The sequence below is a fragment of the Ylistrum balloti genome, unplaced genomic scaffold (assembly GCF_031769215.1).
Source record: "Ylistrum balloti isolate Yb309-2 unplaced genomic scaffold, AGI_CSIRO_Ybal_v1 Utg370450, whole genome shotgun sequence".
Classification (NCBI taxonomy): domain Eukaryota; kingdom Metazoa; phylum Mollusca; class Bivalvia; order Pectinida; family Pectinidae; genus Ylistrum; species Ylistrum balloti.
In genome coordinates, this window is record NW_026782299.1 from 1,205,913 (window position 1) to 1,278,001 (window position 72,089).

The following is a 72,089-nucleotide window of genomic DNA, read 5'->3' on the forward strand; positions in this document are numbered from 1 at the left end:
TGGCAAAAAATAAGATGTGCATTGTGAGGTATCAGATATCCCCAAAACAACTCATAAACCTAAAAAGATTTTTTACAAATTCGAGACTTGCTTGAGCAGGTCTGCACACTTACAAGGAGTAATTGTGTAAGTAATATATTTGTATTGATATCGATATTTTGTCAAAATAAATGTGTACGAAAGTTTGCTGCAGGTGGTAAACTGCAGTTCGCATGGGATGTCTACTTCATTAATGTTCTTGTGTGAATGTATTTATTACATGCTTACCAAAATTTTTCAGAGGAGATATTGTTGAAGTTATGTAATTGTTCTCATGTTTGAACGCATGGCATGCAACTACATATACATGTAGTGGTACAGGATGGGTGTCCATGAACAAACTTTGCTTTTTTTTAAGTACACGTGGGTTGGTGATTTCCTTTAAATTGGTAGTGAGCCCATGAAACATGTATATTATTCAAATATGGCCAATGTTTCCATAGTGCATAGCTTGTAATAAGCCTGTGTTCGGAAACCTAAAAATTATTCCCATCTCGGTTTAATGGCGGAGTTTGTCAACCCCCATTCATGCTTAACATCAGTGATACCTTTACATATTTATTTCCCTATTTTTAAGTATCAATGTATTTGCTAAATACATTACACGTCACCTTACGATGACCATATTGATTTTTCATCGGTTTTTATGTGACAAAATGGAGGATGCATAATTGGTAAACGGATTATAATTCAAGGTTTATTTTGGAGAGTGCTAGGAAAGACGAGAAGCGTGGCATCTTCTGACACTGTATTCTGTTTATCCTGCAGATTGTTATCCACCTCAATCGCGGAAAAGTACAATTTGTTTATATTTCATTGTAATGAAGCTATGCACCCATATGTCGCGTAGGAAAATATCATTCCTGGAAACTACATTTACATCTTTCAGAAATGTCAATGCGCAATTATAATATAATTTCTTTTATAAGTTAATACCAACAGAGAGTAAGGTCACGTAAGTGTGTGTAATATTGTCGCACAACACTATTTTCGATAATTAATAGCTTAATACCATAACAATTTATAGTATAGATTAATCGCATGAAATTTCAACCTGTTATTCACGTACGTTACTCACTTATATTTAATCAACATGACACACGAGGGTCAAAGTTCAGGTCAGCTTGACAGTAGCACGTCAGAACCAAAATAAGTGTTAATCACATTGATAGACAAAGCACTTTGTATTGACAGATCTGACAAAACTTATCGGCTGATATTTGTGGTGGTAGAAGGATAAAAAGAAATATTTCTAAAATATTTCTTAATACATGTATTTGGTCGCATGTTTATTTTTCACCAATAAATGATTGATTAATGTTTAATATTGAAATACATTGAAATATGTACAATATTAAGTCCGGTGGAATATACCACATTTTAATGTTTTATTTTCTTTTATTTGAACAGATATTTCTCCCTTTGCCGTTGATGTTCATTGTTTGCTTTGTGTATTTGACGATAACGCCCATCATTCAGGATCCTACTTTTGAATACCTCTATACCTTCGTCATTATAATGAGCGGCTTGGTTGTATACCTTCCCTTCGTTCATTACCACATTGACAACGGTTGTTTCAGTAAGTGATACAAACTATAAAACCAATTATCAGACTTATATAATCTACTTCTATGTATACATGTATGCATTCTGTATAATTTCTATTTTGTATATGCTGGATCACCCCATTACTGCTGTACTTGGTCATAAAATGTTCAAAATATTTTTACAATAATGTGTATTATTTGTTTTATTGAAACAATGTACAGTGTTTATAATGTCATCAAACTGATTTTACATATGTTTATTAGAAGTTAAGGAGATTTGCTGTCTTATTACACATTCTGCTCATAAACCTTGAACATGTATGTGTTTTTGTAAAAATAACAAATTGCGAAATGTCTTGGATGATGTATGAAATTGTTAATCAACTCAATCTTTGTATGCCACAGAGCCAGTGACAAGATTCATCCAGTGTTTGATAGAAGTGGTGCCAAGTCCGTACGACCCAGATAACAACTAAGTATTCCTTCAACAAAAGCCTGAAAAATGGATGCAGTATCATCTAGTCCTTACTGCCCCGATACCAAGATCTGTGGCACACGGCCCATGCGAACCCGTTAATAAGAAAAGTGACATGTGACGTATACGAAGCTAAATGTTGAACTTGTGTCACTGATCTGTAATGGGGAAAAAGTAAGGTGACCTGTAAGAATTTTACCAGATGAGAATGTGCCGTCTGACACGTACGAGCCTGTAATACAGATAGAGGTGACATTTGTGCAATCTGGCGATTTCAAGGCTATTGATAGAAGTGGCACCTACTAACCTCTATTACTAAGTTAAATCCAGACATGTGTAGAGGCGAATTACTGCCCGTCAAGTCAGATAATCATGGAGGACCATAATTTCTAACGTTATTGACAAAAAAAGAGTGAAAGAAACAAGGAAGTAAAAATTCGATAAAAAGTGAAAAAGTACAACCTCACTATAAAAAGTCGTGATGTATTTTTCTCAAGTACCTAATTGCTACAAATCAAACGTGCCGTTATATACATTACGTAAATCAAGTCTTGGCAAAAGTAATAATAAAGAAAACTAACTGACTAGCTTTTGACTTTTTTCAGTTCTGAATTCTAGAATGATGTTATTGTTAAATCATGATAGTGGGTAAGTAGGGCATCAATAAACAAATAAATAACACGACTGACTATAAAACTGAAATATCAACCAATGATTATTTGCTATAGAATGTAATGTAAAGAAGACAATGTGATACCATTTTTTATATGAACATTACTATGGTTAAGTGACATAAATTCAGCATTTATATAAATATATATATATATAATAACCAATTTTGACGGATATTATATGAATAGTTAGGATAGGTTGTATTATCTTGTTTTGTATTTGTCGAATGACATGATGCTTCTAGCTAATTAATATCAACAATACGATTGTTGGACATGTTGAGACTATCCGGAATCCATACTCTATATGTTAACTTTGAAATATCAAAACACTTTAGTTCTCTGACTTTTACATTATAAGTTTATATTTCCTGAACCTTTGAGCCCCTAAAGTGTAACATCACCTACGTTGTTTATGGTATTGAATGTATTCTATGTGGTTTAGTATATGTTGGTGAAATAAAAGGACAGCTACGACAACGTATGAATTGTCATTCTTCAGCTGTGAATCGCAGAGAGAATCAATGTTTATATCCACCATGACTCCACACTGCGCCATATGGTTGCAATGACTGCGTGAACTCCGTGTGTATGACATTTGTCCAGACCTCGATGCAATATCATTTCCGTTATTGTAGATGTAATCGTCGCCACGGATCCCTGCATGACAATACGTCTAGTGGATATACCATAATGTTTAAAATTAAGAAAAACTAATGAATACTTTATAGAAATCATTACGGGCCATCATGTTCGAAATACGTTCCTCTCTCCGTTCTATGAAGACTACAAATGGGTTTAGGCAATACTTTTTCTGCTGACCTGTGGACACTAGCTTGTAAGCTTCATACAATCACTGATATGGCATAAGTAATGCTTTTAAAACCTCTCCATACAGATAGCCGCGATCCTCCTACAACTAGCCAATTTAAGAAAGTTGAGTTTCCAAATATGGGAATGAATGATATTAACAACAACAATATATTTTACATCAGGAGTCTGATCAAACTAACATGCTATCATAATCTTAAAGTAGAAATACACATGTAAAAGCCCATTGCATGAAAAAAACTCTTCAACTACAAACAAACGCTGAAACAACTGCATGTAGATGACGTAAGAACCACTCAAACGATACTACCCAGCTTGTTCTTGTTCTACCTCTACTAATAACGATGGTCCAACTATGGTCCAACTTCACACATAGTTACTGGTGATTTAATCATTATTCAAAATGTTAAGCTATGAGGCCTTTTCATGACAGGTTGTAAATATCATAAAAAACCTGTCCATTTATTGAAATACGAATTCCAGATACTGAGATTCTGTTAAAAAAACCCAAAAAACAAAACAAAACAACTAGCAACATGATCATAATTCAAACTAAAAATGTTCAAGGAGAATGTCATTAGACCAGGTGCTTCGGAAGAGTAAGCGTCTTCTGCTTCTAGAAAATTCTAGAGAATGGATGAAACTCAGTTGAGAATTTTTTTTGTTTCCATATAAGGCTGACATGTTGCCTTTGAATGACAAGAAATTTATAGACCACGTCCATCGTATATTCCCACCAGAACTGGAAATCAAAGACACGACAGACTCTTCTACATGAGTTGCTTTTCTACAACGAAACCAATACGGAAAGCTTTCCACTAAGCTGTATGATAAAACTTCAGGATAGCAATATACCTTTATCCCTATGATTGATTCGATATTCAAGGGCCCGTTCCTATTATCACGATTTTTATGCAAGAAGTCTCCAACTGATTGACAAACCCGTACCACAGGGTTTCAAAATATTGATGAAAATCATGGTGAAGTTATATGATCACCGTAGTGATCCCATTGAGAAATATTCTATTTCTCTTTGTGATATGAAGTTGGGCGTGTATAATGTTCGTTATTTTGCCTGTTGGTTCCGTTTTTGTATACCTTGTTCCCATTTGTGAACGTGGCATTATTCACCCAGAACACATGGTCTTATTCTTCTTGTACTTTTTCAGGAGTCTCCTTGTAAATCTTTCTTTTGTTCATAGTTTGCCCTATTTTCTTGGTGCTTTTCAAAATCGTGCTCATAAAATATCTATTGGATATAATCTCACTATGTATCTGCGACTTATTGCAGTTGCTTGCATATAACATCCTAACGAGTCATTCCGTTCTTACTTCTGACGTATTTATAGCTAGGAGTCAGAAGGAGATAAATAAGTTAAATACAATGGAAGAAGTATTATTTTAAGACATTTATTTACATTGGCAAGATAACATTTACAAGCCTGCTAGGGATGTTTTAGTGGAGCATTTTATTATGAAATATAATACACAGGGAACACCTGTCTGAAGTGTGTTATATTCATGTTAACTCATATTCAAAGTATAGAAGTGTATGTGAAATTCACATTAAAATCGATATTTAATGAATATCCATGTATCCATGGTAGTATGAACAACTTTGCTGCTTTTATATGTTTCAGGACTCTTCAGTTTTATCTCAAAAGATAAACTTTATCAGCAATAAAGTAATGAATATAACCGTATATACTTATTATATATTTAATTAAATATCTTAATGGGCTCTATCCCAGCACAACCACTTTGAACACACATTGTAATATTGCCTAGCATAACAATAAACTTTCGATGAATAACGTACGTTATAGTCTGAGGTGATTCCGATACAAGGCTTTATCAGCAAGGACGTCAACGAAACCAGAGCTGATCTACTGATAGTGTAGCCTTGTAGGTAGAACAAAAAATATGCCGTCCTCGTACGTTTTAGATGAATGTACATTTGGATATGTTTAGACAGGGTGTGTTGCAGTTTTGTAAGGTATACCATTGTGCTCCTCTCTCTCTCTCTCTCTCTCTCTCTCTCTCTCTCTCTCTCTCTCTCTCTCTCTCTCTCTCTCTCTCTCTCTCACACACACACACACACACACACACATATAAATATATACTTGCATGAGTGCATAGCTTTTGCATTAACAATCATTGTTCATTAGTTACACATGTACATTGTTCTAACATTATCAAATATTTAAAAATTATGAAATTTCTTGAATTATTGTGCAACCTCACCATCTATAATTTTACTTTTGAGTATTTCCTATTCTTTCTTGATATTTCCTCAATGTCCTAGGTTCCAAAGTTTAGGCCCTTAGTATCACTGACGAGTCCTAAAAGGACGAATCAGCTATGTGATACAGTTTAATTCATTGTTTGGCACAAGTGAAACTGACTCTAAATTTGTACTTAAAAGTGCTGTTTACTCGTGTGGTATGTTCTTTGTACAATCTTAAAGATTGTAGTTGCTGAGTAATCAAACATGTATTAAAATATTTAACAAACATAGGATACTCTATGTGTTTTTGCTTTATCTTGACGGGCTTCACCAAGGCAAAGGTGAATGTACACACGGCGAAGTCGTCATGTATGTGGTCCCACTGACCCTATCTACAGGTGACAACGAGCAATAAATTACATTACGGAGCGTTGGATTTTGCTAAAACTACTTATCGATCGCCTAGCTTGGCCGCATATTATGTATTATGAAGGCAAGGTGTCCATCTTGAACACAAAAATACATTTTACCTTGAAACATCAAGAGCTGTAAACAATACATCCGCTTTTCAAGCAGATGATTTTGTCCATACTTGTTTAAATACCAAATATCAACAAAAATCTATACATCATTTTTAATTAAAAAATATTTTCTTAATCTAACTATGTGCATTTCTAAAATATTTGTAGGAGCCTGTATTCCTAAGATCTGATATTCTAAAGATTAAAGTAAATAAATAAATAGATAAATACATAAACTTCAATATCCAATGTAGGGCCTTTAGGAAAGAAATTTCTGGGTAGAGCAAAACGTGGCTGTCTGTGTGTTTTACCGGAAATACAGCATGGTGTTATCAAGCCACGACTCTCTTCTCTGATGTTTTATCTTAATATTAGAACAGTACACTGACGAAGAAAGTCAATGGTCAGTTTAGCGAAGTGTGCACGAGCGTTATCCTGGTGAAGAATTTCAGCCTCGAGGTGCGTGTCGAAAACTTGAATAACAGTATGTTGTAGAATGTAGCTTATGACTGTCATATTACCAGCGGGGTTTTGAAATTGAAAGAAATTTCACCACCTTGTCATCCAATGTTACATCAAATTGGGATGTCGTTCACCATTGTAACTCTAATTCTGCCTTCACTATTACGCAGGTCAAATCACGATTCGTCAGTGAATATCACACGTTTCAAGGACCGAAACGGCTTTGACGTTGCCTTGTCCACACACATCGGTTTTGACGTTGACAATGTGTAAATAGGTTACCATGAAATGAGCTAAGAGTTTTTAAACCACTTGCATGTAAGTGGCGGCGGACGGTAATGACAGAAACTGTATCTTAATGATTTCTGTTGCCTTTCGAAACTCGAAACAGATCGTGGAGATATTGAAGACATACATACAGGTCTTCCCGTGCCGTCTTTACGAGTTGTTTGACTGGAGATTACTTAAGGAATCACTCTCTCTCTCTCTCTCTCTCTCTCTCTCTCTCTCTCTCTCTCTCTCTCTCTCTCTCTCTCTCTCTCTCACACACACACACACACACACACACACACACACACACACACACACACACACACACACACACACACACAGTGATTAAGCAATAGGCCTATTTCTATCCCTTGTTATTTGATTTCCCCTAAGCAGCTAACATAACACAGTTTTGGGATACCCACCTTCACCTGAGTACTATCTCATCACATATTTAGGATTTTCAGCATTGCGAATATAGTTCCTTCCTGTGTTGCTGATATCATCACAGATTTTGGATGTTCATTCTTCCGAATACAGTGACAGCTTTAAGAAATTAGCCAGTTTTATTCTTACATTAACAACATATCCCAATACCTGGATATCCATAGTTTCCTTATGACTTTTACGTGTCATTCTAACTTAAATTGTATCCCTTAGATTTAGCACTTTATTGCAATTTATTAACATGACTCTAGCTAGCCACTACCCACAATTCGTCGTATTCTTCATAATAAATATAATGTTAGTGATCCTGTCATCCTTTCTTTACAGTGCTGCATGTTTTTTCTGCTGTAAAGAACACAAAGATAGGGGACAAACGAATCTTCTGGTGTCACAGGAAGAACAAGTATCGTGTATGAAAAAGCTAATACAATGCCGTCTTACACCTCTACAATAACCAGTGACGGCGCCACTCATTATCAAGGTCAGAATTACGAGGAGACGGAATGTGTTGCATTGGGCAATATCCAAGTTGATCAAAGGACTGATTACGATGACACAGATACTGCTGCTTCCCAATTATTTTCAAGTGTCAGTACTGGTGAAATGGTCAGTGATAAAGATTCCGGTATAAAGTCGACAGCAAACAAAACTGATACGGAAACGAGAATTGAGTTATTGGCCTCAAGTACCAAGCTAGGTAGGAGAACTGATTCAGTATCAGATATGACAAAATTACAAGTATTGAAAAATCTTGTTATTATTTGTACATCTTTTTTCCTTTTATTCACATCTTTTCACTCGGTGTCGAACCTACAAAGTTCCTTAAACAAGGAAGAAGGAGTTGGAACATTTTCTTTAGTCATAGTCTACGTTGGTATGATGACTTCCTCCCTGTTTTTGTCTTCTGTCTTTATTGATCGACTCGGTCTGAAACTGACTATGTGCCTCGCTATGGTTATGTATGTTATATACATGGCGGCCAACCTATATCCGGTATGGAGCATCATGGTCCCGGCAGCTCTCTTATGTGGACTTGCAGCAGGTCCGTTATGGGCATCCCAATCGTCGTTTATCTCAAAGCTATCCGGGTGCTACTCAAAAATGACCAAGAAGAATCCAAAAGACTCGCTAAGTTTTTTCTTCGGGATATTTTATATGTGTTTAAATGCAAGTAAGTACATGTTTGGGTTAAGATATTTATCCTAAATGCATTACAACAGTAAAACCTATCGTGTGATAAATTGCAGTACATCTATAAACTATATTCTCAACTGAAAAAGTTTGAGATTTTTGTATACCAGTGAATTTTTATTAATCTATATGTTTCGATGGTTGATGTTGATCGCAACCTAGAAACCCTTTGAAAAAAAATTCACAGTCAATTTGTCTTTCAGGATGTATCATTTCGTTCTTTTTCTTATGCAAATATATGAATATGTCAGTTTTTTAAACATTCAATGATGTTAAAACTACATCGGTTTTCAAACTACCTCCTCAATTTCAGGATAGACGTATCATTGAATAGGCTTAGTGTGACATCATTAAATATGTAGTAGGCCAAAATATGTTGTACACATGATTATAAAGAATGAAAAAATCTGACAATCAATCAGTAAATAAGACGAAGTGCTCTTACTTCATCTTACTATTTAGTTGTCAATTCTAATGTTGAACGTTAACATCCTCATACCACATCGTATTCAAAATTTTAGGTAAGATATCCGGAAATTTGTTGGCATCAATTGTACTTAAACAAAATGAACAGACCAATCGATCTATGACACTGAAGGAAATTGAAGATTGTGTGTCAAATAACGAAGGAGCTGTCGAAAATGCCACCACGCTTGAACGGCCAGACGACACGACGGTAACAAGCAATATTTGTACATAGATGCCTAAAATGTTTGTGTTTACCGCTTTGTTTATTTCAATTTGCTTTTTACCTGTTATGTTAAAACTATCATTGTTATTGGGTTAATTTGCAACCATGTTGAAGTTAAATGACAGAAATTTTGCTCAACCGAGTATCCAGTATATTCACAAGCTACATCTTATAAGAACATCGAATCCATTAACACGGTGTGACAATGTTTTTCAACAATGCTGGAATCTTAAACATTAAAAAACATGTAGATTTTTCTACCTCCTAAATTCGATATCACGTTTATTGTTAGTAAAACACTTCAAACCAAAACAAGAAAATACCAACATGTCAACAAAATCATAATCCAAACTGAAATACAATAAAACTATGGCAAAATGTGAACAAAGAAATATTTACTAAGAGACTCTTGTAAACGTTCAAAGATAATAAGACGAAGTATACCGGAAGAGTAAGCGTCTTCTGCTTCATCAACAACATCCGGTCAGTCCAATTAAGAAATGTCACATTCTCATATGAGAACATGGTATACAACAACTGCATCAACAGGCAAAACCAACAAGCATCAAACAAGTTCAGCTTCATATCAAAAACAAAATAGAACAATTCACAATGAGATAAATCTGACAACCGTGACACGTAATTTTCATCAACCTGCATCTTTTGAAATCCTGTGTTACGAGTTTGTCCGTCGATTGACGACTTCTTGACATAAAATTTAAGAGTATCCATGAAAACATGCATATAAAATATCTACAATGATAAGTACTACTGAAATGTATCAGTAAAATTGATAGAGGACTGCGCAAAAATCCCAAAATGAATTGAAATCGAATGTTACATTCAATAAAGTGAAAGTTTGTATCGAAATTTTTCTTTCATTTGTATGAAAAAGATATAGCGGAAGATATTCTCACGATTATTACCACAAGTACACGAAACATCATTTAGAATGTTTACACTGAAAAGACCGTAATTGTGGGAACTACAATTCGTGCAAATTAAACTTCATACTTACGGTCATCGATAGTAAAATAGGCATAGGAGACGATACATCTGACTGCAAAGAGGATGTGAATTAATCAAAAGCATATATGTTCTGTTTGATTTTTAAGAGTATTTTTGAGTAATGGAGCCATATCCAACGGGATGTAATTTGATAAACACTTTCTAACTTATTCAACATACTGTTCCTCGCCAGATCTACATTATCTGTGGTACATGGATTGGACTAGGTATTGCTGGTATAATCGTGTTAGCTTTCCTGAATTCTGTTGTTGTTGACGGAGACCGACCAAAGGATCGGAAAAGAAAACCCATCTGCAGCAAATTTTTGTCAACGGTCAAACATCTCCGGAATTCTAGATTACAGAAGATTTTGATTCCCATTAGTCTGTATTATGGAATTTCTACTGGATTCCTTACTGCAGATTTCACAAAGGTTTGTTTTTGGCGGGCAATATACTTCATATTGTTATCAACTTATGTAAGGAAATCATATGAACCAATCTGACGAATACTCAATAATGATGCTTTCAAAAAAGGTCATATTTACCTATTGTTTTGAAATTATTTTTAATTTGATTTACTTTGATAGAATAAGTGATACCTTTAATTACATAATAAGCAAGTAATATGATTATGCCTGTAAATAAGTAAATCTCGTCCCTATTTTGCAAACCACTGACAATGTGTTCTATTATCATCTTAATTTATTAACTTGATTTTACTTTTTTATTTATTTATATATTTTATGATGTGTTGCTTGCTTGTTTGTTTGATATGATTTAGTCTTGTCCTTGGGTTTTTTTCCTATTTTCCACGGACGACTTTAAACACATTAATCAATGCATTAAACATTTTTCAGTCAATTGTTGGGTGCACATTAGGAATTCACATGATCGCTGAAGTCATGCTTTCGCATGGAATAGCTAATACTGTCTGTTCGGCACTGATCGGACGTTTAGTAAAACACGTTGGACACCTACCATTATTTACCTTCAGTACGTAATGTATTGTATTACCATGTATATCTATATGTCTATTTATAGGCAATGAACGCCGACTATTAAATGTCTATGTAAATGATAGCCCTACAAGAACACCTTGGAGTTTGTTACGTTTAAGTACACAAAAGTATATATAGAAGTTGGTAACAAGAATGCATTCAATAATATCATGATATCACCAATTGCTTTACAATTTTGTAGGACAGTACCATTTTATGAGATTCATATGTCGTCACTGTTGTAAGGTATTCCTTTTGCAGGTTTTCTTTGTTACGGTAGTGTGCAGTGTGTTTTGATTGTATGGAAACCAGGCCCAGAACAGGGATATCTCTTCTTCATATTCGCAACTATGTGGGGTGCTTCGGACGCCATTTTGAAGACACAATTACTAGGTAAATACTGCATATTCATCTGTTCAATACTTTAAGAAAAATAATTTTGTGTATAAAATCTCCAAATGACCATTGACAAACATTTCTATATTTCAGCGATATATGGACACCTGTTTATGGAAAACACAGAGGCGGCGTTCGGAAATTATTTCGTTTGGGAGGCGACCGGATTTATAACCTCACTTTCATATAGTACATTTGCATCAACCAACATCAAACTGTATATTCTTCTTGGATTGCTGGTGTGTAGTGCTATGTCATACTACACAGTGGAATACATCGACAGGAAGCAGAACAGGTGTAGGAAGACAGACACTGACAGTATAACAGATTAGTAGAAAATGATTGTGCCTGTTTTTAATTAAAGGAACGTCTTCATAGTGGTAAACATCCACATTCCAAAATCTTCTTCTGCTGTTTATGGGGTTTATCGATCAAACATAATTTTGGGGATTTTTACGGTCGTCATAGTGATCTCATAATGAAATATTTTATTTCTTTGTGCGACATGAAGCTGGACGTGTCTGATGCTCGTTGTTAGTTTACCTGTTGTATACCTTGTTCTCATTTTGAGAACGTGACATTACTTACTAGGATTGACCAAGTTTTACATGAAAAGTGTCGTCGATGAAGCAAACTTACTGGCTTTATTCCTCATGTACTTTTTCATGAGTTTCCGAGTAAAACTTTCTTTTGTTCATATTTTGCCTGAGGTTTTGTTGAATTTGAGTTTGGATGAGGATTAGGTGGATATGTTGGTATTCTCTTGTTGTTTTTTTAGGTGGGCATCCTTGCAGTGGCTGTTGGTTTGAGTACTGGATAACATAGCATGCTATCCAGAGCCCGTGATTATATTTTTTACAGAACGGAACACTCGGTTTTCATATTCCTGATGAAAGTAAATCGTTTCAAGTTTGGATTCCACCTGTACACTTTGGAACTCACCTGAGGTTGAATATCCCAACCAGACTGAACCAATCCCGCCTTGCTTAAATTCTGTTGTTATGAATACATGATTTATGTAGGTATTGTTTTCATTGAGACGTATACGACATCATACAAACAATAACTGTTATTTCTGGTGGATTTATCTCGCCTCGAGATATATGCAACCAAACAAAATTTGTGCTCAAATAATAATTTTGATGTAAATTTTGTGTTTTCGTTTATTTCATCTCCTGAAGTGGACAACTACAGTGAAGTTGTACTCTAAAATATAGCTATGATATTTCTGTATCTTTAGAGTGGTTCGGAAATACAAAAATTGAAACAACAATGAACGTACCACTTTAACTCCTAAGGTATATCAGGAGTCGGCTTTAAAATCATCACTAGATATTTGCAGATGTATAAAAGTCTTTACCCGCCTATATAAATCTAGTTACAGTACAAGGGATTTTGGTGTCCAAAATCGTTTGATCTTTGTTCATTTTAACTTGGATCTTTCCCCCTTCTTTTCCCTTTTCCCACGTGGTGCGCTCATGATCATATGAAATTTGAAAATTCCCCAAAGAAATAGTAATATTGATTTTTAATTGCCAAATTGAAGATCGTCGCCTGACACCCATTTGTTTTGTTTGATCAGTCCCAAAATCACGAGAACACATCTAGTCGCCAAGGTGACCTATATACGCTTTGTCAAAATCCAAGACGGCCGCTTGTCAGCCATTTTGATTTCTTTGTTTTTTGTAATCAATTCCGAAATCAAAAGGGCACATTTAGGAACTTGCATATGAAGTCTTAGAAAGACCCATCCCGCACATCTCAAGAAATAGTTTTAATAACTTTTATAGTAAAAATCAAAGATGGTTGTCTGTCAGTCATTTTGTTTCGCTGATAAGTATCAAAATCAGAAAGGCATATTTATCTACTCAGTAAAAGCTACATGTGAAATTTCAGCATCCATCCAGTACTTCACAATAAATATCTGTTACAAAGTTTCATTATCAAAATTCACAATGACCGTCTATTAGCCATTAGTACAAAAATCAAATGCGCCCAACAATCGATCAAACAGAATCCACGTATCAAGTTTGCGAACAATCCATCCACAAATTCTCGAGATATAGCAACAACAAAACCTTTTCACGGACGGATCACAGACTCTCTGCGCATAATGAATGAAATTGTCAAAAACGCTTCACTTATACAGACTAACTTATTGCAAGATACAAGTTGACAGAAACTGATGTTGAGTCAAAACAATAGTAATATAAAAGGCCAATACATGCTACAGTTATTAGAATATTCAAAATCGCACATCAAATGGAAGACCAACGACAAGCATGCAGGAAAAAAAGCATATTGTCAACGATGCATTTCTCAAGAAATTTCTATTCGTGCAAATTTATCATGACCCTGAACCAGCGAAAACGTTGTGGTAGTAGCGACATATGCTTTCTTAAAAATAAGAAGTAAATTTACATTAAAATCCTTCCAAAACCATATCCTTTCTTCCATAACGATAATCAATGCACCCCACTGCATGATAGAAAAAGACGTTTAATTCCTTGCAGTCATTAACAATTGTGTACGTGTCTTTTTATGGTAAAGCGTTATCATGACACCATTCTCGCCACTACTCAAAATTCATAATAGGGGTAGCGTACATAGAACCTCATATATGTAAGGGGATAGTATCCCATTGCAGTCATTACATATATAACAATCATACTGCATAACTTCTGTGTGATAAGTGATTTTGAGAGTAATTATTTATCACGGAATTTTCGGTACTGGTAATAAATAGTGAATCAACAACGACATGTTAAAAGGTTCCACTACTGAACACTAGTGTTCTCTGTTTTCTCTAACAACTGCTATGACACAAATTCTCGCACAAAGAGCTGCAAAAAGGGCAAAAATAAAACTATACGTTCAATACAGGTTACGATACAGCATAGCTAGAATATGAACCAAACTGGATCATAGGTAGAAATCTGTTAAAGCGAACAATAATTTTTATTAATAGCTTCTGTTTTATTGTAAATGTACCACATACCATATCGCCTAGTTATCTAGTTATGACTGTGATTAATAAGAGATGGTATGACACGGGTAAGGAAAACAAGAAATGGTTAACCCTGTAGTATCATGTGACTATTACTTAAGATGAAAGACTCGATCGTAGGTTATTCAGTTTAAAATGAGTTATATAGTGACAACGAGTCTGCACTTAACATCGTAAAAACGTGACGACAAGACAGAGTGTGGTGAAGTGTCAAGTGTGATGACACAGCATCCGGAATGACTACAAGAACAATAGTATGTACTTTTCTGACCTGTAATATGTTATAAGACAATGATTAAGTTATTTTACTATCATTTCTAAATATTCTTTAACATTATCTTTTGTTCTGATAAGTTATCTTATCCTAACATTAGACTACACACCGTGTTGCACACCTTGATATTCGTTATTTCGCTGTATAGACATAATTACTAATCTAACACGTGAAAGTATACTTAGTGCTGTATATTAAGCCGCGTGTTATTTTCACGCTTTGCGATATTTTTGAGATTTTGTCATCAATCAAGAATCAACACTTTTCATGTTTTTTTTCTATTTAAAATGCGCACGAAATGACCTATCTAGAAAATTTATAATGATAAAACATTAGCCTAAAATTCTACATTGACTCAAATATGAGTTTGCTTCTATAGTAACAGATTAACATGAGGCTACATCAATACAGTCAGGCTAGCAGTCAGTGGATTCTAATGTTCTGCGATCATACGTAAAGGCGTGCGAGATCACCTGCGATTGTTTTCCATAGTCTAAAACAAAGTTGAAATTTATACCACACTTTACAATTGTCGTTAAGTTAATGAAGTTATGACAGATACACTTTGATAGCACCAACATTTTGGATATTTGTGTGAAGGGTTGTACATGTGCCACACAGTTTTAAAAAGTGTTTTTATAATACAGTTTAAGTAAAGGAACTAAAATGTGAAACTGTTTCGTTCTATTACTCTTCCCTGATGTTTGGGACTCGAATGTGTGAAGATCCATATCGAGTAAGGATGATCAAAATCGATCAAAACAAGCGTAAGATTAAAAGAAGGTGCACTAACCCCATAAACCAATAAATATATAAATATTAGTATTAAATTATCACTGTTTATTGGTTGTATTATAACAGGAGCACGACCCAACAAAACCAAACGACCACTCGCATATATAACGACCATCTGTATTACTAAGTAGGAGACCTTCTAAAGAGACCATTTGTATTAAGAGGTCGCCTTACACAGAGATAATCGTTTTTTCATGCCAACTTATATGAAGCGACCGCTAAATAGACAAAGAGACCCGATACAGTAACAAAACTCGAGTCCCAGGTGGTCACTTAATAAAATCACAGGTCATACCCAATAGAGTAAGAAAACACGAGTTCCAGGTGGTCACTTAATACAATCACAGGGGAGAGCCTAAATATTTATATTTACGAGACTTTCAGTAAACTATGTCAGAAATCTTAAAAGGTTAATTTATTATAATTGTTATGACGGCAACATACTCTATTTAACATTCTAAACACAAGATAATTAGTGAATGACGTGTACATATCAAATGTGCTGATAACATTGACCTAGAGGTTAATTTCTGGACACTAAGAAAAACCACAAAGCAGTGTGTAACGGAAGGTTTGTGATTCACACCGATTAGTAACATAATTATCTTTATAGCAGTATTGCTGTATTTAAATCACTCTACACTCGTGTACCTAAGCATCATTACGTGTGTGTCGATAGTGTGCTGAACAGACAATCATGGTTTAGGTGTTTGTATCAGCATTTTGTATTCACAACCGGAGATTCATATCGAGTTCAACTGAAATCAACAACCGACAAAAAGTATTTGTGCATATCAAAAACGTTGAGTGTGCATAATGAACGTGACGAATTCGCAGGAATATGACAATTTCACACTGTTTCCATCATTATATGTTCAGGAATCCATATACTTCGCGGAAAACTTTGTCCCCGTTACTGTATTCCTTATCACCATATTTGTGGTAGGTAGCTTTGGAAACAGCCTGACTTTTTTCCTCTATTTTACCAAATTCTCACGCAGTAATCACAGAGTCCTGGTTTTGTGGCTATCTACGGTTGACTTCTTGTCTAGCGTTGAAGGCATACCGTTTGTTCTGTACGATCTGCATAACACATTGACATTTACAAACGAACCACTTTGTAAGATTGGCAAGTTACTGGGTGTGTTTTTTCCTTCATTTTCTCTTGGATTGCTCACCTTTATAGCCGCGGTGAGATATTGGAAAGTTTGTATGCCTTTTCGAACAGGTTTAACTCCAACCAGATCTAATATCATTTGTGCGGTGATCGGTGCTTCCGAATTTCTTCTGTTGGCTGTTCCTGCCCTGCAGATATATGGCATCAAACAGCAGCCCGTGTCGGGATATCAAACTGGACATGATTGTACCATATCTGCAGAATCCGCAACGTCACCAGTTACCACATACCAGAGAATCATGAACGGTGTTCTCTTCACCATCTCGTTCTCAGTGTGTCTAGTGATTTATATCTTGATCGGGAGAACTCTGATAAAACGCTCGAAGATCAGTGTGGTAGATACTCCCACAAGACCAAGTGGCGCTGGGAATCAGAAGCAGAAGACAAATACGTTATGTAAACATGGAAACATCAGCACGATAGGAAGACATACAAAAGTCAACACTATAGCTAGACCAGGAAAACCATCTAATATATCTATACTAGATGTATTCATGGGTAAAGATAAACAAAATAAACAGCCGGAAGAATCTTCCAGCAGATACCCTAACTCAGATGGTGAATATCAGAACAGAGATGACACAGAAAGTATCGTTTCTGATGACTGCATTTCAGATCAAACCCATTACAATCCGCCAGATACCGATATTTGTAATTGTGATTGTATGTACAATTCAGAAGACGAGGATGAAAATATGCCTTCTTCTGATGACGATTCGATCATGTTGGTACATCATACAGCAGACATTTTGCATAAAACCGATTCGTGTGCGTCGGCAAAAGATCGCGTTGAAAATTGTCAACTAAAGAAGGACGATGATAATCAGACCCCGGGACGTGACAAAATCGGTGAACTTCTGGATATGACCACAAACAAAATCGAAGTAAGAGAACGAGATTCAAAAATCAATCTGCCAACCGTGGACAAAGCATGTGATCAGAAGAAAGAAAGTAGTGAGGCTAATGTACCTTCAGGCAACAACAAACCGGCAGCGACCGGAAGTGATCGAGATAAAATGAACCGTGTATTTTCCTTCCGAGTATCTCCCGCAGTCAACAGGGGGTTAACCAGAAGTCGCCGTCTCAGTATAATATTTCTTGTCGTGACTGCCCTGTCTTTCGGAACATGTCTTCCGTTTTTACTCTTTTCCATTCTCAAAGTATTTGATACTAGTGTAGCAAGACAAATCGCAGAACACGCTAACGTCAGTTCATTCCTTACATATTTCTACTTCTTTAATAGTGCATTAAATCCTATTGTGTATGGTTTCATGGATTCTAAATTCAGACGGGAGATCAAATTGTGTTGTAAGCGCATTAAGAAAAGAATGATACGTTTCTTTAACAGAAAGAAAACGGCTACAAGTAAATATTATATTTGAACCTAATGTCATCATGTTGAGTAAATATAGTGATATTTCATCATATACGACTACTCACTAATCCTTTGGTGAATTAAGACTTTTTTGAAAATTGTGCAAAGCTTTTCTTTTCTGACTACCTAGATTCCGATAATAACTAAATTACTTATGAATGGTGTTTATGTGTTTGTGAAAGTTGAAAATTTGAAAGACAATTACATGATTGGTATCACAAATACATAATCGTTGTTTATTTCATGAATTGTAAAGAAGGCATAATATGATACTGTATCCGGGTATTTTCATGTTATTAATCTTAACTTTCAAAAGTTCATGTTTTCCCTGATAATTTGTAAATAATAGCAATATGTGTTGTCTCATATTAATTAAAAGCAATGCATCTATCACAAGAGTTAAAAACTTTTCTGTGCGGTGTGCGAAATGTTCAACCGGTCAATGTCATTTGATTGACTATGGAAACAAAGCCGGACACTGAGACAATATAAGATATATAGAGGACATTCGCAAAATTGAACAAGAAACGTGAAGGCCTGATGTCTGATGAAAGTATCTTCTACTGGTTATCTTATACGAACTACCATTCTATTGACAACCCGAGATAGGCCTATCAGGCAAATATTTCTCTACATGTAAAGCAACACGATCAATGCAGACTTTTTAATTGTTGCTTTATCAACTTCATTATTTCTTATATTCATTAATTGATTTCAACATAATAAATGTTATTAGGTACAAATTATCACAACTTAAAAACGCCTTCACCCAAAATTTATTTGATTGAAATCGGTTCAATTTTTCAGAAATAAAGCGAAAATGTTAAAAGTTGGGTTCGCAGCGCGCCATGCGACCTAATAACTTTGTGGTCCAGGCTGCTAGGAATACAAGTCGCCATTTTTGAAAATCGCGCGTTTTATGTACAAAACATGCATGCGCAGAGAGGACATGTCTACAGCAAATGGCGGAAGCAATAATCTAGGTCATAAAACAACGCCCTCGTGTGACGAAAATGGGAAATAGCTAAGGTAAAACTGTAAACGTTAAAATAAACAAAATCCCTTCACAACTGTGAGTTACATAAATTGACATCGTTTCTCTATAAAACATCACAAAAGCCTATGCGAAACCTTAAAGTAACGCTCAATGCCCAAAGGCTATCATGTTGGGCCTGCTGTCACTTCCCGTTACAGGCCGCCATTTTGGATTTTTCTCTCAGTTCGAAAATCACCATGGCCAAATCTCGAAAGTTTGTACATCAAATGCGACAATATTGAAGCGATAATAGCATCATTATATTCCATTGGTTACTGGGATCACACACAGGTAAATATATCTTGATTTACAGGTAGAACTCGCCAATATTTCAAGGTGCACCCCGTCCCCTGCCGGCGAGGAGCAGCATTAGCAGAGGGCGCTGGTCAAAAATCATTGCTGCACGGTGGCGCTGTACCTTCGAAATGAGATAACCCTCAACTTTCAGTTTGTCTCACATGTCACGGTGATGAAAAATGTTTTGAATTTCTTTTTTTCTGACATTCGGTCCCAGATTTGAATAAACACGGAATACGAATATTCAGTTTCTATAGTCTGGTCCGCCGTTGTTGAGAAAACGGGTATCGTAATAATAATACTAAACATATCGTGTTTTGCATAAATAACGATGTCTGTGTGCCAACTTCTTGTTCGACTTCATCACTTTTTTTCCCATAATTTGTTTTTTTGGATGATAGTTCACCTATTTTACACGAAAAGGCCCAAAGTTCATTAGCGTTAACGTTTGAACCCTCTGTAAGTCCAAGTACCAAATTTTATTAAAAACAAAACTACCAATAGGCAAAATTAGTAGGTCTAATGTATTCGATTACATGAGTACTTTCCCTTACTTATTTAATTCTTTAAGTAGAAACCTTAATTTTGATGTGTTTGAATTTTGTATATTCTCATGAACTTCCTATTTTAATTAGTTGTACATGTGTTGCTAAGTATGCCTGGTGTGGATCTTCTTCAATATAGAAGTACATCACTGAAGTATTTCAAAATTCAGATGTACAATGACAAATGCAGGCAGGGCTCTCACACCCCATTTTGGGACTGTGGCCCAGGGCCCTTAGAATTGGGGAAAATAGTGGCCTTTTCCTTAGAATTGGGATAACTTCGGGTCTAAATTGGGAATAAAGTTGCTATTTTGCATTGGGAATGGTGCCGAATATCGGCCCCAAATCTGGCAGATCGAGAGCCCTGGCAGGGGAAGTGGACTTGTTCGATTGCTGATGATTAGGTCATTCAATTGATGGTACATTGTATGTTTGTTCAGAGTTAGCAGAGTCCAAGGCTTGAATCAGGATCTTGCAGGGGATTGTTCTACCCATTTTTAGGAAATAGTTGTGTCTTGGGAGATAAATTTTGAAGAAGGAGGGAAAAATATGGCAGAATTTGACTTGGTCAATTGTCAGCAACCAGGTAGCACTTGTACATAAGTATAATTGGTAGATCATCCTTGATACTCGATTGGTTACGATCACTTTCGCTCTCTGCATATGTGGAATATATCATGGCAAAACAGGTAAATAATGATATGGTAAATAAGAATTTATAGTACAATTAAAGTATTATCCTCACATTAAGTTAAAAGTGGTGTGCAGGTTGGTGTAATCTGAGATAATTCAAATGAATGGATGTCTATTCAAAATATATTAAAGCTTATTCTGTGACATACATATATACTTTATATATACATTAAATTCTATAATCTATCTAACTGAGCAAATTCATTCTTTATTTCCTTAACATAAACATGAATTTCTGATGATGTAAATACTGGTTTTGATATACATTTTCAGACATAGTGAGGTGATTATGATGTACAAGTAAGCCTGATAAGAAATGTTTAATATTATAGTTAGATTTACTGATGTAAAGGAATGTTAATTGACTATTTAATTTGTACAGAGTATCTCTTTTTTTTTCAGAAGAGAAAGCTTTTATAACGATTGAACTTAAAGATGGATCCGGGAAATGAACATCCCACAGAGAGCCCTGGTGTTCCAGTCAATCTGAATGACCTGCAGCACTACCTGGTTACATTTAACAAAGAAATTGAACAAACTGATGATCCAGACCAATTTACTGTTGGAGCGGATGGTGCTGGTGTTGCTGTCGCTGAGGCTTTGTCAGATGGGCAAGGAGATCAGTCTGGATTTATCACTGTACAAGCTGAGAAAGTGGAGTCCATCGACCCTTCTGATGTAGAAAATGTTGTTAATGTTGTTGGTAAATAGACCTTATCTCAAATATGTGAAAGTTAATTCATCATCATTTCTTATCATTAAAGATTTACCAGAATGTTACATTATAGAACAATGATATGACAAATTGAAATATATAGAAGTGTGAAGGAATATCACACATTTTGATTTGAAGAGTTGCTTCCCTTTAATGGTAACACATCAGTCTTATAGCCATAGTAATCATCCAGATGTAGCAATAGTAGCATATTCATGTTATTCAAGATTATGCAAGACATACATTATAAACATGATGATTAATGGTTAATATCATGGTAAATTAAATTTTGTCCTCCAAGTTAGGTTGAATTTAAGGCAAGGTATTTGTTTTCAGTGTAGATTATGCACAAAAAGTGTCAGAATGAAAGTTGCACTTTTCTTGTCAGCGACAAAATCGTGATGTTACTTACTAAAATGTACAAAAATTGTACATAGCATTGAATGGATCAAAGGACTAAACCAAAAATATCGAACTAAATTTATTCATCTTGAGCAGTGATTGATCCTTTCATAATGTGGTCACCTAAACCCTTTCATGTATAAACAATATAATTTCATTATTATATATTACATGGACTGCTGGATGGTGATGATTTCATATCTAATGACGACAGCTTCCTCATCCTCATTGCCCTGGTATAATATTTATATGCTCCAAAACAAATACAGTTAACATACAGATACAGAGTAAATATTGTCATGTTATTTATAGATTTTTTATTTATTTATCAGACCTGAAGCTTCCATATGGTGCAGCCATGGATATTAATGAAGCTGTTCAACAGCTAAGTCAAGTGGAAGCAACTGCTAATGTCAGAGTTCAGACTCAACCAATAACAAATGGCCAACCAGAGGAAGTGCCTGTTGATCTGGAAGACCCAAGTATGGACCAGGCAGTATCCAACTGTATGGCAGAAGTCCAAGCACACATGGCAGAGATGGCTGCTCAGGATCAGGTTACAAAACTTAGCAATGTAGAGGAACTCGCCAAGACAGTTGACAACAAAGAGTGCTTTATGAAGGTATGATTTTTGTGTCATAAGACCTTGAAAAACTCATAATTTGTCTGTTATTGTTTTTTGGTATATTTAATTTTAAAATGCTACAATGTTTCCTTTGATATCATGGAAATGTTCCTGACTTTTCGTTCATTTTGGAAAGTCTAAACAATTTTTTAAACGTAGAAAATTACTAGAAATTATATAAACAAAATAGAAACAAATACTTACTATATACCATTCAATTGCAGTAGTTGATATTAGGTTTAGTATTAGAGGAAGGAGTGAAGAAATTTGATCCCCAAAAATGGTTTTCGAGAACCAAGAGCTAATTTCAGGAGGTAGTTTCAGTCCACTTACAAGTATATTTTTTTGCTGAAATTTGAAAATACTTGGTTTTTAAGTCTGCAAAGTTGAATGGTTTCTCTGTCAGAGGACAAGTGGCCAGGTACAGTGAAAAGTCATTGGATTTCTATTATTTGGGCCCATCAGGAAACCAGTGCAACATCTAACTACTTCTAAAATTCTGAGAAGATTTGTCTTGTTTTGAATAAATGTACATTGTAGTTTAATTATACACATCTGCTGAACATTTAAGAAAATATTTTAACGGAATAAACCTTAAAGTACAATTGGTAGGCAAAGTTGTTAGTTCACTCATTTTCACTAAAATCTCAGGAGATTGAATCTTCGATCATATGTGAAAGAGCAAGTGGTCACCTACCTCAACACGTAGATTGTTTCTTAGGAACTTCAGTTTCCTCCTGTTCTACAACACTGAACAATTAAAGATACCAAAGGATGAAATAAAACCTTTTTAAGTTTGTACCTATTAAATGTTTAAAATTGTTGAAGATGTTGCTGCTGTTTTTGTTCCAGTATGATGGTTTGAATCCTTGCATTATGTTGAAATAGTATTAAGTCATAGACATATAGATAGTAGTCAGTCCCGATATAATTGAATGACTGCCTTACTATTTACATTATATGTTATTACATTTACAATTACATTTGTTGAAATTTCATTTTAGCAACTAGAGATACCAGTAAGTGAGTCAGGGGATGGAGAACAGAAAATTGTCCATGTTGTGTCCATTGATGGCCAGGAGCACATGCAGCTTGTGGATGCAGGAGCAGCAGGATTGACCACTGGATTGACTACAGGACTGAATACTAGCACTGGTCAACTAATACATATCCCAACTGTGTCCACCACTCTCACTGACAGCATAGAGCAGGTACATCAACCTTTTGTATCCACCTCTACACATTGAACACATTAGTCAACTTTTTTTGTATCTCACAGTCAACATTGAACACACTACAAATGTCTTCTTCCTGTACATGTGCGCACAACTCACAGACAACTTTCAGCAAATAGCCATCAATTCAGTGTTCACCATGCTCACCAGCAGTATTGAACAGATATATTGTCCCATACCTGATAATTCCTCTCTAACAGACAGTGTTTAACATGTAAGCAACCCCCTCCCTCTGCTTCCCCCTGCCTGTTGACAGACAGCATTTAACAAGTAGCCCCTCCCTCCTCCCATTGCCTGTTGGCAGACAGTAGTGAACAGGCACACATGCCACTCTGTCCATCATTCTCACTGACAAATTTAAACAAGTATGTAGACCTTCTGATTTTAATGCTATCAGAAACAGCATTGAACAGGTACTTCTACAATCTGCATCCATTATTCTTATAAAATGCATGGAACAGTATGTGATTCTGCTGCCCATTATTTAGAGGTATGGTACCCCTACAAAATAGTTACATGGCTGTGTATAATACTAGTGCTTACAGATACATCAAAGCTTCCCAGTGACACTCACATTGAACGATTATATGTTGAGTTTGTGACACTTGTTCATTTTATTTCATATATGTACATGTGATGTAAGTGATACATGTTATCAGTAAGTTTTTATTTGACTAGCAATAATAATTTAATTTTGATTATTTGTGCCTTGGCTAGTCGGCATATATGCATTAAATTTTACCAGTATCATTAAATTGATAGCATATTGATTTGATGTTCATAAATTTTCCACAGTGAATGTTAAGTCAAAAGATGCTTTTCAAAAGGCAATAGGAAAGACAGTCTTTAAGGGCTCTTTCATTAAAACATCTATCCCACCCCAGGACTCCTTCTTCAGGTTGGCAATGTCAATAGAATTAGTTCTTATAACACAACCAGTAGAAGATTGGATATTTTGCAGCAAGCTAGTACTATACAGGGACAAAGGGAGCCAGAGACCCTGGCTCATCTAGGGCCAAGTGTTAAACAAAGTTTGCCAAACTGACCTAGCACAATGTTACCACCTTCTGTATTTTTTTTTTTTTTTTTTTTTGTATTATCTGTTTACTTTCTCGTCACACTATTTTGACCTCAGTGTACATAGAATTATAATACAGCCAAAATAATTGTGGTCAATTTCTTACCATCTCGTACACTAACTTTGTCATTGCTAGTACACTTTACACTGGTCATTTGTCTGATGAAGGTCATCGAAATGTCACACTTGGATCCTCTACTAGTTGTGTTACAAGAACTTCTATACTATTGTCTCCAGGTTTTGTTTAGGCATGATAGGGGCAACCCAGAAAAATTAATTTGTTATTTGCTTGACAGTAATAGACAGAAAATGGAATCATGGATAGAAGCAATTTATTTTGTAAGTCCTGGAGTTCTGTAGATGTTTTACTGGAATAGCCATGATAATCTTTTCCAGAGTGTAGGAATGTGTCAATGATTTTGATTTTTGTTTTACATGATGAACAGGAACTAGCTGACACTGTTGGGAATGGCTCAGATCCTGTGGCTGTTTTGGCATCTGTTGCAGCTAATACCTCCACTCTCAACCAATTACAGACAATTACGGTACACATTTACCAAAAGTAAAAGTGAAACGTTCAGAATGTGGCATTTCTAGATAAAATAAGATTGTACTAATTTATCTTTGTTTACTGATGTCTCAAATTCATCCTTTTTATTTTTGTAAGTTTCAAAAGTTTTCCTAAACAGTGTAACTAATGTTTATCTCACTTTAACATCTGATATCTGATTAGAGAAAATATTCTATATCTGTACGATTAAGGTTATATTTGTGTAAGTGGTTGAAATGGTTGGACCAGTTGAACCTGCGACATATCTGTCTGAAACTAACTGACCTTCTTTCACACAGTTTCATAATTACTGTATGATTGAAAGTCTATGTATTCACTTATTAACTAATTAACAGGTGCATTTGTTTATTATTGAATATTTGTGTGCTGCATGGAATTTTTTTAATTAGTTGATGAGAATGCAGCCTTTTACCCTAATGACAGAATTATCATTATTGCTGGTCAGGACTTCTTAAATGGTGTCCTTTTGTGGCATGAAAATTGAAGACAATGATCAAATATTAATTTCCTGTTCAAAATTGTACATATTTCACAAATATTACAGGAACTCATATCTTTCATGTGTGCAAAGCAGGGGGTGGGGGTATACGTATATTTTGTGATGCAAGTGAAATATGGATGATGTACATAGGGAAATTGTGAAATTAGTTTGTGTCAAATTTTATTCTTATGTTGCAGATAATTGCAGGTCACATTTGACACTTTTAAGTGACACATATGATAAATGCTCTTACTATATTTCTTTTGTTAATATTATGTAGATGTAGTATACAGTTATATTCAGATGTTCTTTTTTTTTACCCAAATGCATATGATCATTTCACAGGTTGGCCAGACAGAACTGAATTCAGCACAACTTGTAGCTCTACAGAACTCATCTGACAGTACTCAGCCACAGTTGGTCGCTGTTCAGGCTCGGGAAGGGGCCATGGAGATCATGGGCACAGAGGGGAATGACAGCAATCCCAACTCCATAGTTCTAAACACTGGTGACAATAACTTCCAGACAGTCACTATTGTACCCTCAGAAATGAATCCCAGCGGTGAAATGAGTTACGTTCTGATAGTGTCACAGCCTGATAAGGAAGACAGTATTGGTTCTCCAAAACAGTTGTCCCTTGACATGGGCAGCGTGTTGGACATGAAGGATGAAACACAAGAAATGGTGGAGGAAATTGTCCAGGAGGATGGTACCACTCGGCGTGTTATCACAATTGTGCCAAAGCGTATAGGGCTGCCAATAGCACACCAAGCGCAGCTTATGTGTCACTACTGTGATTACACAAGTCCTAAACGGTACCTGTTGATGCGCCATATGAAGACCCACTCAGAGGACCGGCCCCACAAGTGTAACATCTGTGATCGTGGATTCAAGACAATGGCTTCCTTACAGAATCATGTGAACACTCACACAGGCACTAGACCACACAAGTGTAAGGAATGTGCTGCTGCTTTCACCACCTCAGGGGAATTGGTAAGGCATATTCGCTACAAACATACCTTTGAGAAGCCACACAAGTGTACTGAGTGTGATTATGCCAGTGTGGAGTTGAGTAAGATGAAGAGACACATGCGGTCACACACAGGTGAGCGTCCGTATCATTGTTCCCACTGTAACTATGCCAGTCCTGATACCTATAAACTGAAGCGACACATGCGGATACACACAGGAGAGAAGCCATACGAGTGTGATGTATGTCATGCACGATTCACACAGAGTAACAGTCTCAAAGCTCACAAACTCATCCACTCCGGTAATAAACCTGTGTTTCAGTGCCACCTTTGTCCTACAACATGCGGTAGGAAAACAGATTTAAAGATCCACATGTCGAAGCTACACAGCAGTGCCAAACCTTTGTCCTGTAAGAAATGCGGCAGTACCTACCCAGATCGATACACGTACAAGTTACACATGAAAAGTCACGAAGGAGAGAAGTGCTTTAAATGTGAACAATGTGACTATGCTGCTCAGTCTATCCGTCATTTGGAGAGTCACATACTCACACACACAGGTGAGTGTTACAATGTAAAGTCTTTCTCAAACAAATTGATTTTATAATGAGAGTCACATACACTCATTTAAAAACACAGGTGAGTATTATAGTGTAGAAGTGTATACACACATAGGTTATAACACATAAAATTTGGTATTGCAGGAAAGGGACATAAAGGACACATACAGATCGATATTGTAGTGGTTAGTCATATATACACACACAGTTCAGTAGAGAGTCCCATACTTACATACACAGAAGTTTCTGAAATTGATAGTTACTTTCTCAGTGAAGATTTCAGTTGTGGCCAGTCACATTCCCATGTATACAGATTAGAATTATAGTGAAGAGTCCTATGGACTTTCTCACAGATACTGATGAGTACCATAATATAGAGTCACATGTACATTACAGTCAATACTGATAATGGAGAGTCACATATTCACACTTAAAAGTACAGATGAAGGGATAAGGGAACTAATTTTTGCATTGTGACTATTGTTTTGCATTGTGTCCAACCTTCTGCTATCTTGACCAGACTGTCTCCTACACCACTCATCACTTGAACTTCATACTTGGGGATATGGGTTCACTTTGGTGAAGTGATGTGCCATGTATTGTAATTGGGTCATTCTGTTCTATATTTTGACTTTTCAACAACATTCTAGAAAAATTTTGGCTGGGCTTTATCTGCTACACATTTTATCACTAGATGTTCATACTTTGGGATAGGCATTCACCTTGGTGAAGTGATGTGTCATGTATCAAAAATAGGTCACTCTGTCTTATATCTTGACTCTTCACCTGCATCCCAAAAAAAAATTGTTGGTGCTCGGTGGGTGACTGAAATTCACCTGATTGTCTTGTTAGTTAAGAGTCACATTATTACACATAAACTTGAGTATCATAATTTAGTCTTGCATGCATTAACATACCAACAGATGATTACTAAATATGTAATTTCAATTTTAGAGGGACTTGTAATTGCATAGCTGTTGTTATCTCTTTCAGGTGAAAAACCGTTTGAATGTAAGGAATGTGGTCAGACTTTTCGCCAAAAACAACTACTACGACGACACATAAACCTGTATCACTCACCAGAGTACAGCCCACCTGAGGCAAGAGACAAGATGTACGAATGTGATGAGTGTGACAAGACGTTTGCTCATAAGGGCAACCTAATGCGTCACATGCAACAACATGACCCTGACAGTGTTCAGTATAAGGACCTTGCTGGTCAGGGGCGGACGCGAGATAGTCTGTCATCTCCACTTACTGCTGAGCAGCTTTTACAGGGCAGTCTACTGACAGAGATGAGGGAAGGAAAGCTAGGAAATACACCAAAAATTGTCATAGTACATCCAGATGGCAGGGTGGAGGAAGTCACATCCAAACTACAAAGTCTGGCCCATGAAAAAGATGTGGAAGATGTCCTTATGGGAATGACTGAGGACAGAGAACAGGTAATGACTCGGGATATAGAATTTTAAATTGATTTTCTCAGCGTGCAATTTTCTTTCTGAAAATTTTGTAATCCCAGCAAAATTGTTAAAAAATTAATCTATAGAAATATAAAGAGTCACCATATGACATCATAGAGTTTATTCCAAAGTGAAATAACAGCTATAGTGCATTTGTATATCAATGTTAATTTCAGTAATGTGGACAATTTATTAACTTATTGAATCTGAGGAGTACATGTTTGGTAATTCAGGTAAAGATTGCTTGTGTGTTTGAATTCAAATACTTGAATAACTTATGAAACAGAATAACAAGACACATGATAATTTTTGGAGTTAAACTGTTTGTTTGTCAAGTCATTCTTCCATATTTCCTGTTAAATGAATCCCTTTTTTTGTGTGAATTTTTTGTGAAAGTTGCATATATATTGAGTTTTTCATGGTTATTGATGAAGTCATATGGTGTTACCATGCAGGCAACCATTTTGTCCTGCTGAGGTAGCGAAACTAATTGTAAAGTGTTATAAGATTTAATATGAGAAAATTTATATATTATTAATCAGAAGTGTTTCCAATTTTGTGGTTTTTATATGTGTATATGTATAGTGTTTCAGTTTGTTATTGTGTATTATGAACTACACATGTCAGTCCATATGAGTGTAGAATATACACATTCCTTGGATATTGTTCAAAATCCACTTGTTTTCCTTTGTAGGTGGAGGATGGCCACCCTGACTCCATTTTACAGGTAACAAGTGGTGGAACCTTGGACAGCCAGCCTCTGAGAATATCGATGGCAACTGCTACTGTGACAAACCCAGACGCTGAGTCGGTACTGCAGGATCTGCAACCGCAGACCGATGATGAGGTTGGTTGTCAAACAAAGCACACATTGACAGTTTTTCTGTATATATGTTTTTCAGTGTCCAATTATTCCTTGATACAATTATTTACTCTGCTCCAATTCCCAGCTTTCCAGCAATTCTATGATGTATTGCTAGAAAGCATTCCATTATCTATAAGCATATACTTTTTACATTCCATGATATGAAGTGAACATACTGTTATTTGGAGTGATGCAAATATGGTTGTTATGATAAGTTGATATTCGACTGGGGTTTACTAAAAAACCAAGAAAAATGGAACATGGTCACTTTCCAATTTGTACCACAATATTGCATTGTTTAAGAAACTCACTTTTTATAAACAGTTACATCTACCTACAAAATTTTTCTTGCTGGTCTTGAAAATGTCTCTGGAATCTGTGTATTTTCCATTCTATTATTACTTTCATTTTTATTTTATTTATTCAATTATTTATATTTGTGAAATTGCAAGGCATTGTTTATTTAGGTGAAAAAATAATTTCATGTATACTGCTCCAATCATATTGCATGATACACATTTTTCATTCCATGAAATCCTTTTACTTTTGAATGTTGTCCACACATACACCACTAATATTTCAACAGAACATACATGTGCAAGACAATTTCAATATAACAAATGAGTTTTGATATAAAATGAATGATTCATTTATTGAACGGAATGAATGGAGGCAATGCTTTTTTTTCAATATTGTTTATTTTTTTGATGAATATAATACATGTTAACCATAGCTTATGCTTAAATGGAGGAAACATTCATTTAGGAATACAAGGCTATAAGAAATTAATTAGAATAAGGGATATTCTTTATATTTCGGTAGTGTGAAGGGCCAGGATGCCTTCCAAAAGAAACAAATACAGAACTTCAAATTAACTTATTTACTTCAAACTACATGTATTACCTTATGTCTATATATCATTCAACATTTCTGTTTTAAAATTTGCATTTCACATTTTAAAATTGTACATATTGTTTTAAACAGAGAAAAGATGTTGAAACTCAGGTTGCCTTGGAAACTGATAGTGAACATGAAGAGGAAGTGGAGCAAATTTTTCAACAAAGTGGAGCTAGTGCAGAGGATGGGAATGTGGGTAAGTACAGGTGAAATGGGCAGGTGAAATGGGGGTTTGTGGATTTAAACAGCCACAAGATATACATTCTAGTTTGATTTAAAATTCTGGTATGTACTTTCATAGCTTTGTAATTATCTAGTTTCTAACAATTACTCACATAAGTAGTTAGTAATTTTATAATCAGAAGTTAGATGAAAATGTATTTTAAGTTTTTATTCAGGATGAAAATGCATCTTTTTAAAATATTTTACATGCCACTAAACTGCAATTGTTGTTTTATACAGATATGCTGCAAATTGATTTACATACAGCAGTGCAGGGCCAGGAAGCAGCCGAGAATGTTGTCATTAGTCTACAGTCAGCAATAGATACAAGGTGCACTACCTTACTGTACTGTAATGAAATTGTTGAGGGAAATCACTTATTGCTTGAACACATTTAATTTTGAAACCTGAAAAAAAGTTCAACAGGAAAAGTCTGTGTCAATAATCATTTCTGTTGGGAAATGTTATTATATGTGATTTTTTTTACTAAGAAATAGAAGGGAGATAACTAGTAAAGCATTTCTATCGGCAGTAATGTTGACATCAACACCAAGAAATTTGGTTAAGATTGACAATCTCAGATATTATATGTATTACAGTGACTAAGTGTGGTAAAAAGTAGATTTTTTAGATTGGGACACAGGTTGTGATTACTTGGGTTTCTGTCAATTTTGTCAACCTTTAGCATAGCTTTTCTCAAACTTTGCAGCACATTCTTAAACAAAATTGATATCAGATGAGAATATGTAGACATGTACTACATCTTTAAGAGAAGTTTAAAGTTTGTTTAAGAGTTTGCTCCATGGTTGGCAAGTCAAAGACTCATATTTCTTTCACTGAAGCAAATGACAAACAAGTATGATTTTAGTAGTACCAGGGAAGTATTCTGAATTTGAAACAAAAGTGGTTTGAGAATATAATTATTAGTTTTAAAATTTGATTGATTTGAGGATCAAAACCATTGGTGTATGAAGAGAGCAAGAGAATGTAGATTCCAAAAAAAAACTTTGGCTTTATTAACTATGCTTAAAGGGAAATATATCTGAGGTGATTTATTAAGAAGAAATGTAGACATCAATTATACATCCCAGGGTGGCGTGAATAACTGTGAAAGTCTATAATTTCCTCTTCTTATTTCAGATCGAAAAAGAAAAGAGACACTAATGAAGATAGTTCTAGTACCTCCAAGAGGATGAAAATCAGCTAAAAGGAACTCATGGAATGACTATCAGACCTGGCATGTCAGCTAAAGAAACTTGAAGAATGACTTATCTGGCTTGGTCTGTCATATAAAAGAAACTTGAGGAGTGACTTATCTTACCTGGCCTGTCAGATAAAAGAAACTTGAGGAATGACTTATCTGACTTGGTCTGTCACATAAAAGAAACTTGAGGAGTGACTTATCTGACCTGGCCTGTCAGATAAAAGAAACTTGAGGAATGACTTATCTGACTTGGTCTGTCAGATAAAAGAAACTTGAGGAGTGACTTATCTGACTTGGTCTGTCAGATAAAAGAAACTTGAGGAGTGACTTATCTGACCTGGCCTGTCAGATAAAAGAAACTTGAGGAATGACTTATCTGACTTGGTCTGTCAGATAAAAGAAACTTGAGGAGTGACTTATCTGACCTGGCCTGTCAGATAAAAGAAACTTGAGGAATGACTTATCTGACTTGGTCTGTCAGATAAAAGAAACTTGAGGAGTGACTTATCTGACCTGGCCTGTCAGATAAAAGAAACTTGAGGAATGACTTATCTGACTTGGTCTGTCAGATAAAAGAAACTTGAGGAGTGACTTATCTGACCTGGCCTGTCAGATAAAAGAAACTTGAAGAATGACTTATCTGACTTGGTCTGTCAGATAAAAGAAACTTGAGGAGTGACTTATCTGACCTGGCCTGTTAGATAAAAGAAACTTGAAGAATGACTTATCTGACTTGGTCTGTCACATAAAAGAAACTTGAGGAGTGACTTATCTTACCTGGCCTGTCAGATAAAAAAAACTTGAGGAATGACTTATCTGACCTGGCCTGTCAGATAAAAGAAACTTGAGGAATGACTTATCTGACTTGGTCTGTCAGATAAAAGAAACTTGAGGAGTGACTTATCTGACCTGGCCTGTCAGATAAAAGAAACTTGAGGAATGACTTATCTGACTTGGTCTGTCAGATAAAAGAAACTTGAGGAGTGACTTATCTGACCTGGCCTGTCAGATAAAAGAAACTTGAAGAATGACTTATCTGACTTGGGTCTGTCAGATAAAAGAAACTTGAGGAGTAACTTATCTGACCTGGCCTGTCAGATAAAAGAAACTTGAAGAATGACTTATCTGACTTGGTCTGTCAGATAAAAGAAACTTGAGGAGTGACTTATCTTACCTGGCCTGTCAGATAAAAAAAACTTGAGGAATGACTTATCTGACCTGGCCTGTCAGATAAAAGAAACTTGAGGAATGACTTATCTGACTTGGTCTGTCAGATAAAAGAAACTTGAGGAGTGACTTATCTGATCTGGCCTTTCAGATAAAAAAAAAACTTGAGGAATGACTTATCTGACTTGGTCTGTCATAAAAGAAACTTGAGAAATGACCGATCTGACCTGGCCTGTCATAAAAGAAACTTGAGGAATGACTGATCTGACCAGGCCTGTCAGATAAAAGAAACTTGAGGAATGACCGATCTGACCTGGCCTGTCATATAAGAAACTTGAGGAATAACTTATCTGATGTGGTCTGAACAATTGGAACAGGTCATTTGATTAGGCTCAGAAGAATAAAACAGTCTACGAATCAACTGAAAGCCATGATTAATTGACTTTTCATTTCATTTGCAAAAAAATTATAACTTCAGCTATTAATTGTAAATATAACATACATCTGTATTTGGCTTTAAGCTTATATTCCTTAATATATACTCTACATTGAGAGGAATTAATGTTAGAAGCTTTTGTGATCCTGATATTGACCAAATTTATACTTGATATTGAGAGAATTGATAAAAATCTTCTCTTTTCCAAACAAATTGTTGCATGACTTTTTGATAACTTGCTTGTTGATGGAAAAAAATTGAAAAAAAAAAGAAAAAACAACAAGGAGTTTTCTGGTTTCCAGCTACTCTTGTCTTGATGTTCTACCTACAATACAGTTTTATTTGTGACTTGTCAAAATGTAACAACTATACGTAGAGGTGCATGTCAGGGCCTGTGCTAAACAAGAAAATGATTATGCGTAAATTGTTATGTATTTCCTATTTCTTTTATTATATATTTATTTCCACCATCTTGTTAAAAGTGAGTGTGTAAGAGTATATGTGTGTCTAAGGATGAACTTTAGGAGATATGCCAATATGTGTTGCTTGAACTTAACAATTCTATGTTTTCATGACCTATTTTTCCACAAAAGATTAATAAAACCCACGAATGTTTTCACAGTGACATGAATTCTGATACAAACGTCCATATATTTGACATTTATGTATAATTGTAAACTTATCAGATAAGAAAAGTAGATTTATACTTTGTATACTTTGTGCATTGTAAATTTTACTTTGTAATTGTCATCAAAATGAGATTCTTTTAAACAAGTGTTTGCTTGGTCAAAATGTACCAATCATCACACAAGAAATTAAAAATTCTGTGTTGATTCTGTTAGGTAGATATCTGCCAGAACTGTCGTTCTGTCGTTAATTGATGACTCATTAAGAATAACTCTCACAGAAAATTTACATTTGTAGTGATCTGTTTAATATTAAACTGTTTGTGGTTGTATGAAATACAAAGTCAACATCACGAGAAATATTCACGAGAGTACCCTGCATGGTTACCTAGGACTTTCAATACATCGGTATTGGGAATTCATGGCTTGTCTGTGTTGATGTTTTCGAGAATTTCCAATAGCATTTTTGAGAAAAATGATAATAACTGGTGAAAATGTGTTTTGTGGAATAAAAAAAATGGTAATAGTACCTTAAATGAGTTTGGAATAAAAGAGGGAATGGTGAATGTCAAACCAAATTGACATCATGTAATTATGCATTTAGAAGAGAGAACGGAACTTGTGCTTATATTGTCATGACAAAATTGGAATGTTAGATCTGCTTAGTATTTGATTATTGTTGATTGGAATTCAGATGTTGAGCATAAGCACGAGTGTGTTTGCTTACTATACTTGTATTGTATGAATAGAGTGTTGCCAATGGACAATTTTAGAAGAAAGTTTTATTTCTCGCAAACTTTGAGATAAAATATGATTCAGCCTAAAGTGTTTTTATTTTTGTATTTTCTTGTTGCTTTCGTCAAAAGGTTTCGTTAAACAAATAGACAAGTCAGCAATAAAACGTTGTTTTTAGCCTACCATCAACAGATAATTGAAGTACATTGGCCTTAAATTTCTTTGACAATGTTGACTTGATCTAAATATAACCTGTATTTTCTCATTACACCCCATTATATTCCACCTTTTAGATCAATATTTCCGTCCATCAAATAGTAAATTAGTGGAGTCAAAAATATTATTAAATGATAGAATAGTAAAGTGTCATCCCCCGGTCCTTTCCCCACCCCACCGTTCAACTTTTGCATCAAAACAGATATAGTTACAGACTCCCATCACATTTATTATAATTGTATGAAACCACCCAAATTCTTATCCTGACTACACTAATTTGTGTTGGTGACTATCTGAAAATGGAGAGGTGACAAAGGATGGTCTTGGGAACTAATTGTGGTTACAGTTGGCACAGACGTATGCACATGTACATGTAAAACATACTAATAATTTTTCAGCATTGTTAGCTTTCATTGTAAACATGAATACATGCCATATTACCGACTCCGCTAAAACCTATAATTTATCAAGTGACCAAGGAGGATAATTCTACGTATATATTTTGCTTGAAGGAAATTTTTTTTTTCTGTGTGACGAATAACAGATGTTTTAATCGGTCATGAGAAGTTATTAACACTTCAAGGTCTAAAGAAGCCTCTAAACATGATCTTGCAGTGCAGGTCTCTCGTGTGTCCTCAATTGCCAAATGTACTCTGCTTTTTAATTGTATTTGCTTTGACAGACAATATACTATTACACGGTAGTTCTATTTATAATGACTCAATCTTCGTGGAGCAATGTTCGTTACGGCTTTGTGATCATAAAGGTGAATATGTCACCTGAAGGAATTCTGAACCTTTTCTGTTAGTTGTTGTATTTTAAGTTTGTATAACTCTTGAATAAACAACGTCAAAAGATTAAAATAAAAAAGGAGAAACCCAACACTACTTCATATCATTATCGTTCGGAGAGTGTAAACAATATCTTTGCGCATACTAATTTAGATACAGATTATTTCAAATTCATTTTTTCTCTCTGTCACGCTTATAACGTACATCGGTTACATGAATTATTTTCAAGGTGAAAAAGGCTTTCTGTATTAAGGTGTTGTCCGTACCACACAATGTCATTTGATGTATCAAGTCTCTTTCCAGGGTTTAAAGCGACCAATTGGTTAGATATTCAATTGTTAAAATTAAATAACTGTTCAGAATTGTGTACTTTCTGTTAATTATGATATGTGAAAGTTTGCATATCATTTTATTAACAACGTCAACAAATTAAAATAAGATAGGAGAATCCCAACTCTCATTCATATCATTATCATTCGGAGAGTGTCGACAATGTTTTTGTGCATGCAATTTTAGATTTTTAGATTAATTCAAAGTCATTTATTTCGCTCTGTCGAGCTTATAGTCTGAAACAAGAGGACATTTTATAAAGTAAGAATTGAAACATGACTGGAAGATTGAGTTTTGGCTAGTTACATAATTATTCTTAGTTACGGCGGGTCAAAACGAGGCTCCGAAAGATCACGTGATGAACTCAGCTATCTTCTATCAAAACGGCGATGGGTGGTAGACACAACAGCGAGTGTCGACTATCATCAATTTACCTCAGAGAGTGTTATAATTTTGTGATTAATATAATTTGAAGTATTACAATGCTTGCCCAAAATCAAACACATGGGAAAAATGACGAAATTTAACAATATGTCCCTTTAACTCTGAACCTCAGTAAAATCACAATTTTGATAGATGTATAAACAATGTCTGAAAAGGGTACAACGACAGTAAGCGGCATATATAAGCAAGAGGTGCAGAGGATCCAGTTTGCTTAGAATTCTTTTTTCGAAATTAAATGAAAAGCATTTCAAAGAATTAATTCCATTTTCAATGTTAGGCCATGTCATACGACCAAACCATGGGGCGGGGGTTCAGATGCACCGCTTATACAAAACCGAATTCCTTTCACCCAAGGGTAATTAAGTCTGTCTTGACACATAAGTCATTCCTATAGCAGACAGATTTTTTAAGAATTTGGTATGATTCCATTTTTGAGCCTATCCCCTCTAGCCGATACCCACCATTTATATATTTTCCCCTATGCCCAACGATGCTTCTGACCACATTTGGTCACATAACCTTCAACCAACCAGTAGAAAGAATAATGTTAATACTACATCTCTATTTCTCCTATCAGTCCAATAATTATGTCCAAAGGGGCCGACACTCACCATGTTGCAAAAATTGGTTTTCCTGTGCCCTTGAATGATCCAGACTAAATGTAGACAAAAATCCGACTGTATTACCGATGAAGGAATTTGAAGAGTTTGCCGTAATTTCCCCTTTGCCCTGTTTATTTTGCCTCAGGGGAGTTGCACCCATGGTATGAACACAATTCATTTACCTATATTTTATTATTACTCAGAACGACGATATCAGCTTGTGTTGCATGACGGGTATATACAATAATGTATATACAATAAGTGACTACATAATTCAGTGTCATCTACATTTATTATGTTTAACTCTCAATAACCTTTACTTTATCAAAATATAGTAAGCAAAGAAATGAATACGTTATAGTCAAGAGTTATAATTATGAATAACAAAAATTCATAAGCATCAATCAAATGCGTATATTCGGATACAGTTTTGTAAAATTGCTATTTTTGAAACGATCGTTTTCTTTAATATTTGTGAAACAGCAATCAATAAACAATTTACTACACTTTCTATGAAGCATTATGCAATTATTTATTTTCTTTTATCTATATAGTTGTGATAGAAATTAAATATAGGAAAAACTTGTGTTCTTAAAAAAATTATGTAAATTATAAATTAGATAAAAGTTAAGTAAATGAATAAATAAAATGCAAAATTAATAAACTTTTAAACAAAAAACAAAACTACGATTAACAGACAACATAAAAGACTATGTCTGTCTTAAAATTCAAGCGAGGATGATGAAAGACAAAAGCGGAAAGCCTCTGGCCAGCCACTTCTGTCTTTCTGTCCTGAGCCAAAATGCAGTTGATATTTAAGACACTAACGATCATGTAATCTATGTATCTTGTAACATTAATTGAAAACCAGACAATCAAAACTTTAACAGTTTGTTGTTCAATTTTTGTTTAACTAACGACATTACGCTGAGTTTTTCCTGATGGCTTATGTCTAAATAATTGCTCCGCGCAGATATATAGTTCAAAACTTCAACGAATATGACAACGATTTTATGAATTTCGTAAATACGCTTGTTCATTGCAACATGTAAAATCACTTATTTCCACAGTTATTTTTAGTGTTAAACGTAACCAGAAAATAATTCTATGAAATTGAATCACTTACTAAAAAACAGCCGTTTTCGTCACTGCCGAATACAGAAAAATATTTGTGGCAAGTGTATCCCGACAATGGCAGTTGTTTGAATTGTTCTGTCACTGATATATACATGTTCTTAATATCTTCAAAGTAGCTGTTAATTTCATCGTTGTGGTTTAATCGATTAGAAAAATGAAAAACTCATATTTCCTGTATATACACGGTTCTAAATGATTTTCATAAATGATTTATGAAACTTGTTAGATATTTCGTGTACCTGTGATTTCTTTGCATATAATATATAATACTTCATTTTATATTTCAGGATAGATAAATAATCAATTAACTCTTTTTCTGTTCACTTGCACAGAATGTTTTGTAAATTACATGCCCAATCAAAACTTATAATACGCCATATCTTCATATTAGGTGTAAATAATTTTTTAACCCATTACTTATACTTCAGTTGTCGAATGTTTAATTTTCTCTTCATGTATTTAAGAGATTTTGCTATTCTATGCCAAAATACATATATGTAGATCAATTAAACTACACTTGATAAGAAAATGTTCATAATCTTCAATGATTTGCATAGATGACATAAATTATTTGCTTCAATTTTCCATTTACAATGTAATTGTTTAGTCGGTGATATTTTGTATAATTCGCATTTAAATATTTATCATCCTCCATATTAAATTCAAGCTGAAACGAGGTTTCGATAGTCCTTGAATCTGATATATCAAACATTTCTTTCCAATGTGCTCTACAATAATCTTCCACAAAACTTACTTTTTTGTTCATTGTTCTTGTTGTTGTCTTTTGTTCCATCTATTAAGCAGAACTCTCTTGTTATCATAGACAAAATAAGGGGATGTTTAGTCTTTGTTTTCGTGGAGTTGATTGATTTTAGACAAGTCTTCCTTTTTTGTGGAATAGCATGTCTTAAATGAGTCATTTCACTTTTGCATTTTGTTTTCAATTAAAGTTTACACAATACTACTATCTCATTGATAATACGTTTGTCATTCAACACATCATAAAGAAGTTCACCACTTATCCAATTATTTGATATTAGCGATTTACCTTGGCTTTAGCTGTTTTTATTTCCCCAAATCATTTGTCTGCTAATATACCTAATACTAAATGTAGTTACTAAGAGCCACATCCCCTTATTTTGTCTATGATTTTCATCGATGTCCGTTGTCAGTGTAATATGAGCGGTTGGGGTGTCCTGGTAGTGTAGCGGCTACTTTGTCTGTTGTTAGTAACATTCGACATGTCGGGGTGTCCTGGTTTATCCGTTGTCAGTATACTGTGACCGGTTGGGGTCAATTAGTCAATGTAAAACCATTATAAAACCACTATATTTATCAAGAGAACATGGAGGATAATTATATATATTTTGCTTGAAGTAAAGGTTTTTGTGTGTGTGTGATATCGTTGTATAGCAGTGGCAGGTCATGAGAAGTTATTTAAATTTCCGGGTTCTAAAGGAGCCTCTAAACATGATCTTGCAGTGTAGGTCACTCGTGTGTCCCCCATTGCCTAATGTGCCCTGTTTTTTAATGTATTTGCTTTGGCAGACAATATACTATTACACGGGAGTTCTCATTCTTTATGGAGCAATGTTCGTTACGGCTTTGTGACCATAAAGGTGAATATGTCGCATGCATGAATTCTGCTCAATGTTAAAATGGTGTAACATTTGTGTGTATTTGTGTCAAGGTGTGGTCCATACCATATGATGTCATTTTGCTGTATCGGGTCTTTTTCCACGGTTTAAAGTGACTTAATGGGTAGATTTTCATTTCATAACCGAAAAAGCATTATATTTTTTGAATATCTGTATATTACATTGGGGTTCTATTAATAATGACTCATTCTTGTGGAGCAATGTTCGATACGGCTTTGTGATCGTAAAGTTGAAAATGTCACCTGCAGGAATTCTGAACCTCGGTAAAATCAAAATGATGATAGATATTTTAATGTCTGTTAAGAATTGTGTACTTTCTGTTATTATGATATGTAAAAGTTTGCATAACCATTTAATAAGCAACGCCAAAAGATTAAGATAAAAAAGGAGAAACCCAACACTATTTCATATCATTACCGTTCGGAGAGTGTCAACTGTCTACTAATTAAGATACAGGTTATTTCAAATTCATTTTTTCTCTCTGTCACGCTTATAATGTACATCGATTGCAGGAATTATTTTCAAGGTGAAAAGGCGTAACGTTTGTGTGTATCTGTATTAAGGTGATGTCCGTACCACACAATGTAGACGTATCAAGTCTCTTTCCAGGGTTTAAAGCGACCAACTGGTTAGATATTCAATTGTTAAAAAGCATTATAAAATTAAATAACTGTTCAGAATTGTGTACTTTCTGTTAATTATGATATTTTAAAGTTTGCATAACCATTCTATTAACAACATCAAAAAATAAAAAATGAAATAGGATCGACCGAACGCTGTCACACGTATATCTAACGTTGCTTGCAGGAATTCTTTTCAATGTAAAAAAGGTGTAATATTCGTGTGTATCGATGTCAAGGTATTGTCCGTACCACGCAGTGTCCTTTTGATGTATCAGGTCTCTATTTACGGTTAAAAAACTTAATAGTTATATATTAATTTCATAACTGATTGAAAGCATTATAAGATTTAAATATCTGTTAAGAATTGGGTAATTTTTGTTAATTGTGATATTTTAGAATTTGCATGACCACTTTATTAACAACGTCAAAAAATTAGAATAGTAGCGATCCAACTCTAATTCATATGATTATCGTTTGGAGAGTGTAAACAATGTCTTTGTGCATGCAATTTTAGATTTCAGATTAATTCAAATTAATTTTATCGCTCTGTCACGCGTATGTCGTGAAACAAAGTCATTTTACAAAGTAAGAATTGAAACCTGACTGGGGGTGGAGGTTCAGATGCACCGCTTATACAAAACTGAATTCCTTTCACCCAAAGGGTGTTTCAGTCTATTTTGGCATATAGATAATTCCTATAGCTGGTGAACAATGTATATACAATATGTGACTTCATAATTCAAAGTTTTCTATATGTAATATGTTTAACTCACAATAACATTTACAGTATCAGAATATAATAAGAAAATGAGTGGATATATAATAATGAAGAGTTATAATTATGAATAACAAAATACGTGTAATATCACTTAATTGTTTATTTTAGGATATAAATTTGTAAAGTTGCAATTTTCAGAACGATTACTTTTTAATAGTTGTAATATAACAATCAATAAACAATTTACTACACTTTCTATATAACATAATACAGTTATTTGAAATCATTCCTATTTATTCAGCTATGATACAAATTATAAATATGAAAATTTAACATTTTTTGAAATATGATGTAAAATCTACATTGTATATAGCTAAATAAATGAATAAATAAAACACAAAATTAAAAACATTCAAACAAACAAAAAAGATAATCTATAGGGGGGATAAAGAGAATATGCATGGTCAGTGTCTTAAAATTTAAGCTGTATTTTGGGGAGGGTGAAGAAAGACAAAATTGACACGCCTCTGACGTACGCCAATATAATTGCTCCGCGCAGAAACATAGTTCAAAACTTCAACGAATATGACAACGATTTTATGACTTTTTGTCGAATTAAAGCACTTACTAAAATGCAGTCGAACAAAGCAAAAATATATTTGGCAGGTGTATTCCGACAAAGGCAGTACAAGTTGCAGGATAAATAATAAAATTTATACATTAATAAATACTTGTTTGAATTGTTCTGTCACTGATATCTATTTGTAAGTAATATCTGCAATGAAATTGTTAATTTCATCGCTCATCATTGTGTTTTTATTGATTTAAAATAAAACTTATTTACTTCAGTTGTTCAATTTCTGATTTATGAATTTTAAGAGATTTAGCTTTTCTTTGCCAAAATACTTATATGTACATCAATTGAATTACATTTAATAACTATACTTAATGATATTCATAATCTTCAATGACTTTGCATAGATGATATTAATTATTTGCTTCTAATTTCCATTTACAATGTAATTCTTTAGTCAGTAATACTTTATATAATTCCCATTTAATTATACTGAATATAGGCTAAAGGAAGCTTTTGATAGACTTTGAATCTGATAAATTACGTTTTTGTTAGTTTTTCTTGTTGTTGTCTTTTGTTCCATCTATCAAGCAGAGTTCTGATGTCATCCTGTTTAACCTTTGTTTTCGTGGAGTTGATTGTTTTTAGACAGGTCTTCCATTCTTTAGGAATAGCATATCTTAAATGAGTCATTTCACTTCTCCACTTCGTTTTCAATTGAACTGGTCGGGATGTCTTGTTGGTGTGAGTACTGGTTTGTCCGTTGTCAGTATAATGTGACTGGAAGTGTAGCTACTGGTTCATGAATTGGATAACATGACCAGTTTGGGTGTCCTGAGACCCTGAATAAAATTTTCTTTCGTATTGTATTAGTTTAATTCCGCGCTATTCCAAGGATGCTTCAAACATCAACAAACACACGTACATGTTAAACATACTAATAATTTTTCAGCATTGTTAGCTTTCATTGTAAACATGAATACATGCCATATCAAAGAGTTCGGCTAAAAATAACATATTTTATCGGGATGGCAAGGATAATAATTCTTCGTCCATATTTTGCTTGAATTGCTGGTTTTTGTGTGTGATATTAAGAAGTAATACCGATTGTTTTTATCGCTGTACAACATCTGCCGGTCACGGGTAGTGATTTAAACTTCCGGGTTCTAAAATAACCTCTTAACATGACAATGTACTGTAGATTACTCGTGTGTAACCAATTGTCTAATGTGCCCCGTTTTTTTACGTATTTGCTTTGGCAGGCAGTATTCTATTACATAGGAGGTCTATTTAAAATGACACATTCTTTGTGAAGCAATGTTCGTTATGTCTATTTGGTAGTAAATGAGAGTATCTCGCATGCAGGAATTATTTTCTAGGTGAAAAAGAGGTATTCCACTCGTGTGTATCTGAGCCAAGGTGTTGTCCGTACCACACAATGTCATTTTGATGTATCAGGTCTCTTTTAATGGTTTAACTCTGCACCTCGGTAAAAAGCACATTTTTTTATAGATGTAGAAACAATGTCTGCAAAATGTACTACGGCAGTAGGTGACATAATCAAACAAGAGGCGCAGAGGATTCAGTTTGCTATGACTTCTTATCTAAATTTAAGGAAAAGTATTCAAGGATTTATATCCATTTACTTTGTTCGGCCACGTCCCTCTTCCAAACCAGGTGGAGGGGTTGAATTCTTTCACCCAAAGGATGCTTCAGTCTATTTCGACATATCATTCATTCCTACAGCAGGGGGTTTTAAGAATTTGCTATGATTCTCCTTTTGAGCCCAGCCCCTATAACTGCTAGGGGCTGATACCAACCATTTATACTTTTTACCTTATTCCCAAGCATTTTATTTTACCAAATTTGGTCAATTAACCTTCAACCCATCAGTAGAAAGGATACTTTTAAAACTATTCCTCTATTTCTCTTATCAATCCCACCCATCATGTCCACAGGGACCGAGACCCACCATTTTTTAAGATTGGTTTTCTTTCGCCCTTGATTACTTCAGACAAAATGTAAACAACAATACCAATAACAAGCAAAAATAAGAAGACAAGATAAAGACAACGTAAAACATCAAATAGGAAGTGACATAAAGAAAACATCATTGTTAATTTTAAATAAAAATTATACATCAGTAAACACTTCAATGTAGACTTATATTAACCTGTATAAACTTAAACGGTTTTAGCTGATATTCACTTGTAAGATACCTTTTTCACGTGTAATTTCCTTGTATATAATTTATAATACTTAACGTCATTTTCAGGATAGATAAAGAATCTATACATTTCTTCTTCATTTTCTCGTCTTGCTGGATCCATTACTGCTTATTCTTCACTTTATTATCTTCTTCCACATCTTTCGTTGCTTGTCTTCCGTTTCTTCATTTTCTCTATTTGGCCTTGTTCTTCAATTTCGTCCACAATATTTCTTGTCAGCTCTCTTTTGCAGTCTGCTTGTTTATGTCTCACTTCATTTCATGTTTTGAACGCCCATTCATTTTCACATTCTGTACACACGTGACCACTTTGTACACATTTGTATTGCACCTGAGTTTTGTTTTCGTTTTAACCACACTGATGCCTTTTATTTACCAACATACATTTCCTTCTGTATATTCGACGTCAACTTTTTAGTTAAGACAGTGCGGTCTCCTGTGTAGCAACTTGTGGTTTTCTCGACACATGTCGATAACGGTGCGCCCTTTTCTTTCTAAAGCCCTCTTTTTATTTGGGTGAAACAGACGGTAACGGAACATTTAACACTTTGATCCTCGTGGTGATTTCAGTATCATGTTTCGGAAGTTTTAGGTCATTTGTTACAAAAGATACCCCGTTTGTCTACATACACATTTCAGATATTACCCGTTCTCTGAATTCCAGTCAGACGTTCAGAGAATATTATTTGTCCTATAACTTTGTTTATTTCAGCATAGCCATTGTCTATTGCTAACGTTTTCTCCAAACACGCCCATTTCTTTTAGGAATATCGATTTTGATTCGTGGTATCCATGAGAGTATTCGGTATAATTCAATGCTGATTCTGTTTGGTTAGCTTTAACTACCTATATCTGCGGTAATCACGTATGTCGGTTTCACACTCGTTGACCAATCGTGTTTCGCCGCGTGCACTCGATTGTTTATTGTCATGCTTTACCTGCACGTGTCCTGTTATACTAAGACACACATGAGTGCCTCCATGGAACTCACTATTCTGCAAGTATCCTGAAACATCGAGGATATTTGCGGCTTTGTCAAGATACAAGTTCAATCTAAACGCCAACCATACAAAAACATATTCTTGTCCACAACTGATATCTGTATCTACCCAAATACTCAATTATTTTGCAGAGTTAAATAATATCATTTTACCTTGGTCAGCGGCAGATAACTCGTCCTACATATAAAATCAATTCATTAATTTTTACCCGTTGATGCTTCACACCGAATTGGGACAGAGTCCTGGCTTTATTACTGAAAAAAGTAATTTTTTAAGAATTTCATCAGCTGCCCGTTAAAGGGAACAAATATCTGTAACTTATGCATAATTGATTCCCCTTTATCAATTATTCTTGGGATCAATTAGGGACAGAATCCAAGCAGATGAATGATTGTAAAGAATTTGCTCGATTTCTCTATCTAAGCCCCAATCTTCCCACACCAGGAGGCCAAAAACCATATTCTATACAAATTTTCATTGAGTTAACGTTTGTTTGTTTCCTTATCTAATTGTCACGTGATCAATCATAGTTATTTTGGGGCGGTGTCAACTAAGAAGCTGGTGACTATATCATTGAATAACACTGAATGGCATGAAAAATGTCCTGGTCTTCACATACCACTCAGAGCATTATGGGTAATCGGTCTTGCCAAAGGATACAACCTCGACAACATAGGAAGGTTCGTGATCTCAGCTTTCTTTGAAATTACGATTTTGTATCGAATGAGTTATCGAGGTCCCAATATCCAATGTTGAATGATTACTGCATTTATAACCTGACGGTAGAATAACATATTTCACTGAAAACCTTAGTTCTAGTTAGAGCTGCCATTAAGGTTCCCATTTATTTTGTATATTTCACATTTATATTCCATAATCGAAAATTTTATGGTATATAAACCTTCTTTGTATGCTTTATTTCACCATTCATAATCTATTAGTGTTCTATCATTTGAACATTTTCCGATTTTCAATTCATAATCTATTTTTCATAATCATATTTTGTCATCAATTCACTTGCATTTTCATAATAGAAAAATTGTATTACATATGTTAAATTTTTTTCAAAATGTTTCGATTGGTGTTCTTTATATTATATTTGCATTTTATAATTGATTCATTTGTATTGTAAAATTCACAATACACATGAAAAGCGGTATTGGGTACAAATACAATCCGATTACAAGTGTAATGAAATTAATAGAATACTGATGATATTAACAAAACGATCACAACGATTTCTATTTTTCTATTTTATTTGGCAATTTTCTCCTTAAGGTAATGACACGTCTGTGAGACGAGGACGTCTTGTAATGACACGTCTATGAGACTAGGGCGTCTTGTAACGACACGTCTATATGACGAGGACGTCTTGTAGTGACACGTCTGTAAGAAGAGGACGTCTCGTAATAACACATTTGTGTGACTCGGACGTCTGTGAGACGAGATGCGACTTCTAATAACACGTCCGTAAGACGAGGACGTCTTGTAATGACACGTCTATATGACGAGGACGTCTTGTAGTGACACGTCTGTAAGAAGAGGACGTCTTGTAATAACACATTTGTGTGACTCGGACGTCTGTGAGGCGAGAGGCGAGCTACGACCTCTAATAACACGTCCGTAAGACGAGGACGTCTTGTAATGACACGTCTATACGACGAGGACGGTTTTGAGGTATGATTTATCCATCGATATTTTCATTAATGTCTGTGCAAAATGTATGCTGACAGTGTAATTTTACTTCCATGGAAATGTTTCAATTATTATTCCTCAACCCCAAATGTATTGCACAACGTAAAATACAACACACTTATTAATACAAATACAATTTTATTTTATCAAAATTATATGTGGACGATAAACCAGATTATAAGATTTAAAAAATGAAGGAACAGCTTTCCTCCCACCCCAACCCCGAAAGGAAAACACAAACACACATACATCACAACCAAATCCACACACACATACATAAACAAAAAACACAACATTCAGTTTTAATCCACTGTAATAAAATAGAACAAGATAGAAAAAAAAGCAAATAGTTTCACAACTAATATAATTATTATAAAAAGACTAACTATCTAACTATATACAATACAGGTAAATTCTACATTTTTAATACACAGTGAGTGATACATAACATTCTCCTCTATAATCCTGATATTATAATGGTGATAACTTACTCAACTAAAGGCTACCTTAAATGAGAAATCTTAATGATTGTCTGAAGTTCATGCAGGGTCAGCACATCAGTCGCCATAGCTACCTTAGCATCCGACGAATATGCCTCCCCCAACTATTTGGTAGAATATCATGATTATGATTGCCCTCAAGTTTTGATGCGAATTTGACAATTTGTAAAAGATAATAAACATTTGAAAAGCTAAAAATTTCCTCATTTTCTTTCATCTCATATTTACCGCCCTGACCATTCCTCCAAGGGAAAAAAATTCAATTTAATGTATGCAAAACATGATCGCTCTCCTCTGAGGATGTTTCAGACCAGATTTGATAGAACATGCAGCTTAGTTAGAAAAGCAAAGTTTTCAAGATTTGTTTTTAAAATCCCCACCTTTGTGACACCAATTCTTCTGCATTAGAGGAGACATGATCCCCATTTATAAAACTTTGATTTACCTTCTCCTGAATTTAAATCAAATCATTACAACAGTCAATACGATCAGGAGGGGTAGCATAGATACATAAAACTTTTTTCCCCTTCTGACCCAAGTCTCCCTCTTAGACGGAAATACCTTATATACAATAGCAAAACTCGGCCTCTGCGTTTAGAAGAAGTGTTTGAAAAAAATTATGAATAAAACGATCGACGGTTGCCGGTTATAAAATTCATTTTCTTGGTTATCGTTCAAACAGAGCTAAAATGTAATAAAATAAGAATGAAAACATTGCATTTTGCCTTAAGATATAAAATCCGATTAATGTATAAAGAATTTTTTTCTTAATTGAAAATATTAAGACGAACAACCGTGAACCAGACATTTTCTAAGTATACGACTTGATTCTCTGTCAGTTGGAATGCTTACTCATGCCACTGTGATTAAGCTAGGTGTTTTCGCAACACGAGGTATATACAGGTTTACTTAACAATGACATCGGGGTATCTCGGTACGAGCTACAACATCTTAATCGGAATTGTATAATCCCAACAGAATTCCGCTCGGAATTAGATCCTTCAATCCCATCTCTGCTGGCTGGTAAATAATCTGGAATCTAGGACTGATCTTACAAGATTCTTGGTATAAAATTCCGTCGACGACAAATTGATCCGTCTTGCTGCCTCTGAAGTCCTTACCTGTTAAGAATTCAACAGGAAGTTTCATACTATCTCCACTACAAGCTATGTTAACAATTCACATTATAAACAAATAACTTAGATAATTTATTGTCATGGCAAGAAAATAGATTCATACCTTAAACATCGTAGTTAATTCTTTTAGGTAGATACCAGCCCTCAAAAATAACCTCATTCCTATATTGGACGTATTCCCCAGACTAACCACGTATCAGTAATACATCAGTACTTCATAGTCCATTCAAAAATAACCACATTCTTATTTATGACACATCGCCTCATTCCTATATAGCTATTTATAGACATATTCCTGAGACTAACCATATACCTGATAATAAGCAACTCTCTGACATATAATACAATTGCCAGAGTCTTAACGTTCCTGGTCCACAATGTATCCAGATCCATAAGCTTGATTCTGAGATTAACTCTAAGCTGGCAACATTAATTTATTGACTTGCCCATAATAAAAATGAATCAAAAGTTCAATCTTACATTTGTGATATACATTTGTCCGATTTTGGCATCGTTACACAATTATAGTTACGAACATAAAATACTTCTTATTTCATTGTGTTGTTAGCACTTTAATTTTGTACAATTAAATATTCGATATAAGATATAAAAAAACAAGACTTCTGCGGTATTCCACGCTCTACCTCATTAAAATGAGAGTATCATTAGACAAAAAATTAATCAGTGCAAAATGAGAATCTCAATTTGAATTTCATTGTAGATATTATCAAATGACCAAGTATGTTGTGTAATTATTTATTTAGTTCTCTAATTCCCAAATCGTGTCAATGTTCCCCTCGCCACCCTAATCACCCGCCATGGACCAAAGTAACTGCAATCTCAATATTGGTCATGGCGTGCGTTGTATGCACTGATACCTACACACATACACGAACCAAGGTGGCGCTAGAGTGCTAGACTATGTCAAAGTTTTAACAAGGAACACGAACCGAAATATTAACAACAAATTTATGAATAGAAAGTCTGTGATGCTCTGTGATAATTAGCACAAATTAGGATTTCATACAGCGACTTTTTTATACACAATCACAAAAGGATCTACTAAAGTGTAGGCCTCAATTTCAGCAAAGCAATGGGATATCTATACAAGCAGGAATTATATGTGAACACCGTACATACCTGTGTTTCTCATATCAACGATTCTAATGTTATACTGGTAGGGATATTTCGTCCAATTTCGCCAGACTAAACTACTCTCAGGAAATATGTTCTGATGCTGACAATAGTTTCAAAAGTAAGTAGAAAGACAAAACCCCTACAATGTTGCCAACTTGTGCAGAATATCCCTCTGATGTTAAACCATGACATATATACCGTTCTTATCTCAACATGAAATTTTGTTGAAACATCATCAGCACAAATGCCATTCTTCGGAATGAAATCTTAGTTTGCTGTAATCATACTTTGTAAATGTTTGTAAGTGCGTTGATATGTTTCTATAAGATTATGAATGAAGTTTTATATTCATACGGACCTTTTTCTTTTATGTGTTTTCATATGTCTGTTCAAATCACTTGCTTCGTAATATCTCTTGTCACATTTGTCACACTTGTAAGGATTTTCACCTGAGTGCATCTTCATATGTCTACGAAAACTTTGAATCCATCGGAATTTCCTTGTACATATATCACACGTGAAAAGACTCACTTCAGAGTGTGATGACACAAGTTTTGATTTGTGTACTTTATACTCCTTGATTTGTGAATCCACGTTTACACCTTTCCTGGTTTTATGTGTCTTTTTCTTGGAACCCTTGCTTGCAGTTTGTTGACTTTCGTCTAGGGCGTGTATCTTGCAGTGCTCCTTTAGGGACTCAGCGCTTCCAAATGCTTTGTTGCAGGCTGGGCATTTGTGTTGTCCTTCTGCCTTGTATACATGCATCTCAACGTGATTCTTCAGATCATCTACTAAATAAAACTTTACACTACAAATAGCGCACTTGAAAGGTTTGTCTCGTGTATGATCTAACATATGTTTGGCGTAATCTGTTTTTGTTGTAAAATGTTCCCCACAGAGTTTGCATTTGATATCACACGAAGGTGTCATTGACATCTTGACGATTGCCTCTACCTTGGCTGTGTGTTCGTCTAAGGGTGAGTTTTCCCTGTTGTTTGAATTTATTTCTAAGCAGCCCGTTACACTAAATTGAGTACTACATGGGATCTCGCTTTGTTCCTTCTTTATTATGATATTGTTTTGTTGAAGATCAGATTCTCTTGTCATCTTACGAGTTTCTTCAAACTTCGAACGTTCTTTAGCTGCGGTGTTGCTGTCTTCATTTCCCATCTCGTCTTCACCTTCCCTGAGACGATTGTATGGACGTGGAGTTTGAGGATTCGTAGTGGTCAGCGTCTGGTTCATCTTCCCTAGGTTTCCTGTGCATAGCAATCGACAAATTAAAATGCACAAGCATATTGTGAAAATCATTCAAAAGTTCCACAAAAACGTATACGTTGATATTATGATACATTTTAACGCTTTTGAACTAACGCGAAATCAATATTGTGTTATGTAACATCAAATGTAATACCCCTTTCCATCAAAATTCCAAACATCGCAACATAATCTCTACATTTACTCTACTGGTAAACTCTAGATGTAAATTCTGTAGATGGAGGTTTTTTCAACTTAATGGTAGTACAGTGTTGTGTTTGGCGACACCAAGACTTCGTCGAGATCACGACGAAGAAACGTCTAATCTCGATAGAAGATATTCTGATTGTTATCTGATAAATGTTCTCCACGTGATTATGCTTCCATCTTACAGTGTTATGCAGTAATAACTAGAAATAGAAACATCTAAATAATATATGAACTCAGACCAGAAAACGTTATGTTAAAGGAGACTAATGTCAACAGGTCCAGCGATTTGCCCATGAACACGTCGACATGAGGACATGGAAGTGAACATTGTTTAAAGTGATAGTATGTGGTCTCAGAGAAACATCATCAGAAGTATGAAAGTGTTTATTACCTCTAGCGAGACCACCCACATCATATTCCGAAACGGCCAACTTAAGATCGCCCAGTGGTTCGGTCGGTTCTTCCTTGAATGTTACACATGCAACCTCATCAGTGTCCGTTCTGGCTCTTTTTGCTGTCCCTGTTGGTAAGCATACATTCCAAAATATTATTCAAAGTATTTTAGTCGAAAGAAAATTATCGGTATTATGTTATTCTGGGTATGATTGAAGCAGTGATATAGTTTCAGCTGATAATGTAAAATGCTTAAAAGTTTGCTAAATTAGCAAACGTGGCATGTTTGTAGCTGCTCTCTTAATTTGCCAATATCATGAATATTGTTTTAGCAAACTCTAAGGGGATAGTAAATGTTCAAGAAAATAATTCAATTGCTGCTATATTTTGTAATACGCCTACTTTAGTCACATCTATATTGCTTTTCTCCTGAATGTATTATTATATGAAAAGCAAACAATAAATGGCATTGCAGACATGTAAAACTAAACTGCTCACTCACATCCAGAGTCAGTTGCATGTGTGTTGGACTTAGCGTTGCATGTTTGTTCTCTACGCCCGTGCATTAGAAGATGACTGTTTAAATCACCAATCAAATCGAAATCTTTCCCGCACACATCACAGCTATGTTTGTTGTTACCATCAGGTATTCTGGTGTATTGGTTGATGTTGCCCATATCCCTGCACGTCCGCGGGTACGTATCGCTAGAATTTGGTGGTGATATGTGTTCTGGGTTTATTCCAGAACTGGTATGAGATGTAGCTTTTTCACTCTTGTCATCCTGTGGTCGCTCGTGCGTTTCATGGTGTCTGAGATAACACGTCTTCGAGTTATATTCTTTTGAAAAGACCTTGCATTCGTAACCATTTTCTCCAGTATGACTTTTGTGATGTCTTTTGAGATCTTCCATCTCATTAAACTCCTGCTGACAAATGACTCTTTTATGTTGATTAGGGCCTATGTCGACCTCCTTATGTTTCACCAGGCTTGGAGGTGAATCAAATGTCTTGTCACATGAAAGCCATTTTTCTTGCGCGTTTGCAACGGAGAATGTTTCCTTAATGTGTGTCCTGAGATGTCTGGATAGGTCAGCTTCATGACAACACTCTTTTCCACAAATATCGCATATTTCGCCAGTGCGAGATTTGATATGCATTTGAAAACTTGAGGAAGAATGAAACTTTTCACAGCATATAAGGCATTCAAAGGTGTTAATTTTAGCTGGTTTTTCATTACGAACACCAGGAAAAATATCCTCCTCAGTCTCATTTGAGGTCTGACACTGTCTTTTGTTCAACCGCCCTTCCTGAATAAGTTCATATCTCCGATCGTCTATATTACAAATACAAAAAATCATATCATCATTTTGATATCATTTATTGAAATTCTCTTATAAATTGTTGAAACCCATTATGAATCTATATTTCTAATATTGAAATGGTTAAGTTCAGGCTGGGTAATGCTTGAACGAAGAAAGTTATTTTACTGAAGGCAATAATTAGGGATAATATGGTCATATTTTAAATCAAAGTTCTGTTCAAATCAATTTCACAAAGAAAAATATTCCCAATTTGAAATATGATTTGCTTCTTTATGCAAACAAATCATGTGTGGCTTTTTCTGGAGTATATGACTGGTTTCAGTAGAAGTGAATTCTTTCTAACGAGAAAATTTAATAAACAAAAGCAATGTCTGTTACTATACAATTATAGAATGTTGATTTCATTGCAGCAACTACGAACAATATCGACAGAGGACTAAGTAAGCGGTTGATATGATAATTGGTAGGTGAGATAAAATTGTGGATTGACCGATATCAACATGCTGTAACTTCATAAGTCTAATTGAGAACAAGACTTTCAATTGTATCTATACATGTATATTTCGAACGTTATCAACAACCACAATAAAATACTGATATCTTTATTTCGGGGGAAAATCAGAGTTACGTTGGTGCAGTCTGAAAAGGTAGACATACAGTTATTTCTCACGGAAAGTGGTTCATTATCTCGCAATAGAAACTCGATATCTAAATTCGATTTTGAGGAATTCTTAAAAATCTGCATATTCTTGCTTAGAGAAATTTCCAAAGTCCGCGCCAAAGTTTTTGTTTTAAGATGTAAAATACTGTAAGCTGGTTTACTGTTGACACGGCAGTTTGTTGTGCATTTGCATATCAAATCCTATCAGGTTTACATTCCATTCGTAGAAGAAGAAGTAAAACCTTGTAGATGCATCTTTGCTTTTTGATTAGCAATAAGGATCGACGCTGATAAAGTTAGAGGTGTTCCGAAGATTGACACACCAGGTTTACAGCGTTATTGTAGTATGTTATATGACTTTTTATATTTTGGTACACGTGTCTTATCTGGCTAATAGGAAACACGGAATTACAATGAAAATAATACATGATCTTGTCATGAAAATAAAAACGTGAACTTGCGGTAAATCTTTCGTAAAATCAGACATCGGAAGTAACAAAGACAAATTAAAGATAATTTTGGATCAGAGGGCATTGAAAACATGGTCTGTAAATACGTATATCACGAAGTATGCATGTAAGGTAATATGTACTTTCAAACGGAAAATAAAACTATCCATTCCCCTTTGTCGTATATCAAAAAGTACTCCTTTTAATCGATCAAAAATGTCATTTTTACAGTATTTCATTTTCCAATGATCCAAACGCTATACGTGTATTCGAAAATTTGAAATAAAGATATGTTTCATTTATTTGTAACATACATTGGTTATGCTACCAGTAACTCATCAAGTGTTGATTAACATAAATATGGACGTACCTTCAAAATATTCCTTTTCTTTCTTTATCGACAGTAGTATATTTCTATCGTCCTTTTGTGTCTGTTCTAGATTATACCCCTTGAGTGAATCTCCTCCACAGCTGGAACCTCCACCATGTTGTAAAGGCAAAACATCGTTGACCATAACAACCTCCATTTGGTGTCTCCTCTTCCCTGTATACATTGATTGTCTGTAACATCAATGTTTTAATTATGTATTTTCTTTAGTTTGCATATCAATTAACACATTTCAACTGTTCAGCGCCGATCATACGAACAGAGGCTTGGATACTTACATACAAATCGTAATACGGATAAATCTGTCTTTCTCCTTGTTCCCATAAGAGCCGTAATACTTTTTTACTCACTTACATAGAAATATACTCGGTAACACATGGATGGTTTTACAACCACGTGTGTCAAATTCACAAAGCTTCCTTTCCGTACAACAGTACTAAATGTACACTGTAAACATGTGTGCAGTTAGGTGTTACTAACGTCTTATGAGATCTTTTATCCGTGCGGATAAGTAAGGCCAGTCTATCACAAAGTCCACGCATGTCAATGCAATTAAATGCTTTTTGTAAAAATGATTACGTTGTTGTTAACCATACGGCAACACATTTGAAAATGAACACAGTGTTACCTGGTATCAAAATCTTATCATAGTAAACTTCAACACTACACATAAATATAATAAAATGAAGACACTGTATCTTGACACTTAGTAAATCTATCTTATATTTCAGAGTGGGATATGTTTATGAAACCAAGGACTACTTCCTGTCTGAAAACTTATCCTTGTCCGAAAATTTACACATAATGATGTCGCGTGATTCCTAAGTACGCTGATTTCACTACGGTACGCATGATCTATAATGTGTAAATTTTATTATTATATAAGGTGAATCATAATAGTCAAGTAACACACTTTCTGTCATAATTTACAACATTTTCACAAACATTAGTGACTCGGATGTCGAAGACATGTCCACGGAAGAAATTTATTTCAGTATAATAATATAATTTGTAATGTTTATTATTAAACTATGTAAAGATAATATGATGTCATTAAAACAGTAAACGAATTCTCTTTTCCCGTGTCAATAGAAAATATTAAAATGTAGCGATAAACGACCCATCGCCACACCATACAAATCCCAGTTTTGTTCCACTTGTACACAATGTAAGGTAAAGACAATCGTAGATCAAAATCTCTCAAGGAATGAATCCGATAAAGTGATGACAAAGATTGTCTAAAATAGTAACCTTGCCCATAGAACCTTGTCATTCACACTTAAACGAGTATTTAAGTTCTTTACAAGCGTGCGAGATCTAATAAAAAAATCTTAAGAAATGAAGTAGATAATTAGCTAACAAGGATTTTCTAAAATAATAGTGGCAGTGACCTACATCTTGATCCTACAATATTGTGGTCCTTCGTACGTTCGTGAAGTTTGATTAAACAAAGACATCGCTAAAAAGAAGCAGTTAGAGCGCTGACAAGTTTTGTTGAAAAAAAGTATGAAATTTATTCAGTGCAGAATCGTCTACATATGTGTTTATACTACGAGAGCACAGAATCAGGTATATACGGTAAGATGCACGAAGTTGAATCCTTTTTCTCAGTACTAAAAATTGAAATATACAATTCTTTGACTTGACTTTTAAACCATTTAATTGTAATTTATTAATTAATTAGTATAAATGATCTGTAATGTCTAATGTCAGAGGTGTTATTATCATTACACGACAATACCAGATCAAGATCCCGGCATTCACTCTGAGTATACTTTATAGGTTTGGAGATAATCAGCATGATACGGGTAGACTGATCTCTCATGTGAAACGATTTCCCTCGACCAGCGTACTTTTAGTGAAGTTATAACCTAATTTTGAAAAATAAATCACTTAAATGTAATTTTAAATAGCGGTCGGATGGTGCAGCGGTAATGCACTCGCTTTTCACGTAGCCGTAGCCGTCCGGGGTTCGATTCCTGGAACGGACGAGAAAAGGTAAGGGGTCACCTGCCCGACCACGTGAGGTTTCCCCGGGTACTCTGGTCTTCTCCCAAATAACAACCCCTCGCACGATTACATGAAAGGTTTAAACCCATTATGTTAATTTTCTATAGTCCGAGAAAGTTGACAAGATTAAAAGAAATGAAGCAATAAGCCGATACGAGAAGGGAGGTCTCGGGTTCTCTCATGTAAATCCATATGAGAAGGGAGGTCTCGGGTTTACTCATGTGAATTCATACTGTCAGGCACTAAAATGGAGATATGAATAAAGAAAATGCTAGACACCAACATCAATTCCCATTTTTTAAAAAATTGACAACTTTGAAAAAATGAGGATGATGCAATTTGATACATGGACTTCTATAGACCATGCTTCACCCACAACCCCGTCAGAAATATGATCACAATCATTATGATTATACAATGAAATCAAGATAAAAGAACAGTGCGTGTTATATAAAAAATGAGTAGATAAAAAGTATTATTCATTAAAAATTTACTTATGAACATGGGTAAATTTATGGATATAAATCAATTTTAACAGCGATATGAGATCCTAACTAACATGGAGGGATATTACGGCATTAGGGCATATATCCCTAACTCACGGGAAAATGGTAATTAAAACATACAAGAAAATATTAATTTATCGGTTAACAAATTTAAGTAAATAATAAAATGGAAGGAAAAGATAGCTAGATAACTTTAATACAATACTAGTCATAGTTGTTGGATCGCACAACGTTACACGGTTAGCGATGTGCGCATGATGTCTGCATGATGTGCGCAAGATGTGCGCAAGATGTATGCACGATCAGCGCACGATAGGAAAACTAAACGAAATAAGCTATAGGACATTTAAATGTATAATATTAGAACTAAGTACATTCCCAAATTAAGTCCCGAATCTATAAGTTGTGCATGTGTAGATCTATCAGACACAGACAGAATATATACACACGTTATATAAGGTGTTTTGTCTACGAAGTGCCACACGTGACCAGCCACAGTGTACAGACACTTATTATAATATGCATTATACATGTATATGTAAACATTAAATGGATATCTCTCTGAAAGAATAATCTAAAATCTCATACTGTCAGAAAATAAATTGTGTTTACATTTCTTCTGTATTACTGCCATCTTTTTCATCATTTGAGTACATAGGTAATCAAGTAAATCTGAAGTGGTATGTGTTACACGGGCGACATAGCTGGCACTGATCCAGAGTGGGTATACAGGTAAATTTTGTTGTCCGATGCACACCACTCGCTATTCTCTGAGGTAGGAAATTATGTACGATAAAACTAGTTTATGCTTCAACCGATATCACGTACTTCCCTCGTAAATCTATACAAAATGGCAAGAAAAAATACAAGTAGATAGAACAAATGACAAAATTTGGAGATGTACTTCAAAGTACCCTTTAATATAACAGATTATACAACACTAAAGACTTTTGAATTTAAAATGTTGCAAAGAATACTCTTTACAAATTCTAGACTAATGCAAGTGAACATTGGAGAAAGAGAAATTTGTAATATTTTATTTGTACGGTAAGCATAGAAAAGCTGACCAATCATTTTGGAGGTCACGTGCATTATGGTCAATCTTGAGAGTACAATTTGTGACTAATCATAGTAAAGATTTTCCGCTGTCAAATATTTTCTTTATAAGCGGTATTGACGACACTACTGAAAATGAAAGTGTAAATATGTATCATTGTCAGGTAATATATTTACTTATGCAGAAACAGCGATACATTACCAACAATTGATGAGGTCCGTGGTGCAATATTATAAGTATATCAAAGTGCCCCGTCTTATCCCCAAGGGAAAGCGGACCGATAAATAGCGAAGGGGAATATGTATGCACGAAGATTTTTGTGCAATGTCCGATGTGCGATACCACAACTGTAAATGATTATAATTATCTTAAATAACAAGGTATGAAGTTTTATCAAGGGATAATTTCGCTAGAGTGCAACAGTGTTTGGTGTACGAATGCAGACCATTTGGCTGGTCAAATAAACAAACTCTGCTTACTTCTGGAACTACTACGTTCACACTAACCAAAGTATTTACAAATTTGATGTTCACGCTGATCAAGAGACAACAATCTCGTATAAGGGATATATAAAAATTATATTATATTTGCGGTGTATTTTGACAGATTGATGCATTGCAATACTGTATTGGGCGTTGAATTTCGGTTTATGGTTTGGCATTTAATGATCAAAATACAGCTGTCAAGCATTGTTCTTTTTGTACTCTATGTAAGTATATGGGCATTACCTGTAACTGTCCTGTATGTTACCGGCGACGGTCTTATAAGTAACAGGGGTAATTTGGAACGGAAATAGCAAATACTTGCGACTACAAAAAGGAATAATCCCCCTTTCCTTGTTAGAATGGCGACCATTGACAATATGAAAAATAGGAACAAGATATATATATATAATAAGACCCTGCTTAAATTGTTGACATACATACCTCTATCTTTATATTGAGAGGGCCATCCAACTTTCTGTTAAACAATTTATGTCCTTATTTTGCATTATATTACAAAATTCAGGTTCGTCTCGTTTGCTACACTTCCTTTTCTAATGATCCATGACACGATTCGGAGGGGGTCACTCTCGTCGCGTCCCTGTCTGTTCACGTTCCTATTGGGATGCTTGAGGGGTTGAATAAGGTACAGAAGAGGTATTTTGCAATATTCGGACGGTACGACCTTGCCTCCAGCGGTTGAGTGCTGCTTTCTGCGTTACTTAGGACAAATTGAAAAAAAAGTGTAATTTCCGAGTGGTATTACACACCAGGTGATACGTTTTTTATAACATGAAGAAGCAATGAAAAATACCCTGTCACAGCTGGGATTCGAACTAGTGATACTTGCAGAACACTCTACCGCTTGACTAAAGGGAAATTCTCACTAAATAAGACTTGTAAGTTGACCCGTACTCTCAACTTCTACACATTTTTTTGTGGTTTAAGAAAAGATTGACTCATTTAGGGAATTATCTGACAAGATTCATTAGTATAAGCGTCTTAAAAGAAAGGTAAATAACGGGAAAATCCTCTGGATATAATATTCGCCATTTATAAATATGTCTGCTATTGTGTACATGTCTGCTATTGTGTACACCGAGTGTATATGCACTAACCTCGTGTACCTGTATCGATGCATATGTGTATCCAAGGCGTGACTTGGCTTTGAGTAATTATTAGGGGCATTATCAATATCACTAAGCGTATTACAGAAATACCTGTAGTAAATTACAAACCTGTTGTCAATATAGAGCTGTTTCTGTCTTCTTGGATGGTCAGTATTAATTGGTTCTTCCGGATACCGTTGACATATACTAGTATCTTCTCTGTATCCTAACGTAAAACAGGTAACTAAACTATAGACGGGTAAGGTCGCAGTCAATAAGTTGACGTAATGCTCTCAATATAAGATTGCAGTCTGTACACAGTTTAAATACCTGAATACATGTTTCTCTCCTCGCACACTGGAAAAATAGCATTACTTGTTACCACACTTCACAGCACATTGATCCCTTTTCATGGTGATCTGGAACATGCATAGGACCATGTGCAGTGAACAGTGGTGTGTATTCATTTAATTTTCATTGAATTCCGTATACAGTGTGCAAATACGTCACAACATTAAAGAGACATCACGATAAAACCAGTGATTTCGTTATTAATTGAATGTTTTATACATTTACTGTTATGTTTCTATACTATCCCGATATTCACAGTCAATTTCAAATGTACTGCTTGACCATTTTTAGTTCGCGTAACCCCTCTCGAACTTAGCGCTGATAACGTTACGTGGTAGTTATGAAAAGTCAATTCAGAATTACGGAATAAGTGACATTGGCGAGACCGAATCTGGTGGGAAACCATTTTTGTTTACAGCCGACGGTGGTTTGTGCGCATGCGTTTTCATATATCTATATAACAGATACGGATTTTCTTTTTATAATTTATATCTTTATGTGCATATTTCAGCGAAAACCAAATGTCATGGTTCATATCTCAATAACAATGGACTGATTGATTGATGTTTTATGTTGATAGTCAGGGTAATTTGGGGTCAAACTACTATAATAAACACTTATCTTTAGTAAAAAGTTAAATAAAACACGTTTTACGGGTGAACAAAACTAGGTTTTCATAATTTGGGTTGAATGCAGGTGTTTTGGATGTGATTTCAGCTGAGCTGTGCATTGGAGTGAAGAGATTTCTTATGCTGACCCATATAGTATACAGTCATAGCCAAGCTTTGATCGAACACGTGTTCGGTATAGACACAAAATAATCTCACGGTCTTCACCCCAATCATAATTGGATTCGCAAGGTGTTGAGGACTTTCAAACGCTTGTCTTTAAGATTTCTGATGTGTGGGAGGGTAGGGTTTGATTGCAAAATTTGACCAAGAATTTCCGCTTGTTGAGCTACTGATATTTGGTTTCCATTCATCATCATGCTGTTGTCTTTTCAGACAGAAGTGCGCACAACTAAACACCAAACATGCATTAAGATAAGCATGTAAGAGCAGATAACTCATACTTCAGTAATAACCTTCTATAAGCCATAGCACGGATTACAAACCTACCAAACTTACGAGGAGTTCTTTTACATTGTTATTTCATGTTCATTCATTTTGAATACAGATGGTCGACGATAATAGTATTCTTTGATAATCAATAAATTTAATTGTGATGATACAAAATGAGTTTCATTTTCGACATCGTTTATATCAAACAGTGTGCAGTCTGTGAGTTGGTAGCTGTTGAGTCTGTCAATAAAAATATGTAACATTAATTATGACTATTGTGTATGTGCACTGTAACGGTAAAAAGACATTTTTTATTGTAATAATAAGGACGTAGCTACCTTAAATGACCCAAAAGTGCGCACCCCACTTAAAGAAATGTGAAGAATTATCTTCCATAGGATTCAGCAGAAAGAATACCATTGGACCATACTACAAACTGAGTCAGTGTCAGACATATACATCGTGATACCAACAACGTGAATCTCTCTTGTAGGCCTAGTTTGACATTGTCAAGTTCTTTTGTATGTTCCATCCACGTCTCGAGGTTGTTTACATTTTGTTATTTTTAAACATAATACAGCGTTATTATGTCAGAACCATGCCTTTGTGATTCGTTAACTCAGCGAAAGCACAGCTACCTAAAGAAAGATTGTCCCTAAGAAAATAAATGAATATACAAGTACATAAGATAATAAAATCGTTACATTTGACAGACTGGTATACTATATGCGTGCCTGATATACACTTTAAAGAATGTTAAAAACCATTTGTAATTCTCAAATAAAATATCCTGTATCCGTTGTTTATATAAAAAGAAGAAATTATTTTTCATTGGGCACATGCGGTGCCAACCCTACTTAACCAAAGCCAATCTATGTAAATCCTGTTTCAAATGAAAAATACAGTCCTGTAAGAAGCTTCACAAATTCATTTCAACAAACCCTCGATATACAATAACCAGTCTTCAACAAATTCAGTCAATGTTTAACAACAGCAACCTTCCGCTTTATGTATCTCTAAAAAACAACACTTTGTTTTATCTTATCTACATCAACAGTCAAATTCCAACGACCCAAATACACGGTCGTGTACATGTTAAGTAATGATCTGTTCAAGATGGTGGGTAGACGGTCACAAAAAGGGATGCTCACTTTAAACTACAAAGTCACTGGTTTATGAATAGAATCTGACCGTACAAGTACCACGCAAAACTCCGAAACACTCGAAATTTGCATTACAACATTTGTGTAGTACTGTTATGATCATAAATAATTGTGAGCCCTTTGCAAAGTTGAGCTAACTGTTTAATTCAACATTGAAACGGAACGAGGTTTGCTGTGAAATTTTGTTTATATCGAAATGTTTATCCAGTCCAATGTTAATTTGTCAGCGAGACATTGTCATAACATCAGCTTTAGAGCGATATGCTATTTATACTCATTCACAAAAACGAAGGAAATCAGTCTTGTTAACGACATGGATTAAACCTCAGGAGCTTTGACAGAAAAAAAGTTACGTATTGGTTCCAAAAACGGATCCAGTTCGACACACGATAGTGTAATACCCCTTAAGAAAGTCACCAGCAATTAAAGAAAATAATCGGCGATAAAGATTTTCAGTCTAACGCAGAACTGAACACTTTCGTATATGGGATAAAAGTCCTTATAACACATCCCTAGTTGAAGACTAGAAAGTGACGTTTTGATAACTACACGATAACCTTCATCAGACAAATGACCAGTGTGGAGTGTTTAGGCACTGACGTACGTAGTGTACGAAATGGTAAGAAATCTAGCAATTTTTTCGGCTGTACAATAATTCTATGTACATTAAAGTCAAAAGTAGTGAGTAAGAATTGCAACGTATAATGGAGAAACAGGCTGGATATTCGGGGTTCGATTTTATGAAATCGGAAACCAAAGAAGGCCAAAAATTCACTAAGTCAGTGTGAAAGCATTCCCAGATCAATAAATCTTTATATAAATTTCATCCTACACAGCAATATCATATTCCAACTTCCCAAATTTCTCGACAGATTTTACAGGTGGCTGGTAAAGGAAGTTATCTGGATACGCCATAGACATCGAAACGTCACATTCTACTAGTTGTGTTATAACTTCTATTCTGTTGGCATTACCACCTGAAGAAAACATACCGAAACAACATTCATATAGGGGTTTAAAACATGGAATAAACTCCAACGGGCACTATATTTACACAATATAAACCACCACTTATGTGCGATACTATCAAAAGCTTTTTTGAAATAAGCAAATACAGTGGTAGGTCCTTTGTAAAGATTCTATAAATAGACTATACAGTACAAGTTTCTTGTATCGCTACCAGTTTAAAAAACACAGCATGCGATATTTTATTTTGGCTCTAATTCCTCTCACACGGACGTTTATTCAAAAGTGACGTAAACAATTAAGCAATTTGACTGGTTATTTTGATATTTTCACGCATTTCACTCAGCTGGCAGTATCATTCTTATTACTACATCACCTAGTAGGACGGTTTTTCTCCCCACTGTTCTCTTATTACAGAACAAATGTTTTCCTTTGTATCGAATGTTTTGCCCTTCTAATAGCCGCGCTTCATACTTTCAATATTTTCCTAATCTTCTCGGAATATTTTGTGCTGAAATACGCTCAATATCCATATAAATATTTCGCCAATTCTTACGCCATCCTCGCCATCCCTCGCCACCCCTCGTCTGTCATCAGGAAAAGATCTCCAGATTCTAATATATGTGCTGAAGGAAGGGGTTTCATTAGTTCTGTAGGCTTTCAGTTTAGCATGTATAAATACAATTCCTGTTTCTAAATATCAGCTTGAGCAATATTTAAGAATTTCAAAATTTTGCTGTCAGGGCTTCTGACCACGACCATAGGAATATCATCCTTGTGTCCGTTATAACGGATAATGACAGACTGATATCAATACTGAGTCAAGAATCTCTGGTACCGAGTAATACTCACTCATACATATATAGTTAAATTATACAGAAAATAAAGTAATGATCATACAAAAAAACATAGAGATGTTATGGTTTGGGGTACATGTTTACAGAGGCCTGTTATTACATTATTTCGCGTTACTCGTGACCAAGTACACCCTCGATATCCATTGTTACTAGAAAAAGTTACAATATCATATACCTTACATCTGTGTTGTATGCTTATTTATAAGACGACACATTCAAGCAAATAAATACTTCAAATAGAGTTATCATCCGTGTATCTGACACAGTAGCGGCAAGAATGACACTTTTAAAAGATGATTGTATACTGTTTAGAACTATGAAATAACAAACGACACCGGATCTTCAAGAATTAAGTTAAGATATATCGGCACACAAAAAGCATTAAAGGAGATAAATAATACAACGCGTACTAACGAAAAAAAAATGTATAAATAGTATATGACATACCTGTGATCTGATTAGGACTGTCTCGCGTCTCCTCGAGTCTGTTAGTTTATTGGTCTCTGGTCACGTAATCACGTTACGTTCACAAGAACGCCCGTAACAAATGACTGCACACAGATTATGCAACTTGATAAACTTGACAAGCGGGTGCTTAAATACATGATTTGCATAATTGTGTCGATGCCAAGGTTTTTACCTAACATGTCAATGACCGTAGTACTGTATGCACCAATAACTGCCACGTACATCGGGTAGTCGAGGGGTAGCGGTGAATGCAATAACAAGTCGTAAGTAAAAAATGCATAGGTAACGTGCAAAATAAAGGCTACTATGGCAAGCAGGGTTTCATTTATTTATTTAGCAATGGGTCATAACTTAAGCCCTTAAACAAACTACCTCTAAATGTTGAAAAATTATATATCAATAAATAAATTGATAGAATAAAAATAAAAATGGCCAAGAATCCATGTGTGATCACACTGATAAAAGTAAACTACGATTGTGTTGACATGTACAAATTGAGACGATGTTAAAAAAGTCGATTAAACGTCATAATAATTAGGACTAACCTGTACGTCAGACCATTCCATGACATGTTTTAATTAACACATAATGTTTCCATTGAAACATGTCATAATTAGTTTAATACTTCCCATGAGTTATTTCCGCAAGGTATACAACAACGGAACTAGCTACCCTTTATCGAGCGCGTCCAGTTTCATATCGCAAAATGAAATTTTATATTTCTTGATCAGATCACTATGAAGTCCAGTAAACTTCCCCATAATTTTCAGCAACCTTGGAACAAGCTCTTGGGTATCGAATCAGATACAACATATAACCCTTTAGAATGCGGTTGCAGTGTTGTTGTTATACAAATAATGAAATTCACAGTACTGAAATTTAAATTATCAAGCTTGATCAATACAGTAATGAGCTTTTTTTATTGTCAATTAAAGCTGTATATACTTTTTATTTCCTCCTAAAGTATTATATAGATTCTTTAACAATGAAACCAGATGTAATACTTCCGCTTCTCTTTCTAATACTTTTGTACAATCTTTAAAGTCTATCAAAAAAATCATCTAATTTTCAACCCATTTGTATTGCGTGAAACAATAGAAAAACATGTAATCCTAATTGTGGTATATATATATATATATATATATATATATATATATATACTGGGTGGTTACATATATATAAATATATAACTATATATATATATATATAATATTATTACTATACCTGTTCTCAGTCTTGGACTGTCTTGCGTTAGCCGTAGTTTCTTCAGTTGTCCCTGGCCAGCTTATGTCGATTTATAAGCTAGCTGTATAATACTTGTAACAAATGACTGCACACATATTTAACATGCAAGTTTAGATGAAAAGCACACCGCTCGATACCGAAAAGTAGGCCAACCGAATGTTAGTATGATTAATGCTGCAGTGGTGCAATTTATTTTGTCGGATTTTAACACAGTCAGTTTGGCGGTCGGGTGACAAACAAACTGTAGTAGATAAAGACACTGACAACCGCCATTTTATTTTTAGTAGCTGTGTGGTTAAATGACCTGACAATGTGCAAAAGTTATGAAACGTTGAATGTGGTCAGTTATTGGATTGCGTAACTTTTTTCCTTTTGTCAACGTACACGTTGATTATAAAGTCACATTTTATGATTGATTTATAACAGAAAACATGCAAAATCTGAAAATTTGTCTTACCAATTTTTTACATGTGAAATAAACTTGAATGTATCTTTCATTGAAAAAGATAAAAAAACTTTGTGTAGCGTATGTATATATATATATTTAAAAATAATTATAGAATAAAAAGATAAAAAAATAAAAATCAACAGTACCGTGTAAGTTGCTCTTTTTATATCAGAAATAATTTTAACTGCCAGGTTTGAAGATCATTTGCCTAAATTGTTTGATGGATTTGCTGCAATTCTGATCGAAGAGCAATCAACAGACATATTGGACCAATACTTAATTAAACGGTTGGTTAGTGCTTTGTGTTTTGATAAGAAACTTACCTTTTCCTTTTTGTGTATGTCTATGCAATGTGCCATTGTTTTGGAAACTGTCTCCACATAAGTTACATACGTTGGGCGTCTCCCCACTGTGTATAATAGAACGTTCTCTTTAAGACGAGTAAATATTGAACCATGTATGTAACGTTTAAAATATCTTTCTTTCTAGAACTGAAAAAACTTGATCACATTTATCACATCTTACGTGTTCTTGAAAATAGTTTGTCGAGCTATGTTCTGTACTACAGCTGACAGTTTTATTTGGCATTTCAGCTGAACTCGCATTGATTTGGATTTTCAGTAAATTAAACACATCTGTATTCGTATGTCCTTCATAACCTGTAAAGGAAGATATTTTGTATAAAAATGTACATGATTAAAGGAGTACATGCAATCAAGTTGACGAGATGAAACACACTAATTGTTTTATCAAATCAGTTCGGATAGATAATCATACCAGAACCATACTGATATTATCCACGGATGTACCTAACGATAGTACCCCTACCTACTACCGTCTACAACTTACCCTCTTCCCTCTATCCATATCCTTTAATATCTAATCCCTACTATCTACCTTTACCTTCTACTCCCTACCGTCTACTTCTATCCCGAATCCTGTGCCCCCTGTCCTCTACCTCGTACCCTCTACCTTTACACCAATCATCTACCTCTACCCTCTCTCCTGTACCGCCACCCAGTACCTTTACCTAAAATACAGTATCTTTAAACGATCACAACTCATGCCGACCTGTTGCGATCCATTTCTGTGTCGTGCATCTGTTTTCTTATTTTATTTACATTTGCAACTATTTCTGAAAAACCACTAAACCTATTTCAATGAGATTCCGTAGACTCTTTCCCTGTCCCATTCGCTCTACCCTCTACCCTCTTTCTCCAACCACTACCCAAAATACAGTATCCTGAACTATTTACAGGTCATTCCGATCCCCCATTGCGATTCTTTTTCTCCGACTTGCGTTTATATTTTTGTTATTACATTTGCAAATATTGCTGTTGCTTAACCCATTACAGTCAACTTCTGCAGAATGTATCCATACTCTAAGCTCTACCCCCTACACTTTATCATGTAACCCCGACCATCTACCCCTACCTCCTATCCTTCAGAATTCAGAATTCGAATATTGCACACCAGGAAATGATTCGTAATACTTGCGAACCACGACATAAATTATACAATAACATTCAACATTAAGATTTTGAGTGGTTTGCTACATTCAATAATCAGAATTTGAATATTGTGCAGTACAACATACGACACACTTTAAGAATCTGAATTTGCCACCCTACAACAAAAGACATTCAGAATTCGAATGTTGCAGAGTTTGACAAACACGTAGAAATTTTAGAATATTCCATCCAATACTTCAAAACAATAGGGAAAACACTGCCAAAACAATGGCTTGTTACCGTCATTCAGTATCAATTATGCTGACTACTTGAACAAGAACACATATAAACCTACATGAACAGTATTTAAGAAGTCAGAGAAATCCATCCTGTGCTTCTCATGAAATTTCTACATCAAAATTCTTTAAGGATGGGCAACATTTAATGGTTGAGGACCACAGGGTTTATTCGAACAGTTCACCATCACCAAGTGAGCTTAATAGAAACAGACAGATGAATAAAGGCGATTTGAATAGACTAACATATGTTAGCAGCCTTATCATGGGTCGAAGTGAATTTTTACCATCAAAATGATATGTTTTTTCCCAACATTGACTTGTTGTTTATTTATTTATTTATTTATTTATTTATGCTTTGTTGGTTTACGTTTCAACAACACTTCTCCAGTCTTTGTATTTATTTCAACATTCACTTCCACATCTCCATTTTGACTCATATCTCTTTGTTTACTACCATCACTCCTGTTAAGCCAGTTCAAACGATCATGAATGGTCTCCTGGTAACGTTGAAGAAAGCACATCAGGTTTACAAACTCATCACTGCACAATAAATATTAATATTAATCTACATGTGTCGTGTCACAAACTACCTGTGTGCCCTATATACTTAATTTCTGACATATCTGGCTTAAATATATTCAGTCTGATTAAAATATTTCTAAAATTGTGTATTTAAAAAAACAAGTAGAATAGAAGGCAAATGAATGTCTTTCATGTATGTATATATATATATATACAATAGCATTACGTGTATATATCTTCATCTCATGGTTTTGGATTCTGGCAAGACAATGTTGGTGAATCAACGAAAAAATATTCCATCATCCAGAAAGTATTCGTCTTCATAGCATAAAAATGATATAATCAATTAACAAGTCATAATGATCATTTGCTAGAATTATCATTAGAAAAAGCATTGACTGCTGCTGAATGGCCACAGAAATCTCAGGACATTTTGAACAATACCTACATTTTAATAAAATTGTTAACGGTTAACTTGAGCCTATCTAGATGTTTTATAAAATCTATTACATTACTAATCCATTGGAAGAATTTGATGGTAACCAGAAGTCAATTAAGTTTTTAAAAAAAATACCTTCTACATCTTCGACGGAAACTTAATGGACACTTTCAAAGAAATTGTGTATTTACAGAAATGATACATTTGATGAAATTGGATTTACAGTTGCTACCTAATTTGATGTTATAATTGTTATTGGAAGTCTAATTGATATATCTGATTTCACAGTATACATAATAGGGTAAATGACATGTTAATTATATTAATTACCTTTTAGATCCTTGTCAGGTACATCCAGGTCCTTCAGCTCACTCAACAGTCTTGTAGACTTTGGTAGTGGGTTTGAAATGAGCAATAAGTTGTGATATGTTCAGAAATTCAACATCACACGATGAGCTTATGTGCTTACAATCGATGTAACATTTCTTTTTTTTAAATATGTCAACTTCTGTTTATCGGGTTTTTTTTTAATTATTTAAGTGTACTGTGCCGTCATTAGGATATATAATTTTCTTTTAGCTGGTAGATTTATGAAGTAAGTGCCAGCTGGTTTTAGATGTACCCAAAACCTGTCACTGTGTATAACTATGTGTATGTGAAATTAGCAGGAGGCCCATAAGGCCTGTATCATTCATCTAGATATTTCTCCGTTCGCATCACATTATATTGAAGAAGAGAGCCAAAATATCTCTCATCAAAAGAGGGATTTTAATGTTATTATTATATTAGCTAGAAGACTGGGTACCGACACTCCGTCCTCAGAGAAGTCAGGCTCACCATTTATAAAAATTTGAGTCCCACTTCGTCTGAGGATGCTTCTATTTGTAAAATATCCGATCATTCCAATAGAATGGGCGATATTTAGGCATAGCTAAACAATTTTTGAATCCGATTTTCAATTTGTGATACGAGTCTACCATTTCTAACAATTTCTAACATTTCCACAAAAAAATATGCAGTCGACATTTTGTACTCCGGTACTATGTTGTGCGTGTATGAGGAAACGATGTATGCATGGAGTGAGCATGATGTATGCGCGATGCTTTGTGGTGTGTTGTGCGTTATCAAAACGGTATATATATGTATGATAAGTGCATTGCACATATATATGTGTGTCTTCTAAAAATATTAATCTTTGTAGTGCTTTAGTGAGATACCAATGCCTACGATAAAATGGTTATAAAAACAGCGGTTATTCATCAAACCATGCCTCTTCTATGGAAAGATCAAACGAAAAATTGGGAAATTTTCAGTAAATACGTATGAAATGTATTGAACATTCTTAACATTCTTGCATAATTGAAATATTTTTTACAGCATTTATGAAAATAGCCATTAGACAGATTTTAAAATCTAACATGCTAATTTCCTCACCTCGTACCACTATGTTTGGTGACCTCATCATGGAACATTTTGAACATGTAACTTTCATTCTATAACTTAGATAAGGGGTAGTTCACTTGTAGTAATAAAATAACTTTCAATTTCTGATTTTTTATTCGGTTACAATTCAGTGTCTTGGTAACTACCCATTCAATTGGATCGTCTACAGACTTTGGACAAACGTAGTGGAACGACTGTGACACTGCTGTCAATGGTTGTGCCGCTTGTTCTTCGTTTAGATGACGATCTTGTCAGCTTGTAACTACATACAACAAAATAAATCATACCACTGTAAAGAAGGTCATAGCTATATTAATTAACAGATTGAAGTATTATGTTGAATTATTTACTTAATATTTCGTGATGTATCCGCAAGGTTTCTTACAGCAGAGATCCTTTTGTAATAGACCGGTATAGGTTTTGGATAGTATCAACCTCAAAACTGGTCCAAAACTGGTTTAAATAGTTGCTCGGTAGATAAGATTCTGTCAACTGACTGTTCAATTGCCCTTTTTATTATCAATCACAATTTTGCTATGATGTTTAAGTCGGAGCACTGTGCCGACCAGCTCATTGTGTTTATCGGGTTTGTTTCCATAAATGCCCTCGTGAAACCAGAGCGGTGAACAGAACCAGGAACAGGTCCTGAAACATATAATTTATTATCCAGAAATGTCTAGCTATCACCCGCCACAAAATTTGTTCTATGAATTCAACATAATTTTCCTAATTTATGTAACAATTAACGCGATTGAATATGTCCCCACCATTATTCGTCTTTAATCCCTAAATCATACGCTTAACTTATTGTCTTCAACCCTTGGAAAAATAATCTCAGGACGATGTGCTTCATCAGATTTCCGCTAAATCCAAATTATATTGTCTTTTCTAATCACAATATGACTTTGATATGAACCATCCTCCTCCGTGTAGCACCGTTTGTCGTTGCATCAGGTCACCCGTTTCAATCTGTTGTCAGGAAAAATGTTCTAATTCGTCTCTTACAAACACATCTGCTTCACCATTTAAATTCAAAAACCTCCAAACAGTTTTACATGAAACGTTTCTGTTTTAGTGTTAAAACTATTGCAAATGTTGGCAGACGGCATTCTTTTGACGGCTTTCAGTTCTCTTAAAATTTTTTCCGTCACGTGCGCACTTCACAAGTTTTACGAGGATGACTCTGGGAACGTCTTGCAAGTCGACTCGTCTGTGCGTTGTTACTGCCATTTTCCCCTTTTACAGCGTTGGTGAGATCTAGGTATTTGAGACTAAAATCGGGACAATGGACAGGTAAACAGTTAAAGTCTACAACGAGAGCATTTTTGCCGAAACGGTGGAAACAATGGTGGCATAATGTAACTAGACGTACACAGAGTATACTGTAAATATTGTGATTTCACTTGTGAATAAAGCCAATTAAGAATAGGTATTTTGCCGCGTTAATTAAAACCAAATGTTGATTTAATTTCAGTTGGTTGATTTTTTTTTATAATATTGTCTGTGTTGTTCACT

General features: G+C 34.8%; 4 protein-coding genes across 8 annotated transcripts in view; 3 read left to right on the plus strand and 1 right to left on the minus strand.

Annotated features, from left to right (window-relative positions):
* Positions 1-2,062, plus strand: part of LOC132554938 (b(0,+)-type amino acid transporter 1-like) — a 13,241-nt gene extending 11,179 nt beyond the window's left edge. Inside the window, exons 12-13 of the mRNA XM_060219266.1 lie at positions 1,450-1,618; positions 1,992-2,062. Coding sequence (XP_060075249.1) covers positions 1,450-1,618; positions 1,992-2,062 — 240 coding nt within the window. The remainder of the gene's footprint in view (positions 1-1,449; positions 1,619-1,991) is intronic.
* A 14,479-nt stretch (positions 2,063-16,541) lies between these two features.
* LOC132555035 (uncharacterized) lies at positions 16,542-18,728 on the plus strand. The gene has a single exon (XM_060219374.1). It carries the CDS (start codon positions 16,669-16,671, stop codon positions 18,409-18,411), a length of 1,743 nt encoding a protein of 580 aa, XP_060075357.1. The 5' UTR covers positions 16,542-16,668; the 3' UTR covers positions 18,412-18,728.
* Positions 18,729-19,377: 649 nt separating this feature from the next.
* Positions 19,378-35,318, plus strand: LOC132555019 (transcriptional repressor CTCF-like). 5 transcript variants are annotated; one of them, XM_060219354.1, is made up of 11 exons: positions 19,378-19,433; positions 21,378-21,678; positions 22,425-22,714; positions 23,722-23,928; positions 25,477-25,575; positions 26,428-27,613; positions 28,607-29,058; positions 29,771-29,923; positions 30,926-31,034; positions 31,301-31,391; positions 32,201-35,318. In XM_060219354.1, exons 2-11 carry the CDS (start codon positions 21,411-21,413, stop codon positions 32,265-32,267), a joined length of 2,922 nt encoding a protein of 973 aa, XP_060075337.1. In that variant the 5' UTR covers positions 19,378-19,433; positions 21,378-21,410; the 3' UTR covers positions 32,268-35,318. The 5 variants fall into 5 exon arrangements, with proteins under 5 accessions (XP_060075337.1, XP_060075334.1, XP_060075338.1 ...); XM_060219351.1 differs by lacking the exon at positions 19,378-19,433 and adding an exon at positions 19,653-19,731; XM_060219352.1 differs by lacking the exon at positions 19,378-19,433 and adding an exon at positions 19,864-19,906.
* Positions 35,319-50,365: 15,047 nt separating this feature from the next.
* LOC132554940 (zinc finger protein 43-like) lies at positions 50,366-54,836 on the minus strand. Its single transcript, XM_060219268.1, has 4 exons — positions 54,680-54,836; positions 52,380-53,210; positions 51,876-52,004; positions 50,366-51,276 (listed from the first exon to the last, which is right to left on the minus strand). The coding sequence occupies exons 1-4, from the start codon at positions 54,834-54,836 to the stop codon at positions 50,366-50,368; spliced, it is 2,028 nt and encodes a 675-aa protein (XP_060075251.1).
* Positions 54,837-72,089: the final 17,253 nt, after the last annotated feature.

Excerpts from the sequence above, each read along its gene's own strand:
- LOC132555035 (XM_060219374.1), top strand. The coding sequence starts at position 16,669 with ATGAACGTGACGAATTCGCAGGAATATGACAATTTCACACTGTTTCCA.
- LOC132555019 (XM_060219354.1), top strand. The coding sequence starts at position 21,411 with ATGGATCCGGGAAATGAACATCCCACAGAGAGCCCTGGTGTTCCAGTC. Across the intron at positions 22,715-23,721 it reads ACAAAGAGTGCTTTATGAAG|CAACTAGAGATACCAGTAAG; the intron begins GTATGATTTTTG and ends ATTTCATTTTAG. Across the intron at positions 29,924-30,925 it reads AACCGCAGACCGATGATGAG|AGAAAAGATGTTGAAACTCA; the intron begins GTTGGTTGTCAA and ends TGTTTTAAACAG.
- LOC132554940 (XM_060219268.1), bottom strand. The coding sequence starts at position 54,836 with ATGGAGGTTGTTATGGTCAACGATGTTTTGCCTTTACAACATGGTGGA. Across the intron at positions 52,005-52,379 it reads ACATGCAACTGACTCTGGAT|GGACAGCAAAAAGAGCCAGA; the intron begins GTGAGTGAGCAG and ends GCTTACCAACAG. Across the intron at positions 51,277-51,875 it reads TGTGGGTGGTCTCGCTAGAG|GAAACCTAGGGAAGATGAAC; the intron begins GTAATAAACACT and ends TGCTATGCACAG.